This window comes from Theropithecus gelada, chromosome 16 (genome assembly GCF_003255815.1).
Source record: "Theropithecus gelada isolate Dixy chromosome 16, Tgel_1.0, whole genome shotgun sequence".
NCBI classification, from domain to species: Eukaryota; Metazoa; Chordata; class Mammalia; order Primates; family Cercopithecidae; genus Theropithecus; species Theropithecus gelada.
The window spans coordinates 16632660-16704748 of NC_037684.1; the positions used below are offsets into that span (position 1 = coordinate 16632660).

The following is a 72089-nucleotide window of genomic DNA, read 5'->3' on the forward strand; positions in this document are numbered from 1 at the left end:
CGGACCGATGAAAGGCACTGGTCCACCAATACATTTTTATCATTATAAATTACATAACCTACCCTCTCTCATTTTTTGTATCTTGTACATCATGTGAATATTTTTAGTATGAGTCAGCTTTCAGTTCTGGGACTTGAACATGGTGAAGTTTCTGAATCTGTTTTAAAGCTTAGTGAGGGCTTGACACAGGACCATGGGAAAATCCATCAAGGTAAATGTCATGTTGTGAGTCTCTTTTAAAAAAGTAGCTAATTCTCATGCATCTAATCCCAGCACTTTGAGAGGCCACGGCAGAAGGATCGCTTGAGCCCAGGAGTTCAAGACCAGCCTGGACAAAATGGCAAAACCCCATCTCTACAAAAATTTTAAAATTTAGCTAAACAGGCTGGTAATTGCCTTTAGTCCTCGCTACTTGCAGAGCTGAGGCGGGAGGATTGCTTGAGTCCAGGAGGTTGAGGCTGTAATAAGCTATCATCACACCACTGCACTGTAGCCCAGGCAACAAAGTGAGACTCTGTCTCAAAAAAAGAAAAAACAAAAACAAAAAACAGTTAGCTAGTTTTGAGCTGGGCGCAGTGGCTCATACCTATAATCCCAGAGCTTTGAGAGGCAAGGCAGGAAGATCCCTTGAGGCTAGGAGTTCAAGAGCAGCATAGGCAATGTAGCAAGACCGTATCTCTACAGAAAATTTTAGAAATTAGCTCAATATATGGCCAGGTGCAGTGGTTCACACCTATAATCCCAACACTTTGGGAGGCTGAGGGAGGAGGAGTGCTTGAGCCTAGGAGTTCAATACCAGCTTAGGCAACATAATAAGACCCTGTCTCTACAAAAAATAAAAAACCTTAACTGGGCATGGTGACACTCGCCTGTAGCCCCAGCTACTCAGGAGGCTGAGGTGGGAGGATCTGCTTGACTCCAGGAGGTTGAGGCTGCAGTGAACAGTGATTGTGCCACTGCATAGCAGCCTGGGCAACCCAGTGAGACCCTGTCTCAAAAAAAAAAAAAAATTAGCTGGATATGGTGGTGCATTCCTGTAGTCCTAACTACTCCAGAGACTGAGGGGGAGGGATGGCTTGAGCCTAAGAGTTCAAGGTTGCAGTGAGCTACGATCATACCACTGCACTCCAGCCTGGGCATATCAAGACTCTGTCTCAAAAAAAAAAAAAAAATTAGTCCGTTGGTTTTCTTCTCTTGGCAGTCCCTCCAATTTCAGGGGCACATGTTTGAGAAATGCCCTACTTTTCTATTGGAAGCATCTACATAAAGAACTTTTTTAGTGCTAATAAAGATGAACTGCCTCCTTTATATGTATACACTGAAGGAGCCCTCCCACACTCCACCCCACTCCCAGTTCTCTTAAAATGGAGACTCATTTGGTTATGCCCCAGGACCATGTGTGTCTGCAGGGAAGAATAAATAACCCACTCCTAGAAAAGTCAATGGAAAGAGCTGGGGAATAACAATACTAATGGCACTTAAGTAACTAAGGTTTAATGAGCACTTAATGCCCAGCACCGTGCAGAGTCCTTTATCCTAATACTCCATCAACCTCAAATACTAGATACTCTTGTTATCTGTATTTATTTCTGTATCACAGCAATCTGTATCACTGTATTTCTGTTTCACAGACCTTAGTCACACAACAGCAATGGCAAGATTTTCACCCAAGCAATCTGACTTGGAACCCATGGATTAACCAACTCACTATACTGCCACTGGAGGCAAATCCAGAGACCAAGGGAGCAGTTTATACAGAAACAGGTCTGTTATGGGTGGAATTATGTCCCTTCAAAAAGAATGTTGAAACCCTAACCCTCAGTACCTCCGAATGTGACCTTATGTGGGAACAGGGCTATTGCAAATGTCGTTAGTTAAGCTGAAGTCATCTGGGATAGGTTAGACCCCTACTCCAATGTGACTGGCACCTTTATAAGAAGACAACCAGGCCGGGCGCAGTGGCTCACGCCTGTAATCCCAGCACTTTGGTAGGCCAAGGCGGGTGGATCACAGGGTCGGGAGATCGAGACCATCCTGGCTAACACGGTAAAACTCTGTCTCTACTAAAAATACAAAAAATTAGCACAGCATGGTGGCATGTGCCTGTGATCCTAACTACTTGGGAGGCTGAGGTGGGAGGATCACTTGAGCCTGAAAGGTTGAGGCTGCAGTGAGCTGTGATGGTGCCATCACACTCCAGCCTGGGCGAATGATGTTTTGGTCTGGCACGGTGGCTCAAGCCTGTAATCCCAGCACTCTGGGAGGCTGAGGCGGGCGGATCACGAGGTCAGGAGATCAAGACCATCCCGGCTAACATGGTGAAACCCCGTCTCTACTAAAAATACAAAAAAATTAGCCGGGCGTGGTGGCGGGCACCTGTAGTTCCAGCTAGTTGGGAGGCTGTGGCAGGAGAATGACGTGAACCCGGGAGGCAGAGCTTGCAGTGAGCCGAGATCGTGCCACTGCACTCCAGCCTGGGCGACAGAGCGAGACTCCGTCTCAAAAAAACAGAAGACAACCATGTGAAGGCAGGGAGACACAGAGACGGCACCATGTGAAGACAGAGAATTGAATTAATGTATCTATAAGCCAAAGAATGCCAGATTGCCAGCAAACCACCAGAAGTAAGGAAGAGGCAAGGAAGGATTCCCCTACAGGTTTCAGAGAGGGAGCATGGCCCTGCTGACACCTTGATTTGGACTTCTTCCCACTAGAACTGTGATACAATAAATTTCTGCTGTCTTAAGCCACTCAGTTTGCAGTATTTTGTTACAGAGGCCCTAGGAAATTAACACAGTGCCCTTCTTTCTTGAACCATGGACAGCAGTTGGTAAAAGGGAATGTGATGTCATTCAGAATGTGATAAAAGAGGGCTGTCCCCTGCCTCCCCTCTGAACCTCAGGTGCCCTGGCTTCCCGGGGCAGGAGCCCCATCCAAGGGGCTGTGATGAAGGGGCCAGGCATCATTACCACCACATACTACTTGGAAATTTTTTAGCTAGCTATTTAAGATCCTGATTCTGGTTCTGTTTAATGGGTGGCTGTCAGGAATATGGTTGGCCATATTTCCCAGCTTCCCAGAGCCCTCTCCATTCTTCCCAGCTTCTTCCAATTGCAATTTAGTTTAGAAATGGAGCCTAAGAAACTCTGCAGACTCTTTCAGGTAGGGTGAAGTTCTGTCCACAGCCAATTTAGGTCCTTTAACTACAGCAAGGTTCATGCATATAGAGAAGCAATTAAATCATCAAACAGTGTTACTTACCTCATTTGATTCCATGGGAGATATCTTCTGGTCCAACTATTGAGATCCTCCTGGAGGCCACCCAACCATGCTGGATGCCTGTGTATGGGCATTTGAATTGCTTGAATCTGTAGGGAAACTGCAGTGAACCCTTTCTGGGTGAGGTTTGTAATCTCATGTACCATATTTATTTCGTTAGTTTTCATACCCTTAGGCACACAGGTGCAGCTGAGATGGTCTGAAACAGCAAGACCCAGAAGTCTCACAGAACTGCAGGGAGATAGGAGTTTCCCTGGGGATGAGACATTTGGCCAAGGTGACCTACTGCCAGGAGTGATGGGGCAGAGTACATAGCAATATGAGAGCTTGGACACTGCACCCAAATTTTCCATTGCCACCAACCTCCACACACCCCCTGCTCTTCCTCTGGAACCATTTTCTGGCTTTACCTATTCTAAAACCTAGCAAATTTCTTACTAATCTGTCTCCCATTTGATCAGGCACACCAGTTTCCCACAGATGAATGCATTCTACCCGGGACTGCCATAAGCCTATTCAGTGGCATTATGCAAATTAGGCAACAGGTGTTCCACTCCCTAGACAGGCACAGTCCTGTGCGAAGCTTCATAGTGAGTGGAGTGGAGAAGCCCAGCCTGGATTTCAGTCCCTACTTGCCCTTGGGTTGGATGCCCATGTGGAGGGCTTGACCTGCATGACCCTCTGAGACACTTTTGTAGTTGGGGATGAGTCCTAACAGAGCTAGGGCTATCTACCATGACACAACCAACCAGACCTCTTAGGGTTTTGTGTACACACTGCAATGGCTTCATTCATTTAATTGCTGCAGAAGCCTAAAGTATTGCCTTGCCCAGCACAGATACTTTAAAAACACTTGTTTGGTGACAACCCTAGAACTGATATCAAGATTTTTGCTTACGGTTGGGTGCGGTATCTCATGCCTATAATCCCAGTGCTTTGGGAGGCTGAAGTGGGAGGATTGCTTGAATTCAGGAGTTCGAGACCAGTGTGGGCAACATAGTGAAACCTCGTCTCTACTAAAAATAAAAATAAAATGAATTACTTGGGCATGATGACATGCACCTGTAGTCCCAGCTACTTGGGAGGTAGAAGCGGGAAAATCACTTGAGGCTGGGAGATCAAAGCTGCAGTGAGCTGTGATCGCACGACTGCATTCCAGCCAGGGCAACAGAGTGAGACCCTGTCTAAAAAAAAAAAGACAATTGCATAGTGTTTAAGAAACTGGGCTCTGGGAATATTAATCAGTACAACCACTTTGCACAACAATTTGGGAAAACTCTAGTAGACTTAAAAATGTGTGTAAACTGCAATCCAGCAACTGGACTCCTATGTAGAAACTGTTACTGATCTGCTTAGGGAGACATGTATACAAATGTCCATTGAGACATTGTTTGTAATAGCAACAAAAAAAATTTCTTTTTGGAAACACTGTCCATCAACAGGTGAATGACAATAAATTATGGTGTAGTCCTACAGTGAAATATTACATAGCATCAAAAAGCTACATATATTAACATGGATGAATCTCAAAAATGTATTTATTGACTGAGAAAAAGTCATTTCGGGCACGGAAGGGTGTAAACAATATGATTCCTTCTATGTAGTTTTTTAAAACCCACAAAACATTGCCTGTGAATGCATGCATATGTTGAAAAAACAAAACAGGCCTGAGTTGCCTGTCATGAGTGTTACCAGATTCAGGTTGATAGTTATCTTGGGATCAAGGATAAAGGAAGAAGAGAAGGATATAGATCAGTTGAAGTTCACTGTGTACCCTCCCAATGGCAAGTACACAAGGAACTTAACCTGAATCTGTAATATTTTATTTATTTAAAAGCATTGTAAAAATGAAGCAAATATAAAAGGTTAAGGCTTTGCGGAAGCAGAATTACATTGGTGTGTGTTGTATTCATCTCTATAGTTATTTGTGTGATTGAAATGTTTTATAAGAAAATACTTTCTCTTTGCAAAATGGGGTTTGAATCTGTTCTGGCCGCTAGCAGTGTGATCTCAAGCAAGCTACCTAGCCTTTTAGTTTCCTCATCTGTGAAATGAAGATAATCATAGGACCTATTTCTTGGGATCATTGTGAAGATTAAATGAAATAATCTATGTAAAATACTTTGCACAATGCTGAACACAAAAAATAAGAGCTATTATTCCATTTCAAGTGCTTTCATCAATTAATCAAGAGCAAGTCAAAGCTCATTCAACAAATATGTATTAAGCAACTCTTTTGTGCCAGGCCTTGTGTAGAAGGCTGTGGTTACCAAGGTAATTTACACCTAATCTGGTAGGGAAGGGAGACATGTACATAAGTTAAGGCTGAGTGCAGCAGAATCAGTGTCATGATAGAGGTTAAGTGCTAGGTGGCATGAGAGGTGGTAAATGTCTGAGTTTTATTCTGCTTGTGTTAGGGTTAGGGAGGACTGGACATATTGCTGATACCCTTTCTGCATCTGGTTTTCACCAAAATAAACCCTATTGCTTCAGTTATTTTTGTTGCATAACAGAGTACCTCAATATTTAACAGCATTTAAAACAACAGCTGATTCTTAGCTCATCAGGGATGGTTTGTTTGAGTTCCAATGTTGCCAACTGGGTGACTTAACTGAGGATAGAGGATCCAAGATGGTGACAATCATGTCTAGAGCCTCAGCAGTGATGGCTGAAAAAGCTGGGCTGGCCACACATTTCTTTTTTCTGTGGTCTCTCTAGAAAGACTGGTCCTCTTTACCTAGTGGCTTGGGGCTCCAAAAAGGTGAACCCTGAAACTGTCAGACCTAAGTCTGGGTGTGATGTAGTGATGCTGCATTCTATTGGTCAAAAATAGTCACAGGCCAGCCCAGACTTAAGGGGAGGGTCAATAGACCACCTCTTGATGGGAGAAGCAGCAGGACATTGTGGACATCTGTAACCTATTGCATCTATTGTGTCATATTCCATTTTACAGCCAATTTATGAATTAGGAGGCACCTAGCTGGTGAGATTTTGGGACTGCTTTAGGAATCAATGGTGTGAAATTTATTAGGTTGGTGCAGAAGTAATTGCGGGTTTTGCCATTGAAAGTAAACTATAAGGCCGGGCATGGTGGCTCATGCCTGTAATCCCAGCACTTTGGAATGCCAAGGTGGGTGGATCACTTGAGGTCAGGAGTTCGAGACCAGCCTGGCAACATGGTGAAACCCCGTCTCTACTAAAAATACAAAAATTAGCTGGACATGGTGGCACACACCTGTAATCCCAGCTACCAGGGAGGCTGGGACAGGAGAATCGCTTGAGCCTGGGAGGCAGAGGTTGCAGTGAGCTAAGGTTGTGCCACTGCACTCCAGCCTGGGTGACAGAGCAAGACTTTGTCTCAAAAAAAAAAAAAAGTAAAGTGTAATGGCAAAACTCACAATCACTTTTGCACCAACCTGGTAGCATAGCAGCAGTTGTAAAACACAGGGTTCATTCTGATTCAAGCAGCAAAGAAAGAAAAAAGAAAACAAAAAAAATTTTTTTTAAGTTTTTAAAAAAGATGAAATAATAAAATTTTAAAGCCCAACAATACAGGGTTCAAATCCACATTACAATACTAACTCACTGTATAACCCTTGGGCAAGGCATTAAACCTCTCTTCCCACCCTCGTCTCATCTGTGAACTGAGGAGCAGCAAGATCTAACTTCCTAAGGTTATTTGAGAATTATTGAATATATATTAGAATTATAGAATTATATAATAGAAAAAATGCAAGGAAAGTGCTGACCCATAGAGGATGAGATGGTCGAGCAGTGCCATAGTACTATTCTTATTAATAGGCTTCTTGCCTTTCTTCTTAGGTAAGGTAATATGACATATATTTGGAGTCATTTATTGATTTGTCATGGGAAAACCCAACAGACTTCTAGTATTGTCTGCTCCTCCCTGAAAACCTCAGCAGTTATGTCATGGAGTTGGGGCATGGCTTTATGAATTTGTTCGACCTTTTGGGAAGCAATTTAGTAATCATTAACAAGAGACATAAAAAACGTTCATCCCGGCCGGGCGCGGTGGCTCAAGCCTGTAATCCCAGCACTTTGGGAGGCCGAGACGGGCGGATCACGAGGTCAAGAGATGGAGATGATCCTGGCTAACATGGTGAAACCCCGTCTCTACTAAAAAATGCAAAACACTAGCCGGGTGAGGTGGCGGGCGCCTGTGGTCCCAGCTGCTCGGGGGGCTGAGGCAGGAGAATGGCGTGAACCCAGGAGGCGGAGCTTGCAGTGAGCTGAGATCCGCACACTGCGCTCCAGCCTGGGCGACAGAGCGAGACTCCGTTTCAAAAAAAAAAAAGTTCATATCCTGTGACCCAATAACCAGACTTCCAGAAAATTATCCCAAGGGAATTGGTTCAAAACAAAAGCAGAGTCCATACATGTCAAGCTCCTTAGGGCAACTAAAAATAGAGAAGCAGCTTAAATGTCTGATAGTAAAGGAATGGTTAGCTAAGTTATGATACAAATAAATACATGTTGGAATATCATGCAATTGCTAAAAATGACAATTATTATTACTGTATGGTAGCAGGGAAATTTAAAAAAATAAAATGGTAAGTGACAAATTCAGAATTCCGAAATTTCTCTATATGAACGACCATCAGAGCCAGACATGGAAAAAACATCATTTGTTTGTGTTTGGAAGGTTGTTCTGTTCTGCTTTGTTTTGTTTGTTTTGTTTTGTTTTGAGACAGGGTCTGACTCTGTCACCCAGGCTGAAGTGCAGTAGTGCATTCATGGCTCACTGCAGCCTCAACCTCCTGGGTTCAAGTGATTCTCCCACCTCAGCCTCCTGAGGAGCTGGGACTACAGGCATGAGCTGTCACACCGGGCTACTTTTTTTTGGTCAAGACAAAGTCTCCCTATGTTGCCCGGGCAAGTCTTGAACTCCTAGGCTCAAGCTATCCTCTTGCCTTGGCCGCCCAAAGTGCTGGGATTACAGGCATGAGCTGTCACTTCTGGCCGGAACTGATTTTTTTTCTTTAAAAATATTCTTTATTGTTATTTTAAATCGAAGTCAGGAAAAAAAATATAGGCAAGACCACTTTGAAAGATGATTTATTTAAAAAGAAAGGCCACATAATAAACGCCAGAGAATGAAGTCCAGAGAATTTAAAAATACGAGTGCTTAGGCTTCTCAGTGGAGATTATAATTCAGAGGGTCCCAGTTGGGGAAAAACCTGTATTTTTTCAGAGCTCCTCAAGTAAGTTTGATGTGAGACCCACTAAGGTAAACACTCATTATTATCCTTTCAGATAATGTAATAAGCACCCTGATCAGAAATAGCAATTCAAGGAAAACTTACATCATCACAGCTTTTTTTCCCCAATAAAATATGTTCCTACTTGTGGAGCTTTTATATTTCCATTTATTTAGTTGTACTCTGTCAAATTTTTAGCCTTTGTACATAATGCAGAACACAGAAAGAACAGCTTTTGATAAACACTTGTGGTTCTGTATAATGTAAGGAAAAACACACAGCGTGAGAGCTGGTGGCCTAGGGTTGAGCAGGAAGGGAAACAGAAACAGAAAATGTGATCTCAACATCGGTTAAGAGATACTGATGGGAATTCCAAGGATAACCTTCCACTGAGACCAGCTGTGACGCTTTGCTGAGGAACAGACATACTGGGTAGCCTCATGAGATGTAATGTGCATGTTTTTCTTTCTTTCAGATGCCGGCATTAACCCACAGGGAGTTATTGTTACAGACTGAAGAACAGAAAAAGAAAAAGCCAGATAGAGCCTTATTCCACCCAGCTTAGCTTCCATAGAACCTTGTGAATGAGAGAGTAGATTCTTGAGAAAATCCTGGAGTTACCCAGTTTTCATGACTCGTTTCGTTAGACCATCATTTCCCAAACTGTGTTCTTTATAAAAAGCAGTTCTTCAGAAGGCTGGAAAGTATTGTTTGGAAGGGGGTTCCATGATGAAGTCAGTTTGGAATGCAGGGTTTACCCAATTTTGAGAAGTTTCTTTGCAGGACTTCTCAGGGCCTTTGTGAATCTCCAAGAAAAGAAGGTAGTATGAAAGATGAAAACTTTCTCCTGGCTGATGGAACACACATTGCAAAGCACTTCTATAGACCAATATGATTTCCAGTAGGAGCTAAATAAATTTTGTCAGTTGTTAAGGCATAAAACATTAATATAGGATATTACAGTCCTAGGCTTGCATTACTTAATTTGGATTTTTCACCTAAGAAAAATTAACTTTAATGTGAAAAATTAGGAGACAATATAGAGAAAATTCAAGAGCGTCTCCAGATAAATTCTTAGAACTAATGACAAAGTTCTCTAAAGTTTCTGGATATAAGATGCCTGGGATGCTGGAGGGGGAAATACTTTCTTATTTATTAATAGCAAGCAATTAGAATAATATTTTAAATACCATTTATAATAGTACCAAAATCTATAAAGTATCTAGGAATAAGTCTAATAAAATATGGCCAAAACATTCATGGAGAAAACTTATAGCCTTTATTTAAAGACATAAAATAATTCTTAAACAAATGGAGACATTATTAAATATGTTTATGGATGGAGAGACTCAATGTAGTAAAGATGTAATCTTCTCCATCTTTCACTTCCTTTGCTTCCTAATTAAGACTTATATAGCTTTTGGCTGGGCACAGTGGCTCACACCTGTAATCCCAGCTCTTTGAGAGGCCAAGGCTGACAGATCACATGAGGCCAGGAGTTCGAGACCAGCCTGGCCAATAAGGTGAAACCTTATCTCTACCAAAAAAAAAAAGAAAAAAAAATAGCTGGATGTGGTGGTGTGTGCCTGTAATCCCAGCTACTTGGGAGGCTGAGGCAGGAGAATCACTTGAACCTGGGCAGCAAAGGTTGCTGTGAACCAAGATTGTGCCTCTGCATTCCAGCCTGGGCAACAGAGCAAGACTCCATCTAAAAAAAAAAAAAAAGACTTATATTTCTCTTCTCACCCTTCTTTCACTGTCAGAATGTCTCCTGCCCATCTTAGCAAGCCTCTAGTGAGACACATTTTGGAGCTCCATCTAAAGATCCTCAATAGTAACCTGATGTTCGTAAGGTTTCCAGTGAAGTACAAAAAGCTCTCAAGCCGGGTGCGGTGGCTCACGCCTGTAATACCAGCACTTTGGGAGTCCAAGGCGGGTGGATCACAAGGTCAGGAGATCTAGACCATCCTGGCTAACATGATGAAACCCCGTTTCTACTAAAAATGCAAAAAATTAGCCGGACTTGGTGGCGGGTGCCTGTAGTCCCAGCTACTCGAGAGGCTGAGGCAGGAGAATGGCGTGAACCCGGGAGGTGGAGCTTGTAGTGAGCCGAGATTGTACCACTGCACTCCAGCCTGGGGAACAGAGCATGACTCCATCTCAAAAAAAAAAAGCAAAAAAAAAAAAAAAAAAATTCAATGCATTTTAGTGTAATATCAGATTCTTTTTTTATTTTTTTTCAGGCAGAGTTTTGCCCTTGTTGCCCAGACGAGTGCAGCAATCTCAGATCACTGCAACCTCCGCCTCCCGGGTTCAAGTGATTCTCCTGCCTCAGCCTCCCGAGTAGCTGCAAATACAGGCATGCGCCACCACACCTGGCTAATTTTTGTATTATTAGTAGAGACAGGGCTTCACCATGTTGGCCAGGCTGGTCTCGAACTCCTGACCTCAGATGATCCACCCGCCTCGGCCTCCCAAAGTGCTGGGATTGCAGGTGTGAGCCACCACGCCTGGCCTGTAATATCAGTTTCTATGAAAGGCCTATGCAACTTATTTGTGTCCTCCAACTACTAGATATGTCTTTAGATGTGTTAGCTAGAAAGGGCTTTTGTTATGCTCAAAATTGCCCAGTTTAATTTTACTAAATGTAGTGTAATAGATGTAACTGGAGGTAGTTTCCTGGCTTACAATTCTCCCAGCAGCCACATTCATGCTACACTTTTTTCTAATGATAGGCTCAATTCCAAATCATGGAGGTGGGCAAGTGACCCAGGTGGATCAATGATAATGCCTCATTCCTCTAGCCTGTGATTAGTCCATGTGGTGGACGCATGACCCAAGCTGGGCTGATCAGCCTTTCCCCATGGAGGGAAGAATAAAGCTAACAGGAAAAGAGCGGCAGAGATAAGAGACTGACAGTTTTTAAATTCCTGGCTCTAGTCACTCCAGCACTTTCGTGGTTTGAGAACATCAGCCAATAAAGGCCCCCTTTTTTGCTTAAATTAGTTCAGCGTGGCTTTCTGTTTCTTGGAACCAAATAATCCTCAGAGTAAGTAAGCACCCGCCTGGATTTTTCAGTCTACGTAGTATATAGTCAGAGGTTATCCAGGGAAGCAGAACTACTACTTATGGGATAGGAAATGTATTCTAGGATGAGATCTTACACATTTGTAAGGGGAGCCAAGAAAGTGAAGATCAAGGAGAAAAGTTGGGGATCACGGAAGAGATTACTATTTGGTCAATCTGAGAAGCTAAGCACATCTAGCCCCAAAATAGGATGGCAAAACAAGCTCATGGGAGGTTAGTGGGAAGCCGTCCCTCTGCATAGCTACTGCCTTTGTGCATCACTGTCAACTATCTGGTGGTGAGTCAAGAGTCACCATTGGGCTGGGCACAATGGCTCACACCTGTAATCCCAGCACTTTGGGAGGCCAAGGCAGTTGGATCACGTGAGGCCAGGAGTTTGAGAGCAGCCTGGTCAACATGATGAAATCAAGTCTCCACTAAAAATCCAAAAATTAGCTGGGAGTGGTGGCACACGCCTGTAGTCCCAGCTACTCGGGAGGCTGAGGCACAATAATTGCTTGAACCTGGGAGGCGGAGGTTTCAGTGAGCCAAAGTCACACCATTGCACTTCAGTCTCGGGGACAGAGCCAGACTCTGTCTCAAAAAAAAGCCACCATTGTTCCATAGCATCAGCAGTTGGTAAGAAGAGGTAGATTGGGAGCAGAAGACAGCAAGAAGGCAGAGAAGGCCCTCCAGGCCTTCCCGGACTAAGTCCCTCGCCGTGCTCCACCCATCCAGCCAGGGGCAATGTTGCTGCTTACCTGCTGACATGCTTTCCCAACAACAGCTCCCACAAGCTTGATTTCTGATTACAGCCAACCCATAACATGCTTGAGCAACACTTTTCCAAGCCTTTTTGAATCTCTGTTGTTTATGCAGATGCCCGTTGTTCTCCAGAATCAAAGGCTCGCTGCTTCTTGTAGGTACCCTCACATCGCATGTTAACCTCCCGCTCAACTTTCACTAAAGTTTAAGTCTCCTTTGATGACCCTTTTTGGGGTCATATTCAAACAGCTTCCTCAATGTCTTTTTTTTGTATAGAGTATAAATGGGGGCCAGGGGCAGTGGCTCACTCAAGTAATCCAGCACTTTGGGAAGGAGGAGTTAGAGGCTGTAGTGATCACATCATTGCATTCCAGAGACTGAGAGGGAGAGGGAGAGACAAGTGGGCCTGGTCAACCCCTTCTAGCCCAGCACAGCTGAGTTTCACATTCAGTTATATTTCATTTTCTGGCTGAATTTCTCTTGAGTTTAATACCAGTAAGAAGCAGCTGACTTTTTTCCGAAGAAAAAACCATTGTGGTCATTTTTATTTTTTTAATTACCAAAGGAAAATTTCAGCATACCCAACCATGATCAGAGAACCACAAAGTTATATCGAGATGGAATGCCAGACATTCACTCAAGTCATTCTTAGGTCCTCAGGGGTTTAAGATACTTGTCCTGATGGGCGGATCACGAGGTCAGGAGATCGAGACCATCCTGGCTAACACGGTGAAACCCCGTCTCTACTAAGAAATACAAAAAATAGCCGGGCGAGGTGGCGGGCGCCTGTAGTCCCAGCTACTCGGGAGGCTGAGGCCGGAGAATGGCGTGAACCCGGGAGGCGCAGCTTGCAGTGAGCTGAGATCCGGCCACTGCACTCCAGCCTGGGCTACAGAGCGAGACTCCGTCTCAAAAAAAAAAAAAAAAAGATACTTGTCCTGGCAAAATGGCAAATGACTACATCTCATGGATCTCTGGGATCACCTCAAAGTATTTTGAATGGTGACTGTGGTATCCAAGAAGGCCAAGGGTGTTAATTAAATACCTGATCTGTTGCTACCCTCTGCCCACCTCTTGTTATACCAGATGACTCTGAGGCCTCCCATTTTACTATAAAACTTTATTCGCTCATGCCTGTAATCTCAGCACTTTGGGAGGCCGAGACGGGCGGATCACGAGGTCAGGAGATCGAGACCATCCTGGCTAACACGGTGAAACCCTGTCTCTACTAAAAAATACAAAAAACTAGCCAGGCGAGGTGGCGGGCGCCTGTAGTCCCAGCTACTCAGGAGGCTAAGGCAGGAGAATGGCATAAACCGGGGAGGCGGAGCTTGCAGTGAGCTGAGATCCGGCCACTGCACTCCAGCCTGGGCGACAGAGCCAGACTCCGTCTCAAAAAAAAAAAAAAAAGAAAACAAAAACCAAAAAACAAAAAAAAACTTTGTTATCAGCTTCCTTGCACCCCAAGTTCCGAGTTCTGCCTGCCATACTGGATGGCCTCCTGGCACCTGCACTCATGGGCTTCCCTCCCAGGGCATGCCCCACCCCAGTGGGTGTGTCACGTGCCAGGCGTCCACCCCTCCCAGTGCATCTTGTTTCCCCAATACTCTGGACCCAGTTGGCTAGAAGGGCTGTCATTGCCAATAGCACATTAAGCACTGAAGGTACTGACTCGTGGAAATTGTTTTAAATACCTCTGCTTGCTCTCCAGGGAAACAAATCAAGACAAAATAAAGGCATCTTTGAGATATGTTTGGATCATTAAGTCATCTCATATGAGCCATGCTAAGGTCTAACAAGTCCAGCAAGATTATAATTGACCACATGATAGCCATCAAATTAGGCTTGAGTTCAAGTGTATGATCCAATGGTATTTTTTGTGCTCTACAGTTCATTGGACTCCCTGTGTAATCACCGTGTAGAGTACCTCAAAGCCCATTTTATAGAAGTTGGAGTGGCACATCTTTATTGTTTTAGGTGATTACAGATTTTATCATCTTTTAGGATGTATGTTTGACTTAGTTCTGAGTCCTTGGTCAGGAGTACATGGTCCCATTTTACTAGTTTTCCTATGGTAAAATGCAACGTACCTATTTTTTTTCATTCCATGAATATTTTAATGTTTAAATGATCCAGTCTACACTAAGCACATCATAGAAAGTTCAGCCTCTGACTTGGCACTGAGGTTATGGGCATGTGTGGCACAGAGTAGTGGTGAGGGCTTGGGCCTGAAACTTCGTGAAATAAATATGATCTTTGGGCCAGGCACAGTGCTTCACACCCGTAATCCCAGCACTTTGGGAGGCCAAAGCCGGCAGATCACTTGAGACCAGGAATTTGAGATCAGCCTGGCCAACATGGTGAAACGCTTATCTCTACTAAAAATACGAAAGTTAGCTTGGTGTGGTGGCACAAACCTGTAATCCCAGCCACTCGAGAGGCTGAGACAGGAGAATAGCTTGAACCTGGGAAGTGGAGGTTGCAGTGAGCAAAGATCACACCATTGCACTCCAGCCTGGGTGAAAGAGCTAGACTCCGTCTCAAAATATATATGTGTGTGTGTGTGTGTGTGTGTGCGTGTGTCTGTGTGCATATAAAATCTTTGGAGGAAAAGTTCTATTCTAGGACTTGTAACTGTGACAAGTTTACTAAATGGCAATAAATAAATAAATAAATAAATAGAACAGGGAGTAGAATAGGGAGACTGCTGGTTGGTTGGGATGGGCCTTGGCCAGGTTTTCTCTCTTCTTAGTTCATTTTCGGTTCTTTATAACAGAACACCTGAAACTGGGTAATTTATAAATAAAAGAAATGTGCCGGGCACAGTGGCTCACGCCTGTAATCCCAGCACTTCGGGAGGCCAAGGTGGGCAGATCACGAGGTCAGCAGTTCGAGACCAGCCTGGCCAACATGGTGAAACCCTGTCTCTACTAAAAATACAAAAATTAGCTGGACGTGGTGGTGGGCGCCTGTAGTCCCAGCAACTCAGAAGGCTGAGGCAGGAGAATCACTTGAACCCAGGAGGTGGAGGTTGCAGTGAGCCCAGACCGCACCATTGCACTCCAGCCTGGGCGACAGAGCAAGACTCCGTCGCAAAAAAAAAAAGAAGAAGAAGAGGAAGAAATGTATGTCTTATAATTTTAGAAGCTGAGAAATCCCAGGTCGAGGTTTTGCATCTGCTGAGGGTCTTCTTGCTGGTGGGGTCTCTCTGGAGGCAACTCAGGGCATCACAGGGCAAGGGGCTGAGTGTGCTAGCAAGTCTGTTTCCCTTCTTATAAAGCCATCAGTCTAACTCCCATGATAGCTCATTCATCCATGAACCCATTAACCCTTTAATCCACGAATGGGCTAATCCATTCATGAAAGTTCTGCCCTCATTACCCAATCACCTCTTAAATTGCCCCCTCTCAACACTGCCACATTAGGAACTAGATTTCAACATGAGTTTTGGAGGAGACAAATATTCAAACTATAGGTGCCCCTGAGACTCAACGCCTTCAGGTTCCCCTGGTTTTCCTCCTATGGAATTTCAGCTCATTCTTTACTCTTACTCTGGACAAAATGGCATCATTCCTTTGTCCCTAGCCCTATTTTGGCTACAGGCCTGAGCACTCTTCCTCTGTAACCATAGCCCCTCCTATTACGCATCTATCGTAGGCCAAATCATGGCTCCCCAAATATCTTAATCCTCAGAACTGGTGAATATGCTGCCTTACACCATAAAGGTGTCATTGAGGTAAGGATCTTGAGATGTGGGGCGATTATCCTGGATTATCTGTGTGGGCCCACTGTAAACACAAAGGTCCTTATAGGAGGGTCAGAGTCAGAGGAGGAGATGTAAATATGGAAGCAGAAGTCCAAGCAGTGCAGAGCCATGAGCCAAGGAATATGGGCAGCCTCCGAAAGCTGAAAAAGGGAAGGAACAGAGTCTCCAGGAGAGAGAAAGCCTGACCACCATCTTGATTTTAGCCCTGTGAGACACATTTTCGATTTCTATCTCCAAAGCTGTAAGAGAATAAATGTGTGCCATTTTATGGCACTAAGTTCAGGGTGATTCATTCCAGCAGCAATAGGGAACTATTACAGCGTCCCAGCTAGCGCTGATGGGAAGACAGAGGTAGAGGCAGAGCCCTGCTGCCCAGTATGGTAGCTGCTTGCCACATGTAGCTATTGAGTGGTTGAAATGGGGTTAATAAGAATTGAAATGTGCTATAAGTATAAAATACACACCAGGCCTGGCGTGGTGGCTCATGTCTGTAATCCCAACACTTTGGGAGGCCGAAGCAGGTGGATCGTTTGAAGTCAGGAGTTTGAGACTAGCCTGGGCAACGTGCTGAAACCCCATCTCTACTAAAATACAAAAATTAGCTGAGAGTGGTGGCGGGTGCCTGTAATCCCAGCTACTCAAGAGGTTGAAGCAGGAGAATCACTTGAACCGGGGAGGCAGAGGTTGCAGGGAGCCAGGATCACACCACTACACTCCAGCCTGGGTGACAGAGCAAGACTCCATCTCAAACAAAACAAAACAAAACAAAACAAGATTTTAAGGACTTAGTTAACATGTTAGATACAAGGGGTTTAATAAAATATTAAAATTACTTTCATCTGTTTGTTTTTACTTATTTAAATGTGGCCACTGGAAAATTCAGAAGCATACATGTAACTTTCATTATATTTCTATTGATCACGGCTGCTCTAAATGAATCTCACTACTGCAGTTTCTTTTTTCTTTTTTTTTTTTTTTTTTTTTTTTGCTTTTTTGAGACAGTCTCACTCTGTTGCCCAGGCTGGAGTGCATTAGCACGATCCCGGCTCCCTGCAACCTCTCCCTCCTGGGTTCAAGTGATCCTCCCACCTCAGCCTCCTGAGTAGTTGGACTACAGGCACACGCCACCACATCCGGCTAATTTTTGTAATTTTTGTAGAGATAAGACTTTTCATGTTGCCTATGACAAAACTGGACTCAAGGCATCCACCCACCTTGGCCTCCCAAAGTGCTGGGATTACAGGTGTGAGCCACCACGCCCCACCACACCCCACCTCACTGTTGCAGTTGCAGAAGCCACTCTAAAACCCTACTGGATTGGCCCAGACCTTCTGCTCCCAGCTCATATGCCTTTGGTTCCTGTCGAGTATTCCAGGACACTACCAGAAGAGAACCCTGCCCTGAACTACCCTGAACCTGTCTGGTTTGGGCTCTGATATCCTGCCTTAAGTTTTTCTTTTTTTTTTTTTTGAGACGGAGTCTCGCTCTGTCGCCCAGGCTGGAGTGCAGTGGCCGGATCTCAGCTCCCTGCAAGCTCCGCCTCCCGGGTTTACGCCATTCTCCTGCCTCAGCCTCCCGAGTAGCTGGGACTACAGGTGCCCGCCACCTCGCCCGGCTAGTTTTTTGTATTTTTTTAAGTAGAGACAGGGTTTCACCGTGTTAGCCAGGATGGTCTCGATCTCCTGACCTCGTGATCCGCCCGTCTCGGCCTCCCAAAGTGCTGGGATTACAGGCTTGAGCCACCGCGCCCGGCCTGCCTTAAGTTTTTCAAACTTCACTTTTGTGAGCTGGGAACATCTTCAAGAAAAAGAACACAAAATCAGGCAAGCACCAAAACCTTGAAGCAATCTGTACAAATGAGGGCCTCATGGTAAATCTGCCTCTGCCCTGTCTCCCAAATCTCACCTAGCGTGGCTCCTTTCCCTGTTCTAGTCTGCCGAAGATCCCACTCTCCAAAGATCTTTGACTAGTTCCGAAGACGACATCCAAAGTGACCACTGCCCTTAACCCAGGCAAGCAGGGAACTTGAGCTTTGGAGGACCGCATATATAACAAACACAACCCATTTGTATATTAAGGAATGTATAGGTGTCTGCAACTTGATATTTGCCCCTTAGTGCCGGCATGGTACAACCCATATACCCCACCCATCTGTTATCATGACTTACACCGTTTCAGTACCCAAGAAATTCCTTCCTTACACTCTAGCCCTATGTCCTTGAAACAAAAAAAAGGAAATTAATCAGAATGCCGTGGAGATTTGTAAGTTGTGCTGCTGCTAACATAGAGCTAGACACTGCTTGAGATCTCAGGGAGGAGGAGACATTAATTAAAAAAAAAAAAGACTAATGAACTTGTCAAATCTTCTCAGCACAAATGCAATAGATTCTTGCATAACAAGGTACCATTTGTCAGTGATGCATGATTCTGGTATTTGCAACAGTTGCAAGTGACAGCTGAATATTTTGTAACATTAAATCTTGTTATTCTTATATTTGTATATACTCAGGAATAGAGACAACATTCATGAAACAATATGAATTGGCAACTACATGGACAAATACAATGACAACCAGATTGACACTGAATGCTAGAGTTATGAATTTTTATAAAAACATTAGTATTTCCAGAAATTTAAATACAAATTCAGCTTTATTTAAATATTTTTAAATAAAATAATTTTAAAATTGTTTACTTTAAATAAGTATAATTTAATAAGCATAAATAATTTAAATCGGTATAAGTCAAGATCACATTGAGATTGAAAATACAGAAATGGGCTGGGCACGGTGGCTCACACCTGTAATCCCAGGACTTTGGGAGGCCGAGGCAGGTAGATCACTTGAGGTCAGGAGTTCAAGACCAGCCTGGACAACATGGTGAAACCCCGTCTCTACTAATAATACAAAAAAAATTAGCCGGGCGTGGTGGCACACGCCCGTAGTCCCAGCTACTCGGGAGGCTGAGGCAGGAAATGTGCTTGAACCCAGGAGGTGGAGGTTGCAGTGAGCCGAGATTTCACCACTGCACTCCAGCCTCAGCAAAAGAGAGAAAAAGTGTCCAAAAAAAAAAAAAAAGAAGGAAGGAAAGAAAGAAAGAGAGAAAGAGAGAGAGAGGGAGGGAGGGAAGGAGGGAAGAAGGAAGGGAGGGAGGGAGGAAGGAAGGAAGGGAGGGAGAGAAAAAGAAAAAGAAAATACAGAAGTGGAACTTAGAGAACAAAAAGCCTGAAAGAAGATAAAATAGAAAGCAGCCTGCTTAAATTTCTAAAAACTGAAAACAATGAAAGTGAATCAACGTCTGCTGAGCATGACTCACATAAAATTTGCAGACAGGACTTTTACGAATTCCTTATTTAATAAAGATTTAATTACTAATCGTATGATAATGAACAAAAAAAAATCTTCAAACCTATACTTTGAAAAGATCAAATGAAATCCGTACAACTTCACATTCTTCCCTAAATGAAGACTGAATTATTGATCAAAACAAGAACAAGAAAAGAATTATTTGTAACAAATTTATAACTCAAAAACCCAAATGCAACTCCAGCATGTCCGTTAGTATGTGAAGAAAATTGCATTTATAAAAGCTGCAATTGAATGTGAAAATCAAAAACCTCTGGGGCTTTATTATGCTTTTTGGATGGTGATCCTAAAAAATGGTGATCACATCCTTCTAATAGCATGAAGATGTTTCTAGCAAAATGCAATTCAATTCAAATTAATGAGCCAGGTGTGGTGGCTCACGCCTATAATCCCAGCACTTTGGGAGGCCAAGGTGGGTGGGTAACCTGAGGTCAAGAGTTCAGGACCAGCCTGGCCAACATGGTGAAACCCTGTCTCTACTAAAAATACAAAAACATAGCTGGATGTGGTGGCAGGTGCCTGTTGTCCCAGCTACTCAGTAGGCTGAGGTAGGAGAATCACTTGAACCCGAGAGGCAAAGATTGCAGTGAGCCAAGATTGCACCACCGCACTCCAGCCTAGGCAAGAGAAAAAAAAAAAAAGAAAAATCCACAAATTAATCATTACAACTTCCCACTGCATGAACACAGCAGATAACTGAGTATTTAATTTTATACCAAAATTATTTTAGATGGAGAAAGAAATTGCAGAAATTGGTGTTACATTTTTTAATATATATTTTTTATATCCTAAGTACAAAGTCTTTTGTTATTACTGTGACAGAGTTTTACAACAACTTCTGGGCTACAGAGGAATACCCTCTCTCCATAAATAAATAAAGGCAATTTTACAAAAAAAAGCATTTAAAAAATCAAGCATAGGCTGGGCGCGGTGGCTCACGCCTGTAATCCCAGCACTTCGGGAGGCCGAGGCAGGCAGATCACTTGAGGTCAGGAGTTCCAGACCAGCCTGTACAACATGGTGAAACCCCGTCTCTACTAAAAATACAGCTAGCCGGCCGTGGTGGCAGATGCCTGTAGTCCCAGCTACCTGGGAGGCTGAGGCAGGAGAATCGCTTGAACCTGGGAGGCAGAGGTTGCAGTGAGCCGAGATCACACCACTGCTCTCCAGCGTGGGCGACAGAGTGAGACTCTGTCACAAAAGAAAAAAAAAAATCAAACATAATAATATTTGTGTCAATGATGGCTCAATGTTTCTAGAAAACAGTGGACATTTTCTAGGTTTTATGGAAATTATGTGATGCAAAAATGTTTATCATGTAATGCAGGTTTTAAAAAATGCATTAAATGACCAGGCACAATGACTCATGCCTGTAATCTTAGCACTTGGGTAGGCTAAGGTGGGAGGATCATTTGAGCCCAGGAGTTCCAGACTAACCTGGGCAATATAGTGAGACTCCATCTCAGCAAAAATAAAAATAAAAATAATTACATTATTTAAAATACACTAAATGATCGCCATGTAGAATGGAGAACTCAAAATGAGGTTACTACTTTAATTGGTTTTAAAGTGAGAGAAGAGATCATAGACAACATATTTAGAAGTAACTCTTACTCAGTTTAAATAGATTATATTATGGACAAAAATCATGGAATATTTAAATATTTTTAAATATTTGTGATGAGCCCGGTGAATACTGTAGGTCTCTTTCAGTTGCAAATGGCAAAAACTAAATTAGAACTGGCCTAAGCAGAAAAGGGAATTTATTTACTGGCTCGTCTAAGTCTAGGGGTTATTGGCTTCAGACACAATTGGATCCAGGTACTCAAATATGTCATCAATCATCCATCTGTCCTTTGTCTGGGCTTTATTCTCAGTGGATGTCTCCCCAAGGCATAACAAAAATGGCCTTCAGCAGCTTCACATTAATTTCCCATCAACTATGAAAGGGTGGATCACCTGAGGTCAGGAGTTTGAGACCAGCCTGGCCAATTTAGTGAAACATCGTCTTTACTAAAAAATACAAAAAGTAGCCAGTCATGGTAGCATGTGCCTGCAATCCCAGCTACTCAGGAGGCTGAGGTGGGAGAATCACTTGAACCCGGGAGGCAGAGGTTGCAGTGAGCCGAGATCGCACCACTGCGCTGCAGCCTGGGTGACAGAGTGAGACTCCATCTCAAAATAATAATAATAATAATTAATTAAAAATAAATTAAATAAATAAATAAAATGTGGTCTAACTCCCTCCTTTAACAAATATAGCTTTATAACAACAAAACACTTTAATGACAATGAAATTTTAAAAATTCATAGAACTGTGGTTTTTACATGACTGAAAGTAGAGGAAATAGCAAAGATAGCTGAATGTAATGATTACTGCAGATGTACAACCAATGAAATATTAACTGATTTCAGTTTCTTTGTTTTTTCTCCCTGCTGGTAGTTCATCAATATGTGTGCTATATGATACATGTTCATTGTTTTCTGAAAAAGGCGTTACAGTATGATCTCATTTTTAGTAAAACACATATACACAGGACTGGCAGGTTATACACCAACCTTTAACAGTGATTAGTATGGGTAGAATTATGGGTGATTTTTTTTTTCTTACTATATTTTACTTTGCTCATTCGTCTGTAGTTATATAGTTTGTACATAGCCACTGTTTATGTGATAATAAGAGAACATGTCACTATGAAAGAAAGAGTAACGGTAAGCGATTTTTCCAGAAAACTTAGCAAAGCTACACTGACCAGATGCCCTGAGATGGAAAAAGTACCGGCCTCTCTTGGAAGGGTCTAGTCATCCTACTGTGTTTTTTGTTTGATGGGTTTTTGCTTTTTGTCTGGTTGTTGGGTTTTTCACTTTCCTGATCCTGGATGAATAGTGCTGCTCTCAGGAAAATCCTACAACACAGACTCTAGGCTTCTTTGGATCTATCCCTAGATGTGGACACAACTTGCCACCTCCCTCCCTTCCTCCTTTCCTTTCCTCTCCTTTCCTCTCTTCTCTTTGCTTTGCTTTGCTTTGCTTTTTCTTTTATTTCTTGACGGATCTCACTTGGTCACCCAGGCTAGAGGTCAGTGGCATGATTATGGCACACTGCAGCCTCAACTTTATGGGCTCAAATGATCCTCCTACCCCAGCCTCCCAAGTAGCTGGGACTACAGGTGTACGCTACCATGCCCAACTAATTTTTATTTTATTTTATTTTATTTTATTTTATTTTATTTTATTTTATTTTATTTATTTTGTAGAGATGAGGTCTCACTATGTTACCCAGGCTAATCTCAAACTCCTGGGTCCAAGCAATTCTCCCACCTCCCAAAGTGCTGGGATTACAGGGGTGAGCCACCACATCTGACTTACAGCTTCTTTTAAGAATCTGAAATAATGAAATGAGCAGCGATATAAAACATGAAGGAATCTAAACTATCAGTAATTTGTTTTTTGTTTTTTGTTTTTTTTTGACAGGGTTTCACTCCATTGCCCAGGCTGGAGTGCAGTGGTGCAACTCTGGCTCACTGCAGCCTCTATCTGGGCTCAGATGATCCTCCTGCCTCACTCAGCCTCCCTAGTAGCTGGGACTACAGGCATGCACCACCATGCCTGGCTAATTTTTAATTATGTGTAGAGACAGAGTCTTGTTATGTTGCCCAGGCTGGTCTCGAATTCCTGGGCTCAAGCAATCCTCCCGCCTCAGCCTCCTAAAGTGCTGGGATTACAGGTGTGACCACTCTCCTCAACTGAGTTTTTATTTTTTGTACCAGCAGATGTACATCTCTAACAACTGGAATGAACTTGCAGCCCACAGTACAAGGTGGCTGATAAGAGAGAAAAGCAGTTCAGGGTTTAAGCACCTGGGCAGGGATGAGAGTCTAATTCATACAGCACATCAATCATTTGAATACTTAATACATGATATCCCCAGCTCTACACAGCCACCTATCAATGGCCTTTAGGTAATTAGGCTTTGAGTGATAAGATTAGCATAAACCTAAATCTCTCTTCATTCCCCACAGGACTGGTATTCAGAATTCTCAAACACTGGTTACTGGGGACTCCAGAGGGAGGGAGAAAGAAATAGAGCGCGGTGGCTCAAGCCTGTAATCCCAGCACTTTGGGAGGCCGAGACGGGTGGATCACGAGGTCAGAAGATCGAGACCATCCTGGCGAACACGGTGAAACCCCGTCTCTACTAAAAAATACAAAAAAAACTAGCCGGGCGAGATGGCGGGCGCCTGTAGTCCCAGTTACTTGGGAGGCTGAGGCAGGAGAATGGCGTAAACCCGGGAGGCGGAGCTTGCAGTGAGCTGAGATCCGGCCACTGCACTCCAGCCCGGGCGACAGAGCGAGACTCCGACTCAAAAAAAAAAAAAAAAAAGAAATAGAGGTCATTTCACAATCCGGCAAAGTGTTCTTAGTATTCTGAGTCTGTCCTTGAGGCTGCTCCTCACGTGTACTGAGTTTTGTATGTTTTATACTCTTGGCACTTTGATTGTAGTTAGACATGTGCACTTGATCCTGAGATCCGTGGATGCCTCAACAGCTGACTGGGTAGGTTGAGGAAGAAGGTGGGAATTGGTGTGACTGGGACTTGGCAAACAAGTGTGGCTGCAGGTTGGGTTCCTAAAGGATACAAAGCTTATATAAGGGGCCTGTCGAACTGAGTCTCGATAGCCAAGAAAGTCAGCTCTGGGTGGCAGCTGGGCCTAACTCCTAACAGTTGTCAGACCCGGGGAAAGAACACAAATAGAGACGCAGGTATCAATGTCTAAAAAATTAAACGCTCAAAATCAAGCTAACAAATTATTACATAAAATGTAGTCAGGGCCAGATGAAGTCACTCGAGCCTATAATCCCAGCACTTTGGGAGCCCCAGGTGGGTGGATCACCTGAGGTCAGGAGTTTGAGATCAGCCTGGCCAACACGGTAAAATGCCGTCTCTGCTAAAAATACAAAATTTAGCCAGTCGTGGTAGCATGTGCCTCAGCTACTCGGGAGGCTGAGGTGGGAGAATCACTTGAACCCGGGAGGCGGAGGTTGCAGTGAGCCGAGATCGCACCACTTCACTGCAGCCTGGGTGACAGAGTGAGACTCCATCTCAAAAAATAATAATAATAATAATAATTAACTAAAATTAAATTAAATAAATAAAATGTGATCTAACTCCCTACTTTAACAAATATAGCTTTATAATAACAAAACAAATACTTTAATGAAATGAAATTTTAAAAATTCATAGAACTGTGTTTTTTACATGACTGAAAGTAGGGGAAATAGCAAAGATAGCTAAATGTAATGATTACTGCAGATGTACGACCAATGAAATATGAATTCATTTCCATTTCTTTGTTTTTTCTCCTTTCTGGTAGTTCATCAATATGTATACTACGTGATACATGTTTTCCATGATTTTTGTCCATAATATAATCTATTTAAACTGAGTAAGAGTTACTTCTAAATATGTTGTCTATGATCTCTTCTCTCACTTTAAAACCAATTAAAGTAGTAACCTCATTTTGAGTTCTCCATTCTACATGGCAATCATTTAGTGTATTTTAAAATATATAATTACTTTTATTTTTATTTTTGCAGAGATGGAGTCTCACTATATTGCCCAAGTTAGTCTGGAACTCCTGGGCTCAAATGATCCTCCCACCTTAGCCTACCCAAGCACTAAGATTACAGGCATGAGTCATTGTGCCTGGTCATTTAATGCATTTTTTAAAACCTGCATTACATGATAAACATTTCTGCATCACATAATTTCCATAAAACCTAGAAAATGTCCACTGTTTTCTAGAAACATTGAGCCATCATTGACACAAATATCATTATGCTTGATTTTTTTTTTTCATCACAAATATTCTCTTTCCTTTTTCAAACATGTGGTAGGCATGTAAGCTCTCTTTGAAGTGAGGTATGGTCTTGAGACTTGCTTTGACCAAGGACATGAGAGCCGGTATGTGAGGAGTCAGTGCATGCATGACCTGCCACTTACCCCTCTCCATCCCTTTTTCCCTTTTTTTTTTTTTTTTTTTTTTGAGACGGAATTTCGCTCTTGTTGCCCAGGCTGAAGTGAAATGGCACAATCTTGGCTCACTGCAACCTCTGCCTCCTGGGTTCAATCGATTCTCCTGCCTCAGCCTCCCGAGTCGCTGAGATTACAGGCATGCACCACCACACCCAGCTAATTTTGTATTTTTAATAGCGACAGGGTTTCTCCATGTTGGTCAGGCTGGTCTCAAACATTACCTATCTGGTATGAAAAGACAAAAAACAGCAGGCCCCAAACAAGGCTGAAGTTCCATGTCGTCAAACTAAACCAAAGTTGTTTACTTGTAAGATCAGCTCTTCAAGAAATCAGGAGAGAGATGATAACCAAATCCCTTTAAGCCAGTGAGATTTCACTTACATTTTTACAAGGAAAGTAATCTTGAAATGATCAATCCAGCATTTGTTCATTGTTCCTGCTTTCCTCTGTCTCTTTCTGCCTATGAACTTACCCATTCTGTCTAGCTCATTGAAGCTCCTTTCTGTTTTGTAGATTGGATGCTGCGTGGTTCAGGAATTGCTAATAAAAGCTAATCAGATTTTGGAAACACAATTTGTTGACCTTTTGTTCTTTGATGACCACTGCACCTCCAATTTATGTTCTTTTTCCTTCTTCATCAATAGACCTGTCTGTACTTCTCATTAAGCAGTAATGGCTAAAAGCCATTATAGCCATTTGAGAAGCACTTTCTTTTTCTAATCTTTTTGCCTTGCTCCTCACTAGCATAGTGTTTAAGAGGACAGACTCTAGAGTCCAGCAAGCCAGACTCAAATCACAGCTCTATCACATACTAGTTTTGTGACCTGAGCCAGTTGGTTAATTTCTCTGAGCCTCCATTTTCTTGTCTCTAGAATGGGGACACAAATAGTACCTGCTTTTTACAATTGTTGTGAAGATTGAATGAGATATTTCACATAAACACTTAGCCCAATGCCTGGTACAGAGTAAGTGCTGAATAAATATCAGCTATCATTTATTAGTGCCTTATTAGTGCTTTATTGTTCTAAGCTTCAGCTTACCCTGTGATTCTGGCATTTCTGGCCCACCAGTGTAAGTTACAGTCAAGGAGTCTGTATCACAAAATAGAACTACTATATAATCCAGCATTCTCACTTCTGGGTATACAGTCATCCCTTGGTATCAGTGGAGATTGGCTCTGGGACCTCCCATTGATACCAAAATCCACAGATGCTCAAGTCCCTGATATAAAATGTTGTAGTATTTTAGCTGGGCTTGGTAGCATGCACCTGTAGTCCCAGCTACTTGGGAGGCTCAGGTATGAGGATCGCCTGAGCCCAGGAGATCAAGGCTGCAGTGAGCCAGGACGGTGTCACTCTACTCCAGCTTGGGTAATGGAGTGAGACGCTGTCTCAAAAAAAAAAAAAAAAAAAAAGTTGTAGTATTTGCATATGACCTGTGCACATTCTCCTATAAACTTTAAATCATCTCTAGATTACTCATAATACTCAATACAATGTAAATACTATGTAAATCATTTTTGTCACTCAGGCTAGAGTACAGTGGCACAACACAGCTCACTGCAGCTTCCATCTCCTAGGCTCAGGGCATCTTCCTGCCTCATCCTCCTGAGTAACTGAGACTACAGGTGTGCACCACTGTGCCAGACCACAGTTTCTACTTTTTTTTTTTTTGAGATGAAGTCTCACTCTGTCACCCAGGCTATGGTCCACCCGGGCTGGAATACAGTGGCGTGATCTTGGCTCACTGCAACCTCTGCCTCCCAGGTTCAAGCAATATTTCTGCCTCAGCCTCCCAAGTAGCTGGGACTACAGGCACATGCCACCATGCCTGGCTAAATTTTTGTTTTGTTTTGTTTTTTGTTTTTTGTTTTTTGTTTTAGTAGAGATGGGATTTCGACATGTTAGCCAGGCTGGTTTCAAACTCCTGACCTCAAGTGAGCCTCCTGCCTCAGTTTCCCAAAGTGCTGAGATTACAGGCATGAGCCACCGTGTCTGGGTAATTTTTCTACTTTTTGTAGAAACAGGGTGTCCCAATGTTGCGCAGGTTGGTTTTGAACTCCTGGGCTCAAGTGATCCTCCCATCTTGGCCTCCCAAAGTGCTGGGATTACAGGCATAAACCACCACTCATGGCCTAAATAGTTGTAATACACTGTTTATTTGTTTGTTTTGAGATGGAGTTTCACTCTTGTTGCCCAGGCTGGAGTGCAATGGCATGATCTCAGCTCACCGCAACCTCCATCTCCTGGGTTCAAGCGATTCTCCTGCCTCATCCTCCCGAGTAGCTGGGATTACAGGCATGCACCACCACGCCTGGCTAATTTTGCATTTTTAGTAGAGACAGGGTTTCTCCATGTTGGTCAAGCTGGTCTCGAACTCCTAACCGCAGGTGATCCACCCACCTCAGCCTCCCAAAGTGCTGGGATTATAGGCGTGAGCCACTGTGCCTGGCCCCAAAGTCCTGGGATTACAGGCATAAGCCACTGCTCATGGCCTAAATAGTTGTTATACTCTATTGTTTAAAAAACAACAATCAAAAAAAGTCTGTACGTGTTCAGTAGAGATGCAATATTTTAAAATATGTTTGATCCTCGGTTGGTTGAATCCATGGATTTGGAAACTACAGATATGGAGGGTCAACTGTATATCCAAAGTAAATGAAATCAGTATCTAAAAGAGATATCTGCACCCCCGTGTTCATTGCAGCTTTATTCACAATAGCTAAGATGTGGAAACAATCCATGTTCATCAGCAGATGAATGGATAAAGAAAATGTGGTATATATACATATATAATGGAACATTCTTCGGCCCTTAAAAAGGACATTCTGCCATTTGGGACATGGATGAGCCAGGAAGATATTACGCTAAGTGAAATAAGCCAGGCGCAGAAAAACAATTACTCTATGATTCCACTTGTATGTGGAATCTAAAAAAGCTGAACTTGGCTGGGCATCGTGGCTCACACCTGCAATGCCAGCACTTCGGGAGGTCAAGATGGATTGCTTGAGCTCAGAAGTTTGAGACCAGCCTGGGCAACATGGCAAAACCCCGTTTTTATAAAAAATACAAAAATTAGCCAGGTGTGGTGGCATGCACTTATAGTCCCAGCTACTTGGGGGGATTGAGGTCAGAGGACTGCTTGAGCTTGGGAGTTCGAGGCTGCAGTGAGCTGTGGTACCACCAGTGCACTGCGGCCTGGGTGACAGAGCAAGACATTGTCTCAATAAATAGATAAAATAAATAAAAATTTAAAAATTAAAAAGTTGAACTCATAGAAGCAGAGTAGAATGGTGGTTACCAGAGGCTGGGGTGTGAAGGAAGTGAACAGATGTTGATGAAAGGGTACAAACTTTCATTTATAAGATGAACAAGTTCTAGGGATCTAATTTACAACGTAGTGTACCTTACTGTATCATTTACTTGAAATCTGATAAGGGAACAGAATTTAAATGACCTCACCCCACCACACACACACAGTGGTAACTATGGATGATGACAGGTATGTTAATTAATTTGATTGTGATGATCATTATATAATGTATATGTATATCAAATCATGTTGTACATATTGAATATATATAATTTTTATTTGTAAATTAAATTTTGTAATTAAAAATATTGACTGCTGCAAGCTCAAGAGACTAAAAGGAAAAATGAAATGGATTCTGTGTCTCAGACGTCTCCCGGTTCTTCATTTACCTGTAGCTTTGCGCACACTTCTTGCCTCTCCCTGCAACGGACCCATAGCTGGTCCACAGCCACTTGGGAGCACCCTCGAGTTAGGGCTAATCTGTTCTTCCTCCTAACAGGTGCTTCAGATCCCAGCCAGCAAGGATCATTTTCAGAAACTTTCACTTTCCTATCTAGCCAGAGCTGGGAACTGGGCATGTCCTTCCAAACACTTGGCAGGAAGCTGGTTCCCAACCGTTAAGAAGCAATAAAACCAAGGCCACTCCTGCAGAAGAAGGCTTCTAACAGCACAGGATTCAAGCTGTGTAGAAGTAACTCCCAGCCCAGCAGTGTTTGCAAGTGTGGCTGGATCAGTATTTCAGAGTTCCCCTTCACTCTCATCAAATTCCCTTATGACCGCCCTGCACACCTCACCTTTTGAGACTGAGTCACCCGCCTACAGAACCAGAAAACAAAGAAGGTGAATTCAGGACAGTTACATGCAAAAATGCTGTTGGGATGAGCCAAGACAAAGATTGGAGGACACATTTGCAGAGGAGTATGATTATTGTGTTTTTTTGTGTGTTTATTTGTTTGTTTTTGTGTGAGACAGAGTCTCCCTCTGTTACCCAGGCTAGAGTGCAGTGGCGCAATCTCGGCTCACTGCAGCCTCCACCTCCCTGGTTCAAGCGACTCTCCTGCTTCAACCTCCCAAGTAGCTGGGATTACAGGCATGCGCCACCATGCCTGGGTAATTTTTGTGTTTTAAGTAGAGACAGGGCTTTGCCATGTTGGCCAGGCTGATCTCAAACTCCTGACCTCAAGTGATCCACCCGCCTTGGCCTCCCAAAGTGCTGGAATTCCAGGCGTGAGCTACAGCGCCCCGCCCTGATTGTGTATTTTTGGCTGTCCTTTAAAGTTTTTAGGATTTCCATTTTTTTCCATTAATCTGTAATGAGAACTTGGAGTCATTTGGAGAAAATCTGAATATAGAATCCTTCTAGATGGAAACAGTTTTCTTCTAGTCATTCATAGTCATTTCAACCAAATCCTATTTCAATGATTTTTTTAGCAATTCTCCCTTTTTGAGAAATTCCAAGACATCTAATACGGATCTTTCTTCTTTTCTCCTTATCTTTAAAAACATTTAACAGACATTGTCTTTTAGAGCAATTTTAGGTTTATAGAAACACTAAGCAGAAAGTACAGAGTTTCTACATATCTCCTCTTCCCAGGCACAGTTGCCTCTACTATTAACATCATACAACTACAAATTAGTTACTACAAATTAGTGTGCTACATTTTTTACAATTGACGGATCAATATTGACACATTACTATTAACTCAGGTTCGTAGTTTATACTAAGGTTCATTCTTTGTGTTGTACAGTTCTATGAGTTTTGACAAATGCATAATGTCATGTACAGTATCAGAATAGTTTCACTGCCCTAAAAGTTCCCTGTGCTCCACCTATTCATCCCTCCTTCCCTTCTAATCCCTGGCAACCACTGATCTTTCTACTGTCTCTATAGTTTTATCTTTTCTAGATTATTGTCAGGGTGCGTGGCTCATGCCTATAATCCCAGCACTTTGGGAGGCCGAGGCGGGTGGATCACGTGAGGTCAGGAGTTCGAGACCAGCCTGGCCAACACTGGAGAAACTGTCTCTACTAAAAATACAAAAATTAGCCGGGAATGGTGGCACACGCCTGTAGTCCCAGCTACTCAGGAGGCCAAGAGATGATCAGGAGGCCGAGGCATGAGAATCCCTCGAACCCAGGAGACAGAGGTTACAGTGAGCCAAGATCACACCACTGCACTCCAGCCTGGGCCATGAAGCCAGACTCTGTCTCAAAAAAAAAAAAAAAAAAAAAAGAATATGTATAGTTGTAGAGTCGCACAATATATATAATTTTCAGATTGGCATCTTACATTTAGAAATATGAATTTAAGGTTCCTCCATGTCTTTTTTATCTTGTTTTTCGATTTTTGAGATGGGGCTCTCACTGTTTTTCCCAGGCTGGTTACAAACCTCCATGTTTTTTCCTGGCTTGATGCCCCATATCCCCCCTTCCCCTTTTTTTTTATTGCGGTAAAATACATACAACATAAAATGTACAACTGTAACTTTTTTTTTTTTTTATAGAGTCTTGTTCTGTCACCCAGACTGGAGTACAATGGCATGATCTCGGCTCACTGCAACCTCTGTCTCCCGGGTTCAAGCAATTCTCATGCTTTAGCCTCCAGAGTAGCTAGGATTACAGGCACACACCACCACACCCAGTTAAGTTTTGTATTTTTATTAGAGACATTGGCCATGTTGGCCAGGCTGGTCTCAAACTCCTAACCTCAGGTGATCTACCTGCCTCAGCCTCCCAAAAAGCTGGGATTACAGGCATGAGCCACCATGCCCAGCCCACTGTAACCATTTTTCAGTGTACAGTTTAGTGATATTAAATACATTCATAATGTTCTGGTACCATCACCAGTATTCAGCTCTAGAACCCTTTTCATCTTGTAAAACAGAAACTCTATATCCATTAAGTAATAAAATTTTCCTTCCTCTTTGTTTTTTAGAGATGTGGTCTCATTTTGTCCCCCAGGCTAGAGCACGGTGGCACAATCATAGCTCACTGCAGCCTCAAACTCCTGGGCTCAAGGGATCCTTCCACCTTAGCCTTCCAAGTACCTGGGATTACAGGTGTGAACCGCTGCACCTGGCTTGCTTTTCTGACAGGTTCTTGAAGGGAATCCATTAAAGCCTAATTAATCAGAGGTATCCAGGAGTGAACTTTCCTTCACCCTTTTGTATAAAGCTTCTCTTTGCTTTGTGAAGATCTGAGTGGCTATTGTTACAATGTGAATCAGGTTTCACTCTTAGGGAGTGGGTTCAGGAATAGAAAAAAACACCAACTTGCTCAGACACGTGTATCAAATGGCAAGATGATCTCACCAAGCACTGTCCTCCTCAGAATTTATTTTGGGTGCAACACACATTAAGGACATAGTGGTAAACCAGGCTTGGAAGCCATCTGTGTGAGAGATTTGCCAGAGGCATGAAGACATTGTATCCCCAGTGTCTCTGAAAAGGAGAGCTCTTTGCCTTCCATCACAGGCATAGGCAAGTACCCTGCAAATCGCTTCCCACTCAACACAATAGTTCTTGTTGCTATTTTATTTGTGAGCTACGTCATACATGCAGAGGAGTAAAGAAAACATATGTGTTGTTCAATTGTCAGTATAAATTGAACACCCATATAACTACCACCAGGTCTAGAATAGTATTCAGCCCCCTCCCAGCATCCCTTGTGTGTCCCCCTATTCCATCCCCTTCCCTCCGCTAGAGGTGGCCACTATCCTAACTTGTGGAAACCATTTTCTTTTCTTTCCTCTTTTGTGTTACAACTAAGTGTGCCCCATAAACAAGCATCAGTTTATGAATGTCGTATAAATGGAATTAGACCAGGTGTGGAGGTTTACTTCTGTAATCTCAGCACTTTGGGAGGCCAAGGCAGGTGGATCACCTGAGGTCCAGAGTTCAAGACCAGCCTGGCCAATGTGGTAAAACCCTGTCTCTACTAAAAATACAAAAAACGTAGCTGGGTGTGGTGGCAGGCGCCTGTAATCTCAACTACTCGGGAGGCTGAGGCAGGAGAATCTCTTGAACACTGGAGGTTGCAGTGAGCCAAGATCACACCACTGCATGCCAGCCTGGGCGACAGAGGAAGCCCCTGTCTCAAAAAAAAAGAAAGAAAGAAAAAAGAAAAAGGAATGATATCGTATGTATTCTTTGTGACTTGTTTCTTCCTCACTATTGTTCTCAGACAAGGTGTGAAGAGGCCTTTTGGGTGCCTCCTGATGTTTTCTAGGATGGTGGATTCAGGAGTATGCTGTCTTCACAAACATTTCTGGCCTCAAAGTCACACTGAGCAGCTTGGGCCTCCTAGCTCAGCCACTTACTAACGGTGCGACCTTTCTTGTCCTCCTTTGTAAAATCAGAACAAATTATTCCTGTAGACATGAGCACCTCAAGAGCAAGAGTGTTCCTCATTTGCCATTCTGTTCTCAAGAACTCACAGTGCCTGGTGCCTAATGAATCCTGAGTGAACACAGGAGATGTGGTGAGATCATGTATGTAAGGGCCTAATGCCACCCCTGATTTATAGCAACTGCTCAATACATGAGATCCAATCTTCTTATTGCCACAGTGTTATTTATTTGAATACGGGAGGCAGCCTCTCAGATGGCCGCCAAGGAGTCCCACCTCCTGGTATTCTTGTATTTGTACATCCCTTGACTGTACACTGGATATATTCACTTACTCCTAAGAAATAGAATGCAGCAGAAGGGATGGAATGTCACTTCCAAAATTATAAAAGACCATGGCTTTTATTTTGAGTCCTCTTTCTCACTGAGGTCTCTTGGACTGCTCACCCTGGAGGAAGCCAGCTGCCATGTCAAGAGGCAGCCCTGTGGGGAGGCTCATGTGATGAGGTGACCGAGTCCTGTAGATAAACACAAATTGTGAGCTTGGGAGTGGATTCTCCATCCAGTTGAGCCTTTGGATGGGGCTGTGGTCCAGGCTGACAGCTTGACTGCCACCTTATGAAAGACCTTCAGCCAGAGGCACCCAGCTAAGCCATGCCTATGCCTGGATTCCCGACCCACAGAAACCGTGAGATAACAAATCTTTGTTGTTTTCCACGACTACATTTTATGGCAATTAGTTACACAGCGATAGATAACTAATGCAGTGCCTTCTCTTGGGTGAAAGTGTGCTGACAATGTTTAGAGCCTGTGGCAGACAAGGAGATGCACTGTTCAGATCCCCATTTAACGGTGGACTCACTGCCCAGCTGCAAGGAGTTCAGTTCACTGACAGCCTTCAAGTCCACCTCAGCTTTCCAGCCAGATCATGCTCGTCTTGGGACATTCTCCCTGGCCAATGACTGGGCAAGGGTTAGAACAATGGCCTAGCCATCTCTGCTCAATGCTAGACCCCTCGAATGGGTAGTTTTTGCTTCAGAGCTTCCTGTTTGGCTGGTAGAGACTTTGACAGGTCTCCTTCCATGGGTGTTGCTCCCCAATAAATCTTTCTGTTCCATCCTCATCATAGCTTCTGCTTCCAGAGAATCCATTCTGTCATGAAACATCTACCACACAGAAACTCAAGCTTTCAGCCAGGTGCAGAGGTTCTCACCTGTAATCCCAACACGTTGGGAGGCCAAGGCAGGAGGATCGCTTGAGCTCAGGAGTTCAAGACCGGCCTGCGCAACATAGCAAGACCCTGTCTCTGTGACACACACACACACACACACACACACAAATTAGCCAGGCATGGTGGTGCATGTCTATAGTCCTAACTATTGGGAGACTGAGGCAGGAGAATCACCTGAGCCTGGGAGGTCTAGGCTGCAGTGAGCCATTATTGTACCTCTACTCCAACCTGGGCAACAGAGTGAGAGCCTGTCTCTAACAATCAAACAATCAAATAAAGCCTCAAGCTTTGTAGCCAACCCAGACCTGAGTCCAGATACAGACTCTGCCCCTTGCTAGCTCTGTGACCCTGGGCAAGTTACTAAACTTTTCTGAGCCTTGATTTTCTCACACATAAAATGGATGACAAATAATGTAGGAGCTGAAATGGGATACTTATAGTGTAAAACAGAGTTCCCAGCTTCTAATAATAGTTAAGGATAATTTTTTTCTTTTTTTTTTTTTCATTGCACTACTTTGTCACCCAGGCTGTAGTGCAATGGCGAGATCTCGACTCACTGCAACCGCTCTGCCTCCTGGGGTCAAGTGATGCTCGTGTCTCAGCCTCCCGAGTAGCTGAGATTATAGGTATGTGACACCATGCCGGACTAATTTTTGTATCTTTAGTAGAGATGGGGTCTCACCAGGTTGGCCAGGCTGGTCTCAAACTCCTGACCTTAAATGATCCACCCGCCTCAGCCTCCCAAAGTGCTGGGACTATAGGTGTGAGCCACCGTGCCCAGCCAGGAGAACTATTATCTATCCACAGACTACACACCAACTAGTCGCTTTACATTTTGCATAAAATGTTACTGGCAATTGATTCAATACATTGCCTATTATATCTATAGTAGACCTTTGACATTTGTGAGGATTATACCCTTTACCTTTGTGAAAATACCACTGTAGCACATATTGTCACATATCAAAGGAAATAAAGTACAACTCAAAAGTACACATTACTTGTGTATGTGTGTGTGTGTGTGTATGTGTGGGTGTGGGTGTGTGTGTCGAGACAGGGTCTCACTCTGTCACTCAGCACCCAGGCTAGAGTGCAGTGACATGATCACAGCTCACTGTGGCCTCGAACTCCTGGGCTCAGATAATTCTTCTACCTCAGCCTCCCAAGTAGCTGGAACCACAGGCGCACATCACCACACCTGGCTAATGTTTATTTCATTTTTATTTTCGTAGAGACAGGGCCTTGTTAGGTTGCCCAGGCTGATCTCGAATTCTTGGGCTCAAGTGATCCTCTTGCCTTAGTGCTAAGTACTGGCATTTAACAGGCGTGAGCCCCTGTGCCTGGCCTTCATTACTCTTTTAGGTCCTTAACAGTTCTATAAGTAAGGCACTAAAGCTGTATAAAGCTATTAAAAATAAGTATGGCTTCAGTAATGCCAAAGCAATTTGGAGGATTGTTTCTCTTGTTGGCACTGAACCTTATCACATCAGAGGGCTGAGCCACTCCTGAATGCCACCCTTTTAATAAACCCAGACATCTGAAATGTAACAGGTCAAAACCTGTTTCTCCTACAGTCTGTGTCACCTTGATAGATAATTCCAAGCCAGAAAACAGGAAGCCATCAGTGATAGCTCCCTCTTATCCCTTACCTCCAATCCAACATCATGTCTTATTTATCTATTTGTTTTCCTTCAAAATAGCCTAAATCCCCTCACCCCGTTCCATCCTCACTGGTACCACCCCAGCTTCTTCTCTTTCAAGAGCCTCCTCACTTGCTCTCCTCTAGTTTATTATCCATGCCACAGCCAGATAGCTCTTTTTAAAACGCAAACAATGATGAATTTCCACAATTCCCCCATGCATTTGGAATAAAGGCTATACTCTTTATCAAGACATCTGAGGCTCTGCGCAAGCTACCCCCAGCCGCTTTCCACAATCTGACGTGCACTCCCCAAACATTCCCTTCCAGAAGTCAATTTCTCGCTTGTCATAGGCATTCCCTGTGTCTGGAACTCTCTTCTACGCACTCTGGCTGCAGGCTCCTTTTTCTCCTTCAGGTCTAAGCCTAAACATCACCTCCACAGGGAAGCCTTTATTAAGCATCCTCTGAAATAGGTTCTATCACATATAGCTTCCTCCTATTATTCACAGCCACAGCACCCACATCATTTCTTTCTTTGCATGCATCCCAGTTGGTCAGGACACACTTACTGGTTTATTGGAGGTTTCTCTCCATTTGTTGCATTTTCTTTGAGTGCAGAGGCCTTATTCCTTGTGTTCATCCAGAGCCAATCCCAGTGCTGACCACAATACAGACTTCATAAATACAGTAAATCCAGTAGTTCCCCCTTACCCCTGGGGGACATGTTCCAAGACCCCCAGTGGATGCCTAAAATCACAGTACCAAATCTTTTTTTCTCTCTCTCTCTTTGTAAGTAGTGTATTTTAAATAGCTTTCAAGATACACATATTTTTTCTTTAAAAAATGTCTGTTGGTGGCCGGGTACGGTGGCTCACACCCGTAATCCCAACACTTTGGGAGGCCGAGGAGGACGGATCGCGAGATCAGGAGTTTGAGACCAGCCTGGACAACATGGTGAAACCCCGTCTCTACTAAAGATAGAAAAAAATAGCCGGGTATGGTAGCGGGCGCCTGTAATCCCAGCTACTCAGGAGGCTGAGGCAGAAGAATCGCTTGAACCTAGGAGGCGGAGGTTGCAGTGAGCCGAGATTGTGCCACTGCGCTCCAGGCTGGGCGACAAAGCTAGACTTAGTCTCAAAAAAAAAAAAAAAAAAGTCTGTTGGAGCAGTTTTGTTCTTGAATTTTGCTGATCATTCTCATGGTCCCGAGCCCCCGAACTCCGGGTCGTGGAGGTAGCCGAGGGGGATGCTGGCGGCCTACGCGGCCTGCTACGCGGCCTGTCCTGGCGGCGCTCACAGCGCTGGTGGAGCAGCTGTGCCCCGTCTTGTCACAGATCATGCATGGCCGTCACGTGAGCTAAAACTTCCATTTATTTCAAAACAGTAATAATTTAAAATTATAAAAATCTTTCCACTGCTGAACGTTTAGAGGGTGAGGTTAGACAGAGGACGGGGAGGATGTGGACGTCCCAGAAGGGACGATGTGGCCCACGCCTTCCCGAGCCAGGGAGCCGGTGGGCCGGGCCAGGATCCTGCCCTGGAACAGGCAGGGGCCTGTAGCGCTGACCAGTCAAGAGTGGCGCCGCTGGGGCACCCAGTCTGTGGGTGCCGTGTGGCGCTGGCTGAGGCCCCGCGGTCTCCCCGCAGCCTCAGGCGCAGCGGGCACGGGTGGGTCCCGGCCGACGCGCGCTCAGGAGTTACTTGTGGCGTTCTCGTTGCAGGGCGAGCTGGAGGAGGAGGAGGACAACGAGGAGGAGAAGTTCATCCCAGTCAGGCCCGAGGGGGTGGGTTCGTGGCCGTGTTGTGTCCCGGGAGGCTTTTTCGGCAGGCGGGGCAGCTGTCGTACTGCTCCAGCCGGTGCACAATGCAGCCATCGTGGAACAGGTGGTTGCAGGGCAGCTGCTCGCCCAGCGCGTCGTCGTCCTTGCACACGGGGCACTCGACCCGGGAGCCTACGTGCTGCTCGGTGACAGGGTCGGTGGGGAGGGTCTGGATTTTCTCTTCATCTGCCGGTGGGGGGCCCGTGTTTTCAAGCCGAGGAGCTGTGCGACGGCGTCCAGGCCGTTGGCCCCTCAGGCGTATTCCATAGGGTTTGAGTGCAGGACTCCCCAAGGACCCAGGCTGGGGATGGTGGCGGACGTGATGATGCCGTTGACGAGCTGCTGGATGATCCCTTCTAGCGTGGGGAGGCCTTTGTGCCGGGCAGTGGCCCGCAGCGTGGGGAGGCGGAGACGGGGATGCCGGGCTCGGTACGGCGCCAGGACTCTCTCCCACGGTCTCTCAGAGTCCTTGCTGCCCCAGGAGGGCACGTGGGGATCTCGAAGCTGTCGTCAAAGATGACAAAGATGCCGAAAGCAAACTGTCCGTAGCCCTGCGGCAGCGTGGACAGGTGCGGGTCCACGTTCTCCAACGGCGGTCGGCTCTGGTCCGTGGGGACGGTGGCAGGAGTAGAATCGTTTTCTGTGCTCCTGGTCTCTTCAGGAAGCTCCTCGATAAAATCAGACGTGCATCTTGGGCAGATATAATCCGACAGGCGCGGAACGATGTCCAAGGAGCAGCAGAGGCAGAAGAACCGTCCAAGCTGCGGCGACGCCTCGGTTTGCTGCTCCCTCGCTGATCGACGCCCAAACCTTTTACATACTATGTTTTTTCCTACCTACATATTTATGATCAAGTTTAATTTACAAAATAGGCGCTTACAAAGTAAGCGATTAACAACAATAACGAATAATAAATAGAACAATTGAGTCAAATAAGGGTTACTTGAACACAAGCACTGCAATACCATGGATTGGTCTGATAACCAACAGCTACTAAGAGACTAATGAGCAAGTAGCATCTACAGTTCAGATACACTAAACAGACGGAGGATTCACATGCCGGGAGGGGTGAAGCAAGATGGTGTGAGATTTCATCACCTCACTCAGAATGGCAAGCAATTGAAAACATGAATTTTATTTCTGGAATTTTCAATTTAATATTTTTGGACTACAGTTGACTGCAGGTAACTGAAACCATGCATAAGGGGGTACTACTGAATCTGTATTTTGAATTTTCTAGCTAAGAATATCACTTTTTTTACTTTTTTGAGATGGAGTCTTACACTGTCACCCAGGCTGGAGTGCAATGCCACGGTCTTGGCTCACTGCAACCTCCACCTCCCGGGTTCAAATGATTCTCCTGCCTCAGCCTCCCAAGTAGCCCGGATGACAGGAACCCGCCACCACACCCAGGTAATTTTTGTATTTTTAGTAGAGACAGGGTTACACTATGTTGGCCAGGCTGTTCTTGAACTCCTGACCTCAGGTGATCCGTCCGCCTTGGCCTCCCAAAGTGCTGGGATCACAGGTGTAAGCCACCGTCACCGGCCAGAATATCACTTTTTTGCAATTTTTTTTTTTCCTTAACTTTGAGACAGGGTTTCTCTTTGTCGCCCAGGTTGGAGTGCAGTGGTGCCATCACAGGTCACTGCAACCTCTGCCTCCTAGGCTCAAGCAATCATCCCGCCTCAGCCTCCCTAATAGCTGGGACGACAGGTGCCCGCAACCATGCCTGGCTAATTTTGTGTTTTTTGTAGTAAAGCGTTTCACCATGCTGCCTAGGCTTGTCTTGAACTCCTGGGCTCAAGTGATTCACTTGCCTCAGCCTTTCAAAGTGCCAGGATTACAGTCATGAGCCACATGGCCAAGAATATCACTTTTACCTTTAACAGATATTTTTCTTTTTCTTCTTCTTCTTCTTCTTTTTTTTTTTTTTTTTTTTTGAGACAGGGTCTCACTCTGTTGCCTGGGCTGGAGTGCAGTGGCATGAACAAGGCTCACTGTAGCCTCAATCTCTTGGGCTCAAGTGATTCTACCACTTCAGCCTCCTAAATAGCTGGGACCACAGGCATGCATCACCCTACCTGGCTACCTTTTAAAATTTTGTGTAGAGACCAGGTCTCACTATGCTGCCCAGGCTAGTCTTGAATTCCTGACTCAAATGATCCTCCTGTCTTGGCCTCCCAAATTGCTGAGATTACAGGCATGAGCCATCGCCCCTGGCCAACAGTTATTTTTCTTTACTGCAAGAGCATTACGTTGTCATGGTAGAAAAGATTAGACTCCATAGATTAAATAAAAACATAAAATCATGTTACCCCACATTTAGAGATAGCCACTATTAGCCTTCAGATATATTCCTCCAGGGCCTTTTTAATGAATCTCAATGCAGGGATATACATGCTCCCAAGTCCTTCAACTTTCTGTGGTCGCCTGTTCTTTGACAGCCAGATAAAATATCTTGGTCTCATGCCATGTGCTAAGGGACATCAAGCCTTCTCCTGGTAATTTTCCAATCCCTGATTCAGCCAGATTCCACCTCCATTTCCTAAAGTTGCTGTCTGCTCTCTTCTCTGCTTTGTCCCTGCACCCGCTACTCCATCTATCTCCTCCTTTTGTCCCAAAGGTCACCAAGCACTCAGTGGATACCAGATTCTTCTTTACTGGAGTTCGGGATCAAGAAGGTGAACCCTAACCAAGCACAAAGTAGGAGATGACATAAGGTTCAGCGCTGACCATTGCTGTCAGCAATGGAGATTTCTTATGGACTTCTGTGTCCAAGGTCTTGCCCTGCTGCCATCTTGGTCTTCTCCCTTCCACCTCTAACCAGGTCCTTCTCCACTTTGCTACACATGTCAGGACCCTGAAAATAGAGTCTTTCTGACCTATCAGAAAGAAAGATCAGATTCCTGGCACTTCTGTTGTGCAGAACAGCTTAGCTCATCTATACATCTATACTTTTCTCTCCTAATAGAGCTTGTCCAGGTACCTGTTCTTTCATAGTAGGGGGAGGGGTGATAGTGGGATGGGGATGGAGACAAAAAAAGACAGAGATATCAAGAGAGTTTCCAAAACTAAGAAACAAGGTGTCATAGGGCCCTACGACCACCCTCTGTTTCAAAGACTCATTTGAATGACTCACAGAACTCAAACAAATGGCTAGACTCATAGTTTAGTTCATTGCATTGAAAGAATACAGATTTACATCCTGATCTAGTTTGAAGGAAAAAGAAAGAAGGAAGGAAGGAAGGAAGGAAGGGAGGAAGGAAGGAAGGAAGGAAGAAAGGGAGGGAGGGAAAGAATACAGATTAGCAGCCTGGGCAACATGGTGAAATCCCATCTCTACCAAAAATAAAAACAAAATAAAATAAAACAAAATAAAATAAAATAATTAGCTGGGTGTGGTGATGGGCGCCTGTATTCTCAGCTACTGGGGAGACTGAGGTGGGAGGATCACCTGAGCCTGAGAGGCAGAGGTTGCAATGAGCCAAGATCACACCAGTGCACTCCAACCCGGCAGACAGAGAGAGACCCTGTCTCAAAAAAAAAAAAAAAAGAAAAAAAAGAAAGAAGAAAGAGAAAGAAAAGAAAAAGAAAGAAAAGACAAGACAAGACAGGAAGGAGGGGTCGGGCGCAGTGGCTCACGCCTGTAATCCCAGCACTTTGGGAAGCTGAGGCTGGTGGATCATGAGGTCAGGACCCTGGCTAACACGGTGAAACCCCGTCTCTACTAAAAATACAAAAAATTAGCCGGGCGTGGTGGCGGGTGCCTGTAGTCCCAGCTACTCAGGAGGCTAAGGCAGGAGAATGGTGTGAACCCGGGAGGCAGAGCTTGCAGTGAGTTGAGATCGTGCCACTGCACTCCAGCCTGGGTGACAGAGCGAGACTCCGCCCCCCCAAAAAAAAAAACAAAAAAACAAAAAAAAAAAAAAAAAAAGAAAGGAGGGAGAGAGGGAGGGAGGAAGGACCCTTATTTACTTAACTGATCCCATATTATTAGACATTAACTTGTTTTCCTTTTTTACTGTAATGGATAACACTTTAACAACATCCCTGTAATTATGATGGTGGTGCTATGTCCAGTGCTGTTATGACTCAAAGAGAAATTCCCACATGATTACACCCTAGTTCACCTTACGAGGAGGGAGAGCTCCCCTCAGGCTAAGTCCTAACACATCCTGTCTAGGGGACCTTACAAGTGTTGTGGCCCCAGGATAGTTACAAGGGGGCTGTTTACAGACAATGGGACAATGAGAAGCTGGCTGCCTTGACTCCCTACCCCAACCTCCAAATGGAAGGTGCCTCTCTCTAGAGTCCATCTTGAGGGCTCCGGATTCCTCCTCATTTTCCTCTTCCTCTGTTGTCCCTCCCCTCCCCTATCCCACACCAAGCCCAGGTGCATCTCATCTTGGAGTTGTGAGGGAGAAGGCGCCAGACCCTTCCTGTGTCTCAGTCCAGCAACTGCTTTTACAGAGCTGTAAGGAGGGAGGAAAGCAAACCAAACCTTAGGGTACAGTGAATGAACAAGAGAAGGAGAGGAATACATCAAAAATACTCATTGTGAGTTGGGCACGGTGGCTCATGCCTGTAATCCCAACACTTTGGGAGGCCAAAGCAGATGGATTGCTTGAGCCCAGGAGGTCAAGACCAGCTTAGGCAACAAAAATTAGCCAGGCATGGTGGTGTGCACCTGTAGTCCCAGCTACTTGGGAGGCTGAGGTGGGAGGATCACCTGAGCCCAGGAGGTTGATGCAGGACTAAGACATGATCTAGCTACCAAACTCCAGCCTGAGTGACAGAGAAAATATGCATTGTGACATTTGGAGCTACAACTCTGCCACAAAACAAAAGCAGCATCTGCATCCTTCATTCAATATTTCCTCAAGATAAGTTACTATATATAGGCATTTATATGGTTTGGCTGTGACCCCACCCAAATCTCATCTTGAATTGTAGCTCCCGTAATTCGTAAGTGTTGGGGAAGAAGGCCGGTGGGAGATAATTGAATCGTGGGGGCGGTCCCCCCATACTGTTCTCGTGGTAGTGAATAAGTCTCACAACATCTGATGTTTTTATAAGGGGTTTCCCCTTTCGCTTGGGTCTTAATTATCCCTTTCCTGCAGCCATGTGGAACATGGCTTTCTCCTTCCACCATGATCGTGGGGTCTCCCCAACCACGTGGCACTGTGAGTTCATCGAACCTCTTTTTCTTTGTAATATCCCCAGTCTTGAGTATGTCTTTGTCAGCAGTGTGAAAACAGACTAATACAGGCATTGACTGTTACAAGTGCTTTCCAAATATTAACTTAATTTCCCTAGTATCCTATGAGTTTAGGAACTGTTATTATCCCCACATTACAGATGAAGAAATTGAGGCATGAGGACATTGAGTAATTTGCTCAAGGTCATGCAGGTGTAATTGGCAGAGATGAGATTCCAACCTAGGCTGTCCGCCTCTCTGTTTGCTATGTGGCCTCTCCTTAGGAGTGAAATTGAAAAGAATCATGCATTTCAAGGGTTTCAAAACAGGTGCCCTCCTGAAGGTTGTTATCTATTTTAAACTTCTGTGTAAACAGAACTGTATTCACTCAATAGTTATTTGTTGAGTGCTTACTACATGCCAGATGCCGGGGCCACATCGACGAACCAGACATAAACCTGCTATCAAGGAGTTTCTAGAAAACAGGATAAATGCCATACTTGGCTGGCTGTGCTGTGGTATAGACAACAGCAGGGTGCCCTGGAGCAGTCAGAACCATACTTAGTTTAGTTTTAGGGTTAGAAAAGACTTCTGGGCCCAAGTGCAGTGGCTCATGCCTGTAATTTCAGCATTTTGGAAGGCTGAGGCGGGAGGACTGCTTGAGTCCAGAAGTTCAAGACTAGCCTGGGCAGCACAGTGAGATCCTGTCTCTACAAAATTTTAAAATTAGCCAAGTATGGTGGTGCACACCTGTGGTTCCAGCTACTTGGGAGGCTGAGGTGAGAGGATTGCTTGAGCCTCGGAGGTCAAGGCTGCAATGAGCCATGATTGCGTCACTGCACTCCAGCCTGGGCGACAGAGACCCTATCTCAAAAAAAGAAAAAAGACTTCCTGCAGGGCAAGATTTATGAACTAAGAGCTGGACTGATGAGGAAGAGTTAGCCAGGAGAGTGGGGACTTTGGAAATGTAACCAATGGGGCTACATGATAGCTTTTGAGGGTCCTAGGCATTTCACTTTCATGGCCCCTCCCTCCCTTAAACAAACATATTAAAATACATATTTTATGGCTGTGTTGGTACAAACACATAAATTACTATTATATATTAAAACACCTTCTGTGATTTAAAAGTTCATTGTTTTTCTTTCTAATTTTAAAGAAATTAAAACATGTTCATAGATCCCTAAAAATACTGTGGTCCCCAAGTGCTGTGCCTTCAGAAGTCAGCAGAAATGGAGCCTGGAGGTGGCAGGTGCAGGTGAGAAAGACCTTTGTCAGCCAAGGAAAGGGTTTAGATGTGATCCTGAACGTTCTAGGAGCTACATATGGGTTTTAAGGAGGGCAATGCGAACGGGTTCATTTCAGAAAGATCCTGTAGCTTCAGTGTGGAGCATGGCTGGGAGGGGAGGCTGGAGGTGAAGTCATGAGCTCTGAGTGTGTCAGAGGGATCCAGGGGAGATCTGAGGGCACACACAACCAAGGAAGGAACCCAGGGAAGGGGACAGACAAACTTAGAGACTAACGGGGTAAAATCAATGGGACTTGGCAATTGGTCGAATGCAGGGGTGAGGAGAGGATGCATCCAAGGAGATTCCCAGGTGTGTGACTTGGGCCCCTGAGTAGAGTCATTTGTTACACTGCAGATGAAAAGGAACAGATTGGAGGGCATGGCAGGAAAAAATAGTTAAGCTTTTATTTTTTTAGCAGTATTGAGTTTGTGATGCCTTTGAGACATCCATAGGGAGAGATTTTTCAGAGGCAATGGGTCAAATGGTTCTTAAAAAAATTGCAGTGATTTAAAAAGTATCAAGCCACTATCCACTGTCGATAGAACATATACTCTATATTTTCAAGACATTTTAGAGTTCTTAAGGTAATGTCACATGTGTTTTCATTTTGTGCTTATACTATCATGGTTAAGAGCATGAACTCTAGGCCAGGCATGGCTCACCCCTGTAATCCCAGCACTTTGGGAAGACAGGGTGGGCAGATGGCTTGAACCCGGAGTTTGAGACAAGCCTGGGCAACATAATGAAACTTTATCTCTACAAAAAAAAGCCAGGTGGCATGGGCTTATAGTCCCATCTACGCAGGAGGTTACGGTGGGAGGATCCCTTGAGTCCAGGAGGTTGAGGCTGCAGTAAGCATGATTGTGTCATTGCACACTCCACCCTAAGTGACAGAGTGAGACCCTATCAATAAAAAGAAAGGGAAGGAAGGAAGGAAGGAAGGAAGGAAGGAAGGAAGGAAGGAAGGAAGGAAGGAAGGAAGGAAGGAAGGAAGGAAGGAAGGAAGGAAGGAAAGAAAGAAAGAAAGAGAAGAAAAGAAGAAGAAGAAAAGGAAAAAAGGAAAGAATGAAGGAAGGAAGGAAGGAAGGAAGGAAAAGAGAGAGAGCATGGGCTCTAGCCACAGACTGCGTGGTTCAAATCTCATGAGTGCCACTTTGTAACTGTGTCATGTTGGGAAAGTTATTTAAACCTTCTTTGCTTCAAGTTTTCCATCTGTAAAATGGGTAGAATAACAGTCCCAGCTCAGAGGTATATGATTAAGTGAACAAACAGCTATAAAACACTTAGAGCAGGTGCCTGGCATTTAGCAAGCACTCAATAAGGACAACTGTTCCTATTCCCACCGCAGCAGCAGCGCCTATTATATTCCCCACTTCCCTAGACCTTTCTGTGGTAGTGGAGTTTGCAGGAATCCTCATCTGCACTATCTTTCATTGCATCTCCTCCTGGCCACTGTTGCTTATTTCTGCCATATTGATGAGAAAGGAGTGTGAAGGTGATCAGGGTTTTCCGGAGGGTCTATGATGGGGCTTGGCATCTTGGGAGAAGTCAACATTACAAATGGTGGCATTCAATGGCAAAAGCCTTTATGAAGGTCTCCGAAGGAGGGAGGAGTTGCTAAAATGGAGACCTGTTTAAAGCTGGAGGAAAGGGGGAAACATATGGTTCATGGTAAATGAGCTTGACTTCGTTTAGTCCATGTTAGCTAATAAAAGCTTCCCGGAAGTTCGCAAAGCAACTCCTGTTGCTGACCTGACACTGCAGCTGCAGTCAGGGTTCAGCCAACCTGCATAGCAACACGCTGAGGTGAGGCCAACTGGCTTCCCAGATAACACAGAAGGAACAAATCCCAGAGTTTGTTTAATTCCAGCCAAACTTAACCAAATGTAGAAAAAAAAATGGATGTTCCTAGGAGGTCTGAGAGCTGTTGAGAATATGTGTATAGTAAAGCAGACTAGGGCAGGGGAGTCAGCGGATCATCTTGTGATTAAATCAGACGGACAGGACTTTGCCAGGCGCTTTTCGTATTAGTTCACCCTCCCAACAATCCCACTAGCAAAGTGTTATTCACCTCTTTAACAGAAAAGTTAAATAATTTTCCTGCAGTGATCCAGCCAGGAAGGGGTAGAGCTGGGATTGGAGCTGGTCTATTTGACTCTAGGACCTAAACTCTTTCTGTGGATCAAAAAGATGGATAGGCTGGGTGCAGTGGCTCACTCCTGTAATCCCAACACTGGCAGTCAGAGATGGGAAAATTGCTTGAGCCCAGGATTTCGAGACCAGCCTGGGCAACATGGTGAGACTCAGTCTCCAAACAAAATAAATAAAATAAATAAAAAATTAGCCAGGCGTGGTGGGATGTGCCTGTGTTCTCAGCTACTAGGGAAGTTGAGAGGGGAGGATCACTTGAGTCCAGGAAGTTGAAACTGCAGTGAGCTGTGTTTGCAACACTACGCTTCAGCCTGTGCAACAGCAAAACCCTACCTTGAAAGAAAAATTAAAAAGATGGATAGCAGTGCTGAGCTTTGGGGCCGTTCATGGCACTGTTCTGTGTTGTCGTTAGCAAATAATAACAACAATGAACATTTATTGCCCTGTGCTAAGACTCTTATGTATATCATTTCATTTGCTTCCCCTAGTAACCCTATAGAGAGGGTACTACTATTGCCTTGCTTTTGCAGATAAGATTAAGGTACCGGGAATCTGCATAATGTGTCCAAGGTCACGCACCTAGTAAATGGCAGAGCTAGGACTCAAGCCCGGGGAGTCTCCAAAACCCATGCATTCATGCCGCATGCTGTTCTCCTACCAGAAACAGGAACCAGCAGCTCTTGGCACTAACCCTAACCCCAACAGTTCTAAAGTCCTGTTCAAGGGCAGGAGGAGGGACTTGCAGGTCCACCTAATTCCTGCATGAGCTTTGGAACCAGGCAGCGCTAAATTCACACCGAGCCTGGCAACTCATGGTGAGGACTGCTTCTCAACTTGGCCTCCAGCCTCCTCTTCTCCACCCAGATCCAGCTGTGGCTGCCTGCTCCTTTCTGCCATTTTCCAGGATTGTTATGTGAACACACAGGGAAACAAAAGTGCTACAACCCCGTCTGTGTCCAGCCCCGTCCTCTCTTGCTTTCCGCCCAACATCAATAGATCACAGCGCCCATTCAGTTTCCCCAGAAGGAGGTTGCTCACCTATACTCACAATAGTGAATGATGTGAAATTTACTGAAAGTTTCAAGGCAGAGCTGGGGAAGGGGATCTACTGAAAACAATTTCATTTTTATTCTTCCATACTTCTTTTTAGCCTACCACCCATTTCTTGTCACCCCACCACCACCACCACCACCTGGCTTTTCTCCCCACACATTCCCTGCCATGGTAGGGGTGGTGACCCAGAGGGGCTTCTCTCTTCTCCATGTCTTGCTCTTCTCTGCGGTTTTTCTTGGACCCCTGCTCCAGTTAACCACCATCTTTTCTTATCCAGCACACCTTTGGGTGCCTCCCTCCAGCCCAGGTGGTTTGTTAAAGTGTTTCTTCTGAGTAAGTGCCATTCTTTCCCTGCAAGGGGCTTCCTTGGCCAGTAACCATTTGTTAATGCTCTAAAGGACAATGATGAAAATGGCCGTTATAGCCAGAGCTGTAGTGCTTATCTTGGGAAGGGAAGCGCGACAGACTTTGCCTGCAATGGCCTTTCCCCCACTTCCTCCATTTCCAAAGGTCACTGGTTTCAAAGGTCTTGGCAAGTCTGCCCTGAGCTCCTCTTTTCCCATCTGTGGGTTTCTAGCTCCTCCTAACAGCAAGAGGGATTTGTCTCTGAAGGTTGCCAAAGGGAGTGGCAAGAACCTCTCAGAGAGCAATTACGCTGAAGAGCCCTCCCTGGAGAACAGGCTCTTTCTCTTCCAAATTGGAAAATCCTCACATTGCGCCAATTAGTCCAGAGGGCACTTGGAACTTCACCAGCCGAAACACTCACAACTCTTAAAGGGAAAATGAACAAGGAACAAAGGCAACCTTCAAGGGGCCGTGGCAGGAGCCAGGTGGCTTTTAGAGAAAAAGCACAAGGTAAGAACGAGCTGTGACCCTGGTGGAACACGGCGTTAAATCCATCTCAGAAACAATCGTCACTGATTAAAGTTAAATTCGGGGCTTCTTTCCCTGAGAAAGTGTAGATTTCATTGCCAAATGCTACAGCCAACCCCAGTACCCTGGAGGTGAAATGTCTATTTTGAAAAAGATGTAACATCAGAAACATCCTGCTGCCCATAAGTGAAGGGATCATATGACCCACTGAAGGTTAACTATTTATTATAGTAACAGAATGGCCCCAGCCTGGACAACATAGAGAGACCCTGTCTCTATCAAAAATTTAAAAATTGACTGGGTGTGGTAGTGCTCACCTGTGATCTCAGCTACTTGGGAGGTTGGAGGATCACTTGAGTCCAGGAGGTCGAGGCTGCAATGAGCTGTGATTGTGCCACTGCACTCTAGCCTGAGTGACAGAGCAAGACCGTGTCCCCGCCCCCCCAAAAAAAGAATGACTGTCCGAGCACTGCACAATGACTCACGTCTGTAATCCTAGCACTTTGGGAGGCTGAGGCCAGTGGATTGCTTGAGCTCAGGAGTTTGAGACCAGCCTGAACAACATGGTGAAACCCCATTTCTACAAAAAATACAAAAAAATTAGACGGGCATGGTGGCTTATGCCTGTATTCCCAGCTACTAGAGGGCTAAGGTGGGAGGATCCCTTGAGCTCAGGAGGCAGAGGTTGAAGTGAGCCGAGATTGCGCCACTGTACTCCACCCTGGGTGACAGAGTGAGACCCTGTCTCAAAAAAAAAAAAAAAAAAGAATGGCAAACATGGTTACATGTTCCTTTTTAATCGTATTGGCTTTGGGATGCAGTGTAAGATTTATTTTGAAATATATTTGCTGCCTTTCTTACACTTTGCCAAAGACAACATCCAACTTTGTTTGCTGTCCCCAGGTGAACAGCAGCTGATTGTCTGGACGAGTCTGAAGGTATGCAGGCTGGCAGAAGGAAGCTGGCTTGGATGAACATCTTGCCATATGGAGTCACAAATTGAATGGCCCCTTTTCAGCTTGGTTGAGAGCAAGCTCCTGAAGCTTCAATCTGGGGTCAGTTTGGGGAAAAGAATAAATCTTACAGAAACTGTCCAGGACGCATCACATGTAGGTTGGAAGAGGGACATTGACAGGGGCAATCTAGTCTAGGGCGAGCTCTGTATGCCAGAGGACATCAGACCAAGGTATATCATTGATGATACTATTTAATTCCAGAGGCAGTCAGTCGGATGCAGCTCTTGCTTTTGAGTCTAGCCTTAATGTTCTCAGCTGACAAATTTCTTTTTTTCTTTTGAGGCAGGGTCTCACTGTCACCCAGGGTGGAGTGCAGTGGTGCCATCACAGCTCAGGCGGTCCTCCCACCTCAGCCTCCCAAGTAGTTAGGACTACAGGCATGCACCGCCGTACTTGGTTAATTTTTGTATTTTTTGTAGAGACAGGGTTTCACCGTGTTGCCCAGGCTTGTCTATAACTCCTTGGCTCAAGCAATCCTCCCACTTTGGCTTCCCAAAGTGCTGGGATTATAGGCATGAGCCACCGTGCCCAGCTTGGCTGACAAATTCTAATGGCAGAAAAAATGAAATACCAAGTTTGTTTGTAAATATCACAGCAAAATATTGCACTTATTTCACTGCCCCCTGAAGTGACCACATTTTTGTTTTGTTTTGTTTTGTTTTGTCACAGGGGTCTCACTCTGTCACCCAGGTTGCAGTGCAGTGGCATGATCATAGCTCACTGCAGCCTCAGCTTCCTGGGCTCAAGTGATTCTCCCACCCCACACTCTTAAGTAACTGGAACTACAGGCATGCACCACCATGCCCAGCTATTTTTTTTATTTTTATTTTTATTTGTAGAGATAGGATCTCGCTATATTGCCCAGGCTGGTCTAGAACTCCTGGGCTCAAATATCCTCCCACCTCGGCCTCCCAAAGTGCTGAGGTTACATGTCTGAGTCATTGCACCCAGTCAGTGACCACTTTTGAGAAACAAAAAAACAAATTCCCAATCCTAACGTATCATGGATCTGAGCCCCAAAGCATGTGCATCTTCACCAGATTTGATTTACTTTAACTAAGTACATTCTTTAAAATAAATAAATAGAGAGAGGGTCTCCCTATGTTGCCCAGGCTGGTCTTGAACTCCTGAGCTCAAGCGATCCTCCATGTTGGCCTCCCAAAGGGCTGGGATTACAGGTGTGAGCCACTGCATCTGGCTGTAACCAAGTACATTCTAACACAACTTCTTTTAATTTAGGGTTTTGGGGTTTTTTTCTTTACTTTTTTACATTGGTGTATTAATTTTTAAATATTTTCTCAGCAGTTGCTTTTTCCTAATTCAGATGAAAACAGGGCCTGGCTTGGGCTTTAGCAAATTAAAACAGGTTATGCTTCTACGAGCAGAATTAAATGTGTTCCCAGAGAGTGGCCAGTGCCACTTTATTTTTGGTTACAGTTCTCTCAAGAGTACCTTTTAATAGCTCTTGAAGTAGGGGCAGTAATCCTTGGAAACAAGACAAACCGGTTTTCTCCCCTCTACCCCACAACTCCCTTTTGCCTTTACCTGAAGCAACTAAATTAGAAGCTGAATGTCATGAATCCTATAGTTTTACTTGAAATTTCCTGCTGCTGACACTGATGTTTTCTTTTTTGTTAGAATCAGGAACACTTAAAAAGTCAAACCTCCTCATGACCTGATCTCAAAGTACATTTGAATTTTTCTTTTTTTTTTTTTTTTTTGAGATGGAGTTTTGCTCTTGTTGGCCAGGCTGGAGTGCAATGGTGCAGTCTTGGCTCACTGCAGCCTCTGCCTCCCAGGTTCAAGTGATTCTCCTGCCTCACCCTCCTCCTGAGTAGCTGGGATTACAGGCACCTGCCGGCACACCCAGCTAATTTTTGTATTTTTGGTAGAGACGGGGGTTTCACTATGTTGGCCAGGCTGGTCTTGAACTCCTGACCTCTGGTGATCCGCCCACCTCAGCCTCCCAAAGTGCTGGGATTACAGGCATGAGCCACCGCGCCCGGCCTGTAATGTTTTTTTCCCATGGCAATATTTCTCAGCGACTCTGGGCTTATGAAGAAGAGTATAACAATGCCTTTCCCAGTTTTAAAACCACATTGTATTTAGTCACAATTAGGCAAGGCTGTGAGTGATAGAAAACCCAAACCCACGGTAGCTTAAGACAGAAATTTATTTCTCTCCCATGTAAAGCAAGAAAAGGAGTACAAAGGTGGAATGGTGGCTCCAGTCTTCAAAATCTTCAGGGACCTCGGCTCGTTCTAGCATATCTTCCTACCATGATCCCAAATGGTTGCATTCACATTCCAGCCAGCAAAATAAAAGATGGGGAAAGGGAACAAAAGGCACACCAAAGGGGACGGTTTCCAGCTGCTGCCAGAAGAACACTTCTGTTTATATCCTGGTGGCCAGAACTTAGTCACGTGGCCACACTTAACTGCTGGGAAATGTAGTATTTTTTTTTTTCTGGATGGCTGTGTGCCCAGTTAAAAATTCTGCCTCTATGCCATACACCCTAGGGCCTATGGTCTTAAAATTTACCAATTTCTATCAATTTTACCTTGAGAATTTGAAACACCTCTTGAGATTACTAAATAACAATATAAGGTGGTATAAAATCAGTATCAGAAATACCCCCACCCTTTATAATATTCATACAACATTTTACCAGAATTTTGCTTTGGGAGTCCATAGGAATTGAATAACTCTAAAACCAGAAAAAGCTTTAAGCAAAAACAATGTTCATCACAGTTATTTAAAATCAGAAAAACTGAAATGACACTTTGAGAGGCCCAGCTGGGCAATTGCTAGAGTCCAGGAGTTTGAGACCAGCCCAGGCAACATGGTGAAACCCTGCCTCTACAAAAAAAATTTTTTAAATAATGCAGGCATGGTGGTGCACACTTGTAATCCCAGCTACTCGGGAAGCTGAGGTGGGAAGATCACATGAGCCAGGGATGTCGAGGTTGCAGTGAGTCAAGATGTCACCACTGCACTCCAGCTGGGTGACAGAATGAGACCCTGTCTGAAAAAAAAAAAAAAAAAGAAAAAAAAAAGTGAAATTTGAATAAATGTCAAAATATGGAGGACTGGTCAGATGAAGTGTAGGACATTATTTATTGGAATATTATGTATCTGTTAAAAATGATGTTTACAAGGCCAGACACAGTGGCTCAGGCCTGTAATCTCAGCCCTTCAGGAGGCCAAGGCAGGAGGGCCACTTGATTCCAGGAGTTCAAGACCAGTCTGGGAAACAAAATGAGACTTTGTCTCTACAAAAAAATTGAAAAATTAGCAGGCTGTGGCGGTGGCACCTGTAGTCCCAGCTACGCGGGAGGCTGAGACAGAAGGATCACTTGAGCCCAGGAGTTCAAGGCTGCTGTGAGCTATGACCATATCACTGCACTCTGCTCTCCAATTTGGGCAACAGAGCAAGACCTTATCTTTTTTAAAAAAAATTGTATTGCAAAGAACCCACAGTGATATAGATAAATTCTTACAATGCCCCGTTAAATAAAAATATGGGGATATGAATTAAGCCAAATGACTTTTTTGGATAATGAGACTTTTAATAACTATTTTTCCTACATTTCTTTATTTTCTAAATTTTGTTACTATTACACTTATTATTTTATTAGAAATAAAAAATGCCGCTGGGTGCGGTGGCTCATTCCTGTAATCCCAGCACTTTGGGAGGCCAAGACGGGTGGATCACCTGGGGTCAGGAGTTGGAGACCAGCCTGCCCAACATGGTGAAACCCTGTCTCTACTAAAAATACAAAATGAGCCAGGTGTGGTGGCACATGCCTGAAATCCCAGCTACTTGGGAGGCTGAGGCAGGAGAATCGCTTGAACCCGGGAGGCGGAGGTTGCAGTGAACCAAGATGGCACCATGGCACTCCAGCCTGGGCTACAAGAGTGAAACTCTGTCTCAAAAAAATAAATAAACAAATAAATAAATAATATCCTATCCCCTAGTCTCTCTGGGTACCTACACTTTACAAATCTTTAGGTACCTACACTCTACCCATCTCTAGATACCTATACTCTACCCGGCTCATAGGGCTCAGTTTAATCTGACCTCCTGTCCAAAAGCTTTTCTGGCCATTCCCTCTCTTCTGCATTATTGCTGACACCACTTGTAATGGGAAGTCGTTTCTTAATTTTTTTTTTTTTTTTTTTTTTTAGAAGAGCCTCAATTGGTTGTCCAGGCTAGAGTACAGTGACATGATCATGGCTCGCTACCTTGACCTCCCAGGCTCAAGCGATTCTCCCACCTCAGTCTCCTTGAGTAGCTGGGACTATAGGTGCACACCACCATGCCTGGCTAATTTTTAAACTTGTTTGTAGAAACGGGGGTCTCCCTGTGGGGCCCAGGCTGGTCTTGAACTCCTAGACTCAAGCAATCCTCCTGCCTCAGCCTTCCAAAGTGTTGGGATTACAGATGTAAGCCACTGCACCTGGCAAAAGTCCTTTTTTTTTTTTTGTCTTGCCAGCATAGGGGGAGTCCTCTGATGAGAAGCTATTTGGGCCTCAAGGAGGTTAGACCTTTCTTCTCTCTCCTCCTTGGTAGATACAGAGTAGTCCTGTAGGCCCACTAATCAGATGCTCCAGCCCAGGACTTTGGACTTTGAATTGGTGGAAATAACTCTGTAGTCTACGTGGGCTTTGGATATTTGAGGATATTAAGATATTTTTAACTTGGGGGGTGGTAGGGGAGTGATAATGGTATTATGGTTGTTTTTAAATTTTATTTTAAAAATGTAGGTGTTCAAGCCCAGCAGAAATGTCCTATCTCCCCATCTATTGGAATCTAATTGCCTATGGGATAGTACTAAAGAAATGGGGCTAGGGGCCGGGGCGGTGGCTCACGACTGTAATCCCAGCACTTTGGGAGGCTGAGGCAGGCGGATCACCTGGTCGGGAGTTCGAGACCAGCCTGGCCAACATGGAGAAACCCCGTCTCAACTAAAAATACAAAAAATTAGCCAGGCGTGGTGGAGCATGCCTGTAATCCCAGCTACTCAGGAAGCTGAGGCAGTAGAATCGCTTGAACCCGGAAGGCAGAGGTTGCAGTGAGCCGAGATCATGTCATTGCACTCCAGCCTGGGCAACAAGAGTGAAACTCCATCTCAAAAAAGAAAAAGAAAAAGAAAAAGAAATGGGACTGGCACAAGTGCCTCTTGCCTGTAATCTCAGCACTTTGGGCAGCCGAGGTGGGAGAATTGCTTGAAGCCAGAAACTCGAGACCAGCCTAGTCAAAATAGTGAGACCCTGTCTCTACAAAAAAATAAAATAAAATAAAATAAATAAAAAAAAAAAAAAGAAGAAGTAGGGCCTTTAGGAGTGATTCGTTCATGGGGGTGGAACCCTCATGAAAGGGCTCTCACCAGACACCAAACCTGCTGGCTTCTTGGTTTTGCATTTTCCAGGCTCCAGAACTGTGAGGAATAAATTTCCATTGTTTATAAATGCCCTAGTCTAAGGTAATTTTGTTATAACAACGGGAAGGGACTAAGACAGTATGTAGCTTCAATGACACCAGACACAAGGCATTTAGAAAAAAAGGGTTTTTCTTCTTCACAACGAAAGGAAGCACTTAGTACTTCACTTGTGACACCAGATATGTGTGTGTAGTGGGGGTTCCTATGCCAAGCAATTCTCCAATTCTCTGGAGACACCAGCTGGGTATCCTACAATTCAATTCAATTCTGACATGATCTATCTGAAGTTAGTACCGACCCCACAGTTGGTTGCCAGTCAAAAGTCCAGGTTGTCACCTGGTTTTTCTGACAGGCTATGAGTCAGAGGGTCCCATGATCCCTTTCTTGAGTTTAATCATTTGCTAGAACAGCTCACGGAACTCAGGAAATGTTTGTTAATCCATTCTCACATTGCTATAAAGAAATACCTGATTGGGAGGCTGAGGTGGGCGGATCACGAGGTCAGGAGATTCAGACCATCCTGGCTAACACGGTGAAACCCCATCTCTACTAAAAATACAAAAAATTAGCCGGGCGCGGTGGCAGGCACCTGTAGTCCAAGCTACTCTGAAGGCTGAGGCAGGAGAATGGCGTGAACCCGGGAGGCGGAGCTTGCAGTGAGCCGAGATTGCGCCACTGCACTCCAGCCTGGGCAACAGAGCGAGACTCCTTCTCAAAAAAAAAAAAGAAAGAAGTACCTGAGACTGGGTAATTTGTAAAGAAAAGAGGTTTAATTGGCTCGTGATTCTGCATGTTGTACGGGAAGCATGGTGCTGGCATCTGCTCAGCTTCTTGGGAGGCCTCAGGAAACTTACAGTCATGGTGAAGGTGAAGGGGGAGCAGACACCTCACATGGCCAGAGCAGGAGCAAGAGAGAGACTGAGGTGCTGAGAGGCGTTTGAACCAGAGCGACTCCATCTCGAATAGGGACTGGATGAAATAAGACTGAGACTTTCTGGGCTGCATTCCCAGGAAGTTAAGTCATTCTTAGTCAGAGGATGAGATAGGAGGTCAGCATGAGACACAGGTCATAAAGACCTTGCTGATAAAACAGGTTGCAGTAAAGAAGCTGACCCAAATCCACCAAAACCAAGATGGCAACAAGAGTGACCTGTGGTTGTCCTCACTGCTACAGTCCCAGCAGCATCATGACAGTTTACAAATGCCATGGCAATGTCAGGAAGTTACCCTATATGATCTAAAAGGGGGAGAAACCCTCAGTTTTGGGAATTATCCATACCTTTCCCAGAAAACTCATGAATAATCTACTCCCTTGTTTAGCTAAAAATGGGCAACCAGCAGCCCTCAGGGTTGCTCTGCCTATGGGGCAGCCATTCCTTTATTCCTTAACTTTCTTAATAAACTTGCTTTCACTTTACGCTGTGGACTCCCCCCAGATTCTTTCTTGCGTGAAATCCAAGAACCCTCTCTTGGGGTATGGATCTGGACCACTTTCTGGTAACATCTTTCTGGCAACCACAAAGGGACTATACTGAAGAGACCCCTGACCCACAGGAAACAGACTGCAGCACCATTTGGCTGACTTTGGGTAAATGATGGAGTACCTAAGGATGGATGGGATTGGGTTAGAGGCCCAACTTAGGGGAGTTTGAGTCTCTCCTAAGACAGAGAGGGTTAAAGGCCCCTCTCAAGAAAAGGCAAGGACGCTTGACCGGACCTGGGTTCGAGGCCCAACTTAGGAAGGTTAGAGTTCTTCCTAAGATGTAGGTGGTAAAGTCCCCCTCAGCTAAGTACAGGTTTGGCACTATGGGATGTTAACTGCTCTTCTATTTGGATTAATCTGCCTTGCACTCTGCTGACAGCTGTGGGTGACAGGATTAGGCATGCACAGGACCATGGGACATGGAGAACTATTTTTTTTCCCCAAAAGGGGAAACTTGAGAGCTGATGGGACTGCTGGAGAAGTTCCCTTCATGACTAACAAGCAGCCGCCTGAACTTTTGGGTCAGTGTTGCTGCAATGGGTAGGTCTTTCTCTGGCCTCCCTTATTGCCTCACCTTCCCCACCCTGCTGCCACCAACGCTTTTCTCGCTTTCTCTCCTTTTCCTATCTTTTCTGTTACTCAGGGTGATCATCTTGCCCAGAGACCACATATGGAAACTCCTGGTCGGAGGTTAAATTAAAGATGACAGGGCCCAACCCGGGGCAAGTTTGAGCTTTGCCAGTTCAATGTTGGGTGCTAAGCAGAGGGGCTAATATCTATGTTTTGTCACACATATTTTACTCTGGCCGGAATGGAAAATGTTAATTCGGGTCCCCTGTGTAGCCGATTGGATGGCAACTTACAATATTGAGAGGCTTTTGCCTGTGGTTCCATGATTTTCCTTTGTGTCGCCGCTTGGCCCCCAGGGCTTTGATGCAGCAAGCAAGGTCGCTAAGACTGCTCAGGGGACTGCTCAGGGAAAGAAAATCCAGAAACCTGATGATGCAGAAGTTAAGAAGAAATTACTTAGGCAGATAGTGAGGATACAGAAGTCCTCAGCAAGGTTTTCCTTTTAATGAAAAGCAGTCCCAAATCATTTTCCTTTCTAACAAGGAGCAGTCTACAAAATCAAGCTGCAGACGTGGATACCGGCAGTCATGCCAATCACGTTTAAAATGGCGGCTCCATCTTCCCTTCTCTGCCAGCCATGTGTAGGTTAAGGAGCAGGCAAGATGGCACCGACCAAGGGGAAAGTTCATTTGCATAATAAGATTAGGGTGGGGCAGCCAGCCTTCCCAGTGCACTATATAACCATCATACCTGATGGAACCAATTTGTGAGTCCTGTGTAAATCAGACATCACCTCCTCAAGCCTGATTATAATATCTGGCGCATCCACCACCAGCCAGTCTCTCACTAGAGAGAGAGCAGTTTTCCTTTCTCTTTTTCTCCTCTTTCTTTTGCCTATTAAACCTTTGCTCCTAAACTCCTTGTGTGTGTCCATGTCCTAAATTTTCTTGGCCCGAGATGGTGAGCCCCAGGTATTTACCATAGACAACATCACCACTTCACTGACATGTCAGCAAAAGGGTAAGGATTTCTTACCAACCTTCTGGCCTTTCTGTGGGTGTGTGTGCAAACTGGTTGAATAAATGGTAAAAATCAGTTTTTTGTGTTTTTTTGACACGGTGTTTCACTCTTGTTGCCCAGGCTGGAGTGCAATGACACGATCTCGGCTCACCGCAACCTCTGCCTCCCGGGTTCAAGCAATTCTCCTGCCTCAGCCTCCTGTGTAGTTGGAATTACAGGCATGCGCCACCATGCCCAGCTAATTTTGTTATTTTTAGTAGGGATGGGGTTTCTCCATATTGGTCAGGCTGGTCTCGAACTCCCAGCCTCAGGTGATCCACCCATCTCGGCCTCCCAAAGTGCTGGGATTACAAGTATGAGCCACCGTGCCCAGCCCAAAAATCACTGTTTACTGCCTTCACAGTTTTAATTAATGAGAAAAAGGATTCATGAGGCTAGTCTTAAGCTGTAGCAAATCTGGTATGCTTTGTGTGTTTTTATGTATTGTTCTGTCAGAAAGAGGGGCACCTTAGCATGGAACACAGGCCTAGGACCCCATAAGCCCACTGTTCAAGATGACTCAGCAGATTGTTCAGTTATGTCCTTGGGAGCTTGACCTTGTAACCACATGACAGTACTTTCTCTTAGTTTCTGCCATCCAGGGAACAAGAATTTTGAGCCTCATGTTATAGTTAGCCCTAGAAATTATCTTGAGCAGTTAAAAGCTTTTGCAGGCTCAAAATTGGCTGCTCTGAGCCCGTCTGGGAAGTGCAATAGAAACCACCCAATCCTGTAGCTCAGCAGCTAAGGCTTTGCTGTTTTACAATGGCAGTCTGGGTTCTATTCCCGGCTTAAGGAATGAGTCCTTTCTGGTTTGATATCTGCATAACTTTCACCATTTGTTAATTCTCTTCCCCTCCATGAACAGTCTTGAATTTTCCTTTCTCTAAGCACCCAGGAGGTTACCTTTGGTAAAGTGCAAAAACCAGAAATATTGGTTGTTTTACCTGGCTAGAGTCTGGTAATAAAAGATTTATAACAGCCTTTTATTTTACTTTTAATTTTATTTTTTAATTTTTTGAGATGGCGTTTCGCTCTTGTTGCCCAGGCTGGAGTGCAATGGTATGATCTCGGCTCACTGCAACTTCCGCCTACTGGGTTCAAGCAGTTCTCCTGCCTCAGCCTCCTGAGTAGCTGAGATTACAGGCATGCGCCACCACACCCGGCTGGTTTTGTATTTTCAGTAGAGATGGGGTTTCTCCATGTTGGCCAGGCTGGTCTCAAACTCCCGACCTCAGGTGATCTTCCTGCCTTGGCTTTCTGAAGTGCTGGGATTACAGGCATGAGCCACCACACCCGGCCAAAACAACCTTTTTGAATTTGTATTTTTTATTTATTTATTTTTTTAAGACAGAGTCTTGCTCTGTCACCCAGGCTGGAGTGCAATGGCACAATCTTGGCTCACTGCAACCTCTGCCTCTCAGGTTCAAGCGATTCTCCTGCCTCAGCCTCTTGAGTAGCTGGGATTACAGGCGCCCGCCAACACACCTGGCTAATTTTTGTATTTTTAGTAGAGACAGGGTTTCACCATGTTGGCTAGGCTGGTCTTGAACTCATGATCTCAGGTGATCTGCTTGCCTCAGCCTCCCAAAGTGCTGAGATTACAGGCATAAGTCACCACGCCTGGCCCAAAAACAACCTTTTTTTTAAGAAGAGAACTATGGTTAAAAGTCAGCTTAATTAAAAGTGGATATTCAAGCTCTAACAGCCTGGGATTCTTTAGGAAAAATAGGAGGCACCACAGACCCCATTTTGGGAAAAATGTCTGTTGTCTTCATGGAACCCCAGGAAATAAAAGTGGATAGATTCCTCTCAAAATCTAAGGCTTTATCCTGTTTTGCATTGCCTTATCTGATGTTTTTAACTTTTTGGGGTATCAGAAATTACTTTGCATTGTGAGAGAGCTTTGATGTATAACAACTAGGTAGGAATATACTTTTGGGGATAGCTAATGGCAGTTTTGGGGGAATACATGTCTGTTTGCATGTTTGGATTAGAGAAGCATGCTCTTGGCTACCTAGAAGGTATGGAAATGACCCCACTCCCACTGAGAGAGAAGACTCCCATGGGAGATGGACTGATTCTCTCTTTTGGGGATCCAGGATTTGCTATAAATATGGGACCCTTAATTTTTGGGAATCTGTTTTGCTTTCAGCTGTGCCTGCTTATTAGGCTGTAGAAACTGCATGCTTTCCTGGCTGTGTACCTCCAAGGGCTCCACCCTGAAGCCAGTAATCCAATTAAGAAACTGGCAAATGAAAAATCTTTCAACTACTGCATCATCTTCTTTGTGTTTATATGTGTTATGTGTATAATGTTTCTATATGAAAGAGCTTTGATTAATTGGCTTAAAATACTAAGTGCTTAAATCAAATATTTTGTCAGAAAAATGAAAACTGTAATGCCTTTTGGTTCACATGACTTTAGTAAGTATTGGGAAACACAGTTTTAAAAATTATTGGTAAAACCAAAATGTTTTCAAAATTTAGGCATTTGGTCTAAATTATGCAGGTTAGATATTAGGTTTGCTAAATGCATTAAGGTCATAAACTGCTTCTTTGACTTTCAAAAATTGTTCAATTTGCCTACTTTGGAGCATTAAGTTCTAGATAAAACCTGGGGACATGTGGAGCTAGCCATACCCCCTGGCTATGCTTAAAAATGTCAGACCTTATTTGTACTTCTCTCTGGGTCCTAGGCTCCACACACACTTGGTACATAATTAAAATCACTTATTGGCTGGGCACGGTGGCTCACACCTATAATCCCAGAACTTTGGGAGGCTGAGGTGGGTGGATCACTTGAGGTCAGGAGTTTGAGACCAGCCTGGCCAACATAGTGAAACCCTGTCTGTACTTTAAAAAAAAAAAAAAAAATTAGCTAGGCATGGTGGTGGCTCAGGACTCAGGTGACTCAGGAGGCTGAGGCAGGAGATTCACTTGAACCTGGGAGGTGGAGGCTGCAGTGAGCTCAGATTGTGCCACAGCACTCCAGCCTGGGCAACAGAGCGAGACTCTGACTCGGAAAATAAATAAATAAATAGATCACTTATTAACCAGGTTTTTCACCAAAAGTAAAAGTTTTTAAAAGTTAACATTGCAACATGTGACTGAGACTACTGAAGAAACAATTTTGCATGTAGGGTGTATAAGGAAAGTAAAATGTACTTTTGGTAAAAGATTATAAGGCATGAGAATGTGGATTTTTCTGCCTAGATTAAAGCGTTAAAGGATTGTATTAAGTTAGGATAAATCTAAAGGTTTGGACAAGTTAACGAAGGTTTGTGAAAAATTATTCTTGTAAAAGAAATTTTATGTGTGAAAATATTGGCTAAAGTTAAAGGGTATTATTCAGTTTTTCCATAAATTGAACATTAAAATAAAATCACAATGAGGTTTTCTCTCAGAGGATTGATCTGCTCTTTAACAAAAATCGTAAAGGTTATAAAAAAGATCTATGAGAATCTTACCTTATGGTCAGACATTAAAATTGGATAGATTTGTCTATAAGGTTTTTTAAGAAGAGGGTTTGACATCAATAATGCACTAATGCCATGGTAAAGTGTGGCTTATTTGGTATAAAACCATCCAGGAAACAATGTCAACTATGAAATGGTGTTTGGCTTTCTTTGGGCTGTGTATGTATAATATGTTATTGGTATGTGTTCAAAAACTATGCAATTCTAATATAACAGTGCATGTTATTAATAGTTATAATTGTTATGTAAAATTGTTTATGCCACAGAAGTAACCAAATTTCCTAGTCAGTTGTGGCTTTAACAGAGTCTGTCCTAAGATGTTTCGTCATCCACAAACAATTGTGGTCTTGTTTTGATCCTCTTTAAAAGGTGGTTTGTAATCAGCTATAAGGCCCTAGCAGGTGTTCTCGAATGCAAGTTTCTGATATCTTTGGAGATTGTGACATTAGAATAGAGGAAAAAAACTTTCAGTGTTCATGGAGAACTGAAATGTTCATGAATATCAAGTAGAACAGAAGTTAACTGCATGGACTGAACTAATAGAAGAATGAACTAACCTCCTTTGACTTTTTGCTTAAAATGTTGCTGATCCTTTGTTTTGTTTTTCAGAGTTAAGGAGAATTTTCTTTGTAGCTGTTTATAGCTTTTAACAATTGAGTAAAGAATACCTGTGAACAAAATTTGAAGCATATTTGTTTCTCTCTACCTGATTTATCCAGAATTTAGAAACTATTTGTTGAGTATTCTTAATTTGTGGCACTATAGTTATCTGCATAAGTGCAGTAAGAATTTGTTTTCTTTTATAACAGGACACAATTGGAGATACTGGTTATTTTACCAAGGCTTTGACTGGAATGGTATACTTTTCTTTAAGTAATCAAAATTGACTTACAAAACCAATAAAGCCCCTTGGGAAAACTGGCCTCATACCTTGCCTACATAGTCCCTGTACAGGGTTCCCGACCTGTGGTAAGTAAAGAATGTCACTTTCTTACAGGTCCAGGGGCCCCAAGTTGTCTTGGGACCTCAAGAGGAGAGGAATTCACCCAACTCATAGGTATTTGAGGGTATAAACGCATGGCTGGGCTTGACTTTTTAAAAAGTCTTATCTGAGATTCCTGATAGAACAGAGTCCATTAAAGACCATTTTAGTTCAGACTCCATGGCTCACACCTGTAATTCCACGCTTTGGGAGGCCAAGTCAGGTGGATCACCTGAGGTCAGGAATTTGTGACCAGCCTGGCCAACATGGTGAAACTCTGCCTCTATTAAAAATACAAAAATTAGCCAGGTGTGGTGGCAGGTGCCTATAATCCCAGCTACTCAGGAGGCTGAGGCAGGAGATTCATTTGAACCTTAGAAGCAGAGGTTGCAGTGAGCCAAGATCATGCCACTGCACTCCAGCCTGGGCAACGGAGAGAGACCCTGTCTCAAAAAAAAAAAAAAAAAAAAAAAGCCAGTTTTAAAGCCTATGTGAACAATAATTATTCTTGCTGCTCTTTATAGAAATAATCAGGCCAAGTATAATAAAGCAAATTGGTCTTGCTATGATTTATTTTTAATAAAAATGGGAGACTAGAGAGAGAAAAATTCCATTTCAAAAACTTGTTCTTAGATTCTAGTCTCATCAGTTATTTTTTAGTTTTTTCCTGTGATTTAGACTAACCCTGCTTATTTCTGTGAACCAATCAGTGATCTCTGGCTGCAGTTCAGAAGAAACAAGAGGGATGGGTAATGTAAAAATCTGGATGAATGTTCTAATTCTGGTCACATATTGGAATCAGCTAATGTCCCCATACCAGCTTGGTTTCAACAGTTGCCCAGTTCATGGAAAGTCTTCTTATTTAGTTTACTTGGGATAATTTTACTTATTTTGCTTTGCTGTTGTGGAACATATTGTGGTTGTACTCTTTGTGTAGAGATGCAGGATATGCTTACGTAATGTTTTCTTAAATTGAACACTTATTAATTTTCCAGATATCACTTTTTCTCAGAGTTATGAATGGTCCTCTCCTTGCCTATGCCTTCTGACTGAGCTCCTCTCTACCCTGGATGCAAAAGACACTAATAGTCAGCCATATCATTGCCTCTATTCAGCCTTAAGAAGTTACGGAGGATACATCTTTATCCCTCACAACCCTTAGGATTAAGTGTTCTCTTATAAAAGGAAGAGGAGAAACATGTCAGAGGCATTTGAACCAGAGCGACTCTATCTTGAATAGGGGCTGGGTAAAATAAGGCTGAGACCTACTGGGCTGCATTCCCATGACTTAAGGCATTCTAAGTCACAGGATGAGATAGGAGGTCAGCATGAGATACAGGGCACAAAGATCTTGCTGATAAAACAGGTTGCAGTAAAGAAGCTGGCCCAAACCTGCCAAAATTAAGATGGTGATGAGAGTGACCTTTGGTTGTCCTCACTGCTACACTCCAACCAGCGCCATGACAGTTTACAAATGCTATGACAATGTCAGGAAGTTACACTGTATGGTCTGAAAAGGGGAGAAACCCTATGTTCTGGGAGTTGCCCACACCTTTTCAGAAATCTCAGGAATAAACCACCCCCTTGTTAGCATATAATCAAGAAATAACCATTAAAAATGGCAACCAGTAGCCCTTGGGGCTGCTCTGTGCCCCCAATTTTTTCTCTTTTCTTTTCTTTTTTTTTTTTTTTTTGGAGACAGAGTGAGTGCCATGTCATCTCATTCCAACCTCCACCTCCCAGGGCTTAAGCAATCCTCCCACCTCAGCATCCCAAGTAGCTGGGATTATAGGCATGTGCCACCATGCCTGGCTAAATTTTTTAATTATTATTTTGGTAGAGATGGGGTTTTGCCATGTTGGCCAGGCTGGCGTCAAACTCCTAGGCTCAAGCAATCTGGCCACCACAGCCTCCCAAAGTGCTGGGATTATAGGCATGAGCCACTGCACCTGGCCTCATCCCAAATTATTTCTTGCAGGAGATTGAAGAGCCCTCTCTTGGGGTATAGATGGGGACCCCTTTCCAGTAACAGTGGCACCCAGTTTTAAACAGCCAAATCTTATGAAAAGTCACTCATTATGGTGAGGACACCAACAAGGGGTTCGTGCTAAACCATGTATGAGAAATCAGCCCCCATGATCCCATCACCTCCCACCAGACCCCATCTCTAATACCAGAGATTACAATTCAACATGAGATTTGGGCAGGAACACATATCCAAACTATATCACTCTTCATTTGCTAGATTACCAGATTGTTATAAAAGGATACGGCTCAGAAACACCCAAATGAAAGAGATGTATGGGGCAAGGTATGTGAGAAGGGGTGTGGGGCTTCCATGCCCTCTCCAGGCATACTACTCTCTCAGCACCTCCACATCCTCACCAGTCTGGATGTGGCCCTTTGGGGTGTTTATGGAGGCTTCATTATGTAGACATGACTGATTAAATCATTGGCCATTGAGATTAACCTAATCTCCAGCTTCATCTCCCCTCCCCTAGAGATGGGGGTGGGGTGTGGGGCTAAAAGTTGTGACCCTCTAATCACTTGGTTGGCTTCTCTGGCAATCAGTCTCCCACCCAGAGGGGGTTTCCAAAAGTCACCTAATTAGCATAACCTTTAGTGTGGTTGAAAGGGGCTTGTTAGGAAAAACAAGATGCTTTTTTCACTCTTACCACTTAGAAAATTTCCAGGGTTGTAGGAGCTCTGTATCAGAAATGGGGTTGAAGTTCAAGTATACATTTCTTATTACAAATCACAGTATCACACAAGGTGATCCGGAATAAATTCTAATAAGGGCATTGCTGACTTTCCCCTGCTTGCTTTGTCAATAGCTTCAGGATTTGCATTGTGCTATGATTTGAATGTAGCCCCAAAAAGCATGTGTTAGCAATGTAATCCCCCAGTGCAACAGTGTTGGGAGGTGGGGCCTAATAAGAGGCAACTAGGCTGTGAGGAATCTGCCCTCATGAATGGATTAATGCAGGAGGGGGCTCCACATAACAGGATGAGTTCAGTCACTTTATTGCATTCTCTGTCTCTCAATGTCTCTTCTTCTGTCACAGGCTGACACAGCAAGAAAACCCTCACCCGATGCTCATCCCTTAGTCTTGGACTTCTCAGCCCCCAGAACCATGAACCAATAAATTTCTCTTGATTATAAATAAATATTATAAATAGAAAGTCTCAGGTTTCTGTTATAGCAGGACAAACTAGGTGCTATTAAAACAACATGACTAAGGGAAGTTATTTTTCCTGCTTTAGTAAAAGTATTTGTCAAGACTCTAAAGAGGCCAGACACAGTGCCTCATGCCTGTAATCACAGCACTTTGGGAGGTGAGGTGGTTGGATCACTTGAGGTCAGGAGTTCGAGACCAGCCTGGCCAACATGGTGAAACCCTGTCTCTACTAAAAATACAAAATTAGCCAACTGTGTTGGCATGCACCTGTAATCCCCATTGCTTGGGAGGCTGAGGCAGGAGAATCCTTGAACCTGGAAGGCAGAGGTTGCAGTGAGCCAAGATTGCACCACTGCGCTCCAGCCTGGATGACAGAGAAAGATTCCGTCTAAAAAAAAAAAAAAAGATAATGGAAAAAAAATGTAACCCAAGATTTTCAAGTAGACCAACACTAATGTCTAATAGACATAACTCTTTAGATGATACAAGGAATATGCTGCATCTGGCAAGAGTTCATCTAATGTCTCAGAGTGATGCAAGAGACAGGTGAACCATAATTTATTAAGACAAGCTCATCAATGTCTGGGGTGGATTGCATGGTGAAAGGGATATCTCATATCACTTAAGTCCCAAAGGAAACTAGATGGAAACCATTAACAGGAAATGCTTTTCTTAATTTCTTAGTCAAGCTCCAGGTACTCAGTGTGATACTCCCAATGTAGTTCAGTTCCACAAATATTTACCCAGTGCTATGTGGCAGGCACTGGACAAGGTGCTAGAGATGTAAAGCTGAGTAAGACACATTCTGCTCTTGGAACCAAACTGCCTAAGGCCAGTTCCTGGAATTCTTTAAGTGAAAGGCATGGCTCAAACATTATGGCATCAGTGAAGTACTAGTATAGGTTTTGTGATCAGTGAGGATGCATGAAATAATGCTCTAGTAGGGGTGAGCTGAAGCCCAGCCCCATTACTACTGTGTCTCATTCCCCACTGAGAGATTTCACTCTCCTTATTCTTAAGGAGAAAGGTCCAAAGATCTCATCTTCTGAAGCTCCTTCCTGCTGAAGTTACTTCCTACCTAACCTTGCAGGGCATGGAGATCTCTCCCTGACTGCTCTAAAAACCTGTAGAGACTAGGCACTGTTGAAACCTGGAAGACATAAATTTTAACCATCCATACTCCTATTGAATATAACAAACAATTATTTTAAAAAATTAAATAATGCCCAGTGATAATAACATGCTTAAGCTCAGTTTGATAATTCTTGTAAGAGATCAGCTGCCATTAATTTAAGTGAATGGGCCAGAGAACCAGTCTCCTGTTGCCTGAAATATAAAGCAAACAGATTTTTAATAAGAGGCACTTCCCAAAAATGGAAGAAACAGGAGAAAAACAAACGTAAATAGTGGGCATAATTCATCCAGATGTTAGACTCAAAGTATCTTAGTTACAGAGGAGGAAGGCAGTGACAATCTGACATGTTCTTATCACGTGTATCACAAGGAATAAGCTTCAGCTTGTAGGGCCTTCGGAAAAAGTAGCAATTCTATTGCGTTTGTAAACCAAAAAGTATCTGAGACAGGTCTCAATCAATTTAGAAGTTGATTTTGCCAAGGTTAAGGATATACCCGGAAGAGAGGTCTGTGCCTTTCTCCAAAGATGATTTTGAGGGCTTCGATATGTAAAGGAGAAAAATGGACTGGAAGGGAAGAGGGAGGGTATGGTCACATTACTGAATCACATGTTGCAAGAGAAAAGGAGCAGGTAGGGGAATAGTCAATTAGGTATTTGTCTTGCACTCAATAAGACAGAACTTTGCATAAGATAAGGTGAACATAGAGGAGCGACCTGTGGAGATACTTAAACTTTTATCTGTAGCTCTCTGCTTTGGAACAAAAGGAAAGGCAGTTTCTTGCATGACTCAGTTTTCAGCTTAACTTTGTCCTTTTGGTATAGTAAATTGGGGTCCCAAGTTTTTATTTTCTTTTCACAAGTTTAAGTTAGAAAAATGGAAGAAAAATTTCCAAACATTAGTTGGGAGACTTGTAGCCCTGAAAATATTTAAGATCCCGTCCATGTTGTAAAAATCATATTAAAAAAACTCAAAAATAACAGACAAGACTAGAACCTAATAGCAGGTATATTATAATATTTTTTCTCTGGTCTTTCATTTTTAATCAAAGACAAGTCATGGTAGGACCAATGTGTTTGCAAAATAAGTTTTAGTCATATTATACTTGGCCTGATTATTTGCATAAAGTGCAGCAAGAATAATAATTTGTCATATAGGTTTTTTTTTTAAATTGACTTTGCTAAAACTTTGTTCCATAGGAATCTCAGATTAGATTGTTTAAAGCCTGGAGCCCAGCCATGGATTTATCTGTGCCTGCAAATTCCTGTATGAATTGGGTGAATTCTCCTTTGGTGGTCCCAAGATAACCTGGAGCCCCCTCACTCAGTTCCAACCGGGGCACTGCCTAGTGGAGCTGTGAGAAGAGAACCACCCTCCTCCAGACCCTAGAATGGTAGATCCACCAAGAGCTTGCACCATGTGCCTGGAAAAGCCCCAGGCACTCAACGCCTGCCCGTGAAAGCAGCTGTGGGGGCTGGACCCAGCAGAGCCACAGGAGCGAAGCTGCCCAAGGCCTTAGGAGCCCACCGCTTGCATCAGCATGACCTGGATGTGAGCCATGGAGTCAAAGGAGACTATTTCCCACCTAGATATTACACACCAATGCTAAAAATGGTTTTCATAATGCAAGGCAATTTTTGATGCCCCCAAGAGTCAAGATGATCCAGGTAATGCAATGCAAAATGAGCAAAATGAGCAGATTTTGAGAGGGATCTGTCCAGTTATAATTTTGGGGGTTATGTTAGGGAAATAGGAGCATAGCAGAGCCAGGGTGATGCCATTTTGAGTTCAGTTCATCTCGAGACTAACAAGGCGCATTCCATGCTTGTCACAACCCACAGTCATGAGATGTTTACAGTTCAGGAAACAGCTTGAAGATACCTGCAAAAGACACATTCTTACAATGATGGAAAGTCCAGATGTTCCAATATTCACAACAATACATGCTTTTAAGATTGCTATGCTTTGGCTGGGTGCAGTGGCTCACGCCTGTAATCTCAGCACTTTGGGAGGCCAAGGCAGGTGGATCTCTTGAGATCAGGAGTTCGAAACCAGCCTAGCTCACATGGTGAAACCCCATCTCTACCAAAAAATGCAAAAATTATGCGGGCATTGTAAGGTCGGCCAAGAGAAAGGACAAGAGAGAGAGACCCAAGTTCAGGCAAGTAAGTTTATTGAACCTGCTGGCTGCTCCATTACAGAAAGAGGAGGCAGCCCTGAGTTTACAAAATGAGGGGTTTATTTTGGGGAGAGAGACCCCGGGGTCGTTTGTTAGTTAACTCTGCCACATATCACCTTGTGACGTTTATGGTACCAGAGGGTGTAGGTAAAGTTTGTTTATGCTTCCCACGACCTCCCCCTGTGGGGTCCGGATGGTTTGTAATTGGGATTTGCTTTATAGCAGTAAGTCCTGATAGGTAAAGTCTGCTGGGTTCACTACACTGCCTCGATAAGGGCTTAGAAATATAAAGAGGCTTGGGGCAGCATGGAGAGGAGTTGCATAATGGGGAGGGGCGGGCAGCACGAAGAAGCTTTTTGGGGCAGTTTGTCTCTAACAGGCATCGTGGCAGGATTGGAATGGGAGCCAACAGCAGGGAGAAGCCTGGCAGAGCGGCAGGCACTTTTGAGCCTAAAAGGGCAGGGAGGCCTTCCTGAGCCCCCAGGAGTGGGGACTTGTGGTGCCTCTTCTGAGTGGGCCCATGGACCAATCGGCATACACTTCCTCCCCTCTGAGATCCATAAAAGCCGCGGGCTCAGCCAGAGGCAGAGGATGGAGAGATGATGGGATGACCAGCTGCAGAGAGGAACTACCCACTCTGCTGAGAGCACAGACTTCAGGATGACCAGTTGCAGAGCGGAGCTTCCCTCTTGAAGGCCTCCTCTGTGCTGAGAGCTGAACACCCGAAGAGATGACCTGTCTACAGAGGAGCTACCACTGCAGGTCTCCTCTGAGCCGTTGTAACACTCAGTAAAGCTCCTCTTCATCTTGTTCACCTTCCACTTGTCTCTGTACCTCATTCTTCCTGGACTCAGGACAAGAACTCAGTCAAAGGGGCCACCAGCCACAGAGGTTTCCAGCCAGAAAAGTGACACCCCGAAGATCCCATAACACTATCTCAGAATCACAGGCCAAAGCCTCTCAAATTTCTTAATTTTATAGTTAGTTAACAGTTTGTGTTCTGAACTTTCCTCAGTGTTTAGAAAACCAATACGGACCATCACACCCAGGCCTCCCTGGTGCCTTCCTAAAAGCTATCTGGGTGTTTCTGGCACCCTGTCTCCGGCAGTCTCCCCAAACCAGCAGGACTACACATTCGGACAGACTCCGAAAGAGAGAGAGAAAGATTTTCTTGGGACTTGAACCCAAATCAACTTAGGCCAGGGGATGGGTGTAACTCATCCCACTGCCCGCTGGGTTGACCAGACTCGGATCGTCAACTCTTTTAATTCGTCCTGTGTGGATGTTTATTCAAGTGACCCAGACCAGTAAATCAGGAAAATCACGTCAACCCATCCCTTATGGATGTGTAATAAGGTGACCCAAACCAGTAGGGATTAGAAGAGGAGGGGCAAAGCACCCCAAGTGACAGAAAAACTAGAAAAGGGATAGGAGACAAAGACAGAGAAAAGGGAGAAAAGTGTTGCCTTGTGGGGTGGGCGAGGAGTTCCAAGCGGGTGGAGACTGATCTATTGTGGTGACATTGAATCAAAAGTTCAGGCAGCTGCTGTCAGCCACTAAGGGATACTGTCCAGCAGTCCCATCAGCCCTCTAGTCTCCCCACTAGCGGGAGAAAAATCTCCCCATGTCCCCTGATCCCAGATGAGCCCTCAAAGAACATGTTACCAACCATGGGTTCTTGGGTTCTCAAAGCAATAGAAATTGACCTGAGCCTGAAAACGGTTTCCCAGACAAGGCCTCCTTGGAGCTTATGTCCTGAGGTAAGGGAGGCATAGAGAGCCAGTAGGGCTTTTGTTGTTGTTGTTGTTGTTGTTGTTGTTGTTATGCAAAGCATGAGGATTGACAGTAGGGTAGGATATGCAGGCGGGGCTGAGCAAAGCCCGTGAGGGGTGGGGTATGCAAGGCAGCATATCTAGTCTCGATGACTATCTTGAGTAATGGGCCACTTGGTGGTCTGGCCTGCAGCAACAAGGCTGCAAATCAGTTGTCCATTGTCCAGCATCCCTTTCCTAGGTGGGACACTCCACAACCTTCATTATCTCCTAAGACGCATGCTGGGATTCTCTTTTTTTTTTTCTTTTTGAGACAGAGTCTTGCACTGTCGCCCAGGCTGGAGTGCAGTGGCGAGATCTCGGCTCACTGCAAGCTCTGCCTCCTGGTTCACGCCATTCTTCTGCCTTTGCCTCCCGAGTAGCTGGGACTACAGGCGCCCACCACCATACCCAGCTAATTTTCTGTACTTTTAGTAGAGACCGGGTTTCACCGTGTTAGCCAGCATGGTCTCCATCTCCTGACCTCGTGATCCACCTGCCTTGGCCTCCCAAAGTGCTGGGATTACAGGCGTGAGCCACTGCGCCCGGCCCCATGCTGGAATTCTTTAAGTGAAAGAGGAGTGAGGTAGTGGTGTGGGTTTTGGGATCAGTGGGGATGCATGAAAGAATGCTCTAGAGCAGGTGAGCTGAAGTCAAGCCCCATTTCTACTCTGTCTCAAGAAGACTGAGGATTACAAAGTACAGGTAGAGTGCTTAGAGAGTGAGCAAAAGGGGGTTCTACCTTAGTCTGGGGGATCAGGGAGCGCTTCTTGAGAGATTTATATGTATTCTGAGAGCTGAAGAGAAATCAGAAAGTAGCTAGGTGGAAGGGGCAGGAGGTTTCCAGAAAGCTGGGCACATGGAACATTCAGTGTTGAGGGTTGAGGACCTGGGAGAGAAAAGGTTTCTTCCCCTTTTCTTGCTTCTAAAGAAGAGGCAAAAGTGATGTCACTTCTGAGATTTCATTATAAAAGATCGTGACCTTTATCTTGCACATTTGCCCATGCTCTCTCTCTCTGGCTCTCTCACTCTTTCTCTCTCTGTGTCTGTCTGATGAAGCCAGCTGCCATATTGTGAACTGCCCATGGAAGGGTCCACATGACAAGTAATTAAGGGAGTCCTTCAGCCCAACAGCCTATGAGGAACTGAATCATGCCAATCACCTCATGGCTGAACTTGGAAGCACATTCTACCCTAGTTGGGCCTTGAGATGACTGCAACCCTGGTCGACCCTTGATTGCAGCCTTGTGGAGATCGTAAAGTAGAGGACCCAGCTAAGCCACAGCCGGACTCCTGACATACAGAAACTGTCAGATAATAAATGTTGCTTTAAGTCACCAAGT

At 44.3% G+C, this 72089-nt stretch overlaps 1 pseudogene across 1 annotated transcript; it reads right to left on the bottom strand.

The window, feature by feature from the left end:
* Positions 1-37379: 37379 nt before the first annotated feature.
* LOC112609308 lies at positions 37380-40585 on the bottom strand (annotated as a pseudogene). Its single transcript, XR_003116184.1, has 2 exons — positions 40543-40585; positions 37380-38639 (listed from the first exon to the last, which is right to left on the bottom strand). The product of XR_003116184.1 is annotated as an E3 ubiquitin-protein ligase RNF126 pseudogene (transcript).
* Positions 40586-72089: the final 31504 nt, after the last annotated feature.